The sequence below is a fragment of the Diplotaxodon limnothrissa genome, linkage group LG18, assembly GCF_057381915.1.
Source record: "Diplotaxodon limnothrissa isolate DT_005_m linkage group LG18, D_limnothrissa_male_GT1.1, whole genome shotgun sequence".
NCBI classification, from domain to species: Eukaryota; Metazoa; Chordata; class Actinopteri; order Cichliformes; family Cichlidae; genus Diplotaxodon; species Diplotaxodon limnothrissa.
The window spans coordinates 38,151,141-38,223,229 of record NC_140613.1 but is presented as its reverse complement, the minus strand read 5'-3'; the positions used below and the strand labels follow the sequence as shown (position 1 = coordinate 38,223,229).

Below are 72,089 nucleotides of genomic sequence, written 5' to 3'. Positions count from 1 at the left end.
AGGCTGTAAACAAGACACAGTTTGAAGTAGGTGAGTTTAACCCTTTATTTTAAAGCTACCTGTGGCTTTTTTTCTAGTTTGGTTGTCATTAATTTAGTTTTAAATTCCATTCCAATTATTCCTTTCTTTGTTCTACTCAAACAACAAGTGAATCTCTGTACCCTACTAATTCATTCCAACTTGTCAGAATTTCTTGAACTGAACTTTCTTTGGTCAACAGCAGATTCCTGCAGTCACCCGTAGTTTGAAGACGCAACTTGTCTGCACACACCTACCATTTACTCGCAAAGCTGCAGTGAAAGGTGGAAAAGGTGCAACCAAAAAGGGAAAAACAGATCATTTGATGGACTGAATGGAGACTGAACAGAGATCTCCCTGTGCGGGCAACAATCTCCGTTTATCGTTTGGGTTGCATTTTTCAGTTTGATCACAGCTGAAGAGGAGATTTTCAACATAAGCATGAAGTGCTTTTATAACACCAGGAGAATGTGAACAATTTTTATTCAGGATGTAACAATCCACAGTGTTGATTGTGTGTCGACTTATCAGCAATACTTAAAAAGCTGTAAGCTACACGTTTGTTCCCAGCAGTCACTTTGCTAAAAGTACTGTGAATGGATCGCTATGTGCTGCATGCTATTAAACTAGCGTGCATCATTACCTAACAGGACAGTGAGTTTAGGTAACAGGCCAACTTCTACCATCTTGGCTCTAAGTCCAGAGTCAAAGGAGAGGTTGAGCAGCAAACGTAGAGTCAAGTTTAATAAGTCTTCATGTTTACAGGGAACCAGGCGAGCCAACCGCTCCACTGTATCCACCTCAGCCTACAAATCAGAGACAAACACAGATTATAGCAAATCTAATGATGGTAAATTCAGCAGAAAATAATTTATGCCACCGACAAGAGCTGAATGAACATCAAGGGCATCACAATAAACGAAAAAAGACAAATTCAGAAATCCAAAGCAAGGATTACTATTATTCTACTGTTTACCTACTTTCCAATATTAGAAGCTAATAGCTACATATTATGTGGAGCTTGTCAATAAGACACTACCATTTACAGCCCCCTCCCCCCAAAAAAAACCAACCTAACCTCTGCACTACAGAAGACTTACAATACTGGAAGACAACTGACTTACAGAATATTTCCCCACAATCATTACCAGAGGAAGAAGGAATAACAATGCAAAAACAATGCAAACCGGGTCCCCCCCCCTATTTTTAAACAAAGGATGTAGAATAAAAATAAATGAAGTTGACTTGGTTAACAACAGATCTCTGTAACATAAAAATGATCATCAGGACTGTTTCTCCTATGCTCCTGGCAAGCGTTATCGAATCTGAAAGTCTTGTTTCTACCACCCACCATGTCATTCTTATTCTCAAGAAAGATGGAGAGTTTTTTAAGGAAAGAAACCACCAGGACAAGCAGCTCCTCATCATCACGTTCAAGAACTTTGACCAACAAGCCAACAATGTTTTTATTCCTCATCTTCAGTTCTGTCCTCGTATCCTCAGCAAGGTTCAGCAAGAGGTAAAGAGACACTAAGAACCAGAGAAAAACAGGCCAGCAGAAGTGAGGAGGAGAAACAGAAAATTAGAGATGATATAGTAATTTCAGTTACATCTGATCAACAAAAGTTCTGAATGAGGAGATTAAAAAAAAAAACAAAAACAAAAACAAAGCCTACCTCTGAGCAGCTGTTCCTGCTTAGCCAAAAGGCCATGGTATTTTCTGAGAGCCTTGTCCTGGTCTCGTCTCAGGGAGCCATTCTCTGGTGCAGACTCACGTGCGCAAAAGAACATTAAGGAAAACATTATTTTTGCTGACTTAATGAGTACATTCTCATTAAGTCAGCAAAACTATAAAGGGAGAGAGCAGAAAAGTAAGCAAAAAACACCAATAAAAAGGATATAGGCCTTGTTTTTCTTGCGTAGCTCCTCACGCCATGCGTCGTATCTCTTCAATTCATGTTCGACCACACTCATACACAGGGCGCCTATTTTATAATGACTCACCACCCCGTGAAACTGGGAGAAACTGGAGGAGGAAAGGTAAGAGGATTAAACACAACAGTAAGAATAAATGTGATGGAAGTGAGCTGCTATGTAAGTGTGTGTGTTACCTGGAGAAGCAGAAGAATATATAAATGATGATGGTGGCTAGGTCTACACTCTGCTTCCAATCCTCCCTTAGTACTCTGGCCAAAGCACCAAGAGCTGTCTCTATTAGGAAAGACAAGGGAAGTTTTCACATCATAAGTACAGCAGATAACGGCACAATAATATATTGTGATATAACATGTGCCATCTAACAAATTTTCAGTTAGAAAAAGATACTTGGGGCAATAGAGAACCTATTGAGCCCATTTCCAGGAGCAGATTTTTGGTCTTTGAGTCTTAAAGTAGCTTTACATGTTTCGCAGTTCAAAATCCTTAATCCTTAGTCATATAGTCTGTGTAGCCCATAACTTTATTTTCTGTCTCATATTTGCCGTTTTATGGGGTGCCTGTTAGCTCAGTGCGTTGAGCGGACGACCACATGCCATGCGGCTGAGAGCAGCTAGCCTGCGCCCACTTACAGTTTATCGTGGAATATCTAGGACAGACATTTCGCAAGCTTACTTGTTACAACCACACTTGAATTCATTGATTTCTTTAGAGCAGTGTTTCCCCAACCACTGTGCCACAAGAAATGATCAGGTGTGCCCTGGAAGATAAAATGTACAGCTCTGCCATCACTTCTGACATAAACGAAGACAGAAAAACTAAACAGCAGTGACGTTTGTAGGGTTACTGAAGTTGGTCTAGCTGGTATATGATGATGTGCTACATGGTGGCTAGCAACACAGCTATGTTAGCATAATATAAACAGTGAAGCTGGAGGAGGAATGCTAACTTTTTCCACTCGATAAAAGTTAAAGCAAGGGTTCCTGATTAGGGGTGGGTTTTGATTATTGATTTATCGATTAAGATCAATTCTAGCTTGGATAACGTGATATCAATTCATTAAAATCCTGAATTGATTTTAAATATAAATTTATTTTGCCCGAAACGCCAGAATCTCAGGTTAAACCTTACAAGATTTCAACAACCACCAAAGAGCTAAAACAGTAAATGGGAGCAGGTACACGGATTCTGCACAAAGACGTAAACACAAAGCGTGGACCCGCCGACGCATCACAATCAGTGAGATGTCGCCTTTCTCACCCAGCGGCACAGACACAGACACGGTCAGGGCTGAAAGCAGACAGCTCACTGATTCTGATGTTTCAGTGGGTCCATGCTTTGTGTTTACGTCCTTTTTGCACTAGAGTCTGAAGCTGCAGGTTTTATTTCTCTCCAAACAGAGAGACATATCTGTACCAGCCACTGGTACAGATGTGTGGACGACACCTGGGTCAAAATCAAGACACAAGAAGTGGAATCCTTCACTGCGCACATTAACGCTGTGGATAAAAACATCAAGTTCGCCAGGGAAGACACAAGGGACAACTGTTTGCCTTTCCTGGACTGCGCCGTGCACATTGAAGAGAACGGCAAACTCAACATCGAAGTTTACCGGAAGCCCACACACACGGACCAGTACCTCCTCTTTGACTCCCATCACCCTTTGGAACACAAACTTGGAGTAGACCACCGGGCAGAACATGTTCCCTCTAAGCCTGAAGGAAAAAAGAAGGAACACACACATGTAAAGGAAGCACTCAAAACGTGCGGCTATCCTAAATGGGCGTTCTTAAAGTCAGCAAAGAGGCACAGAAAAGAAGACCAGACACCAGCGAGGGAGGATAAGAAGGACAGATGCAACAACATTGTCATCTCCTATGTAGCCGGTGTATCAGAGAAACTCAGGAGAGTTTTCTCCAAGCATGACATCCCAGTGTATTTCAGACCCAGCAACACGCTCAGACAGGAACTGGTTCACCCAAAAGACAAAACGCCAAAACACAAACTTAACAATGTGGTGTATGCTGTACAGTGCAGCGAGGAATGCTCAGACCTCTACATTGGAGAGACCAAACAGCCACTTCCCAAGCGCATGGCACAACACAGAAGAGCCACCTCCACAGGACAAGACTCAGCAGTCCATCTGCATCTTAAGGATAAAGGACACTCTTTCGAGGATGCCAATGTTCACATTTTGGACAGAGAGGACAGATGGTTTGAAAGAGGAGTGAAGGAAGCCATCTATGTCCACTGTGAGCGACCATCTTTGAACAGAGGCGGGGGTTTACGACACCAACTGTCTGCCATCTATAATCCAGTTTTGAGATCCCTTCCCAGACGCCTTAACGCCCACTCACATCCTGGGCCATCTGACCTCAGGAATTCGCATGTTAGATAAGGTGGGGCCAGGTTTCACAATGAACACACCCAAAACTCTGGCTGATTGGGACCCACACCCAGTTTCACACCTTGGCTCAGGCGATTAGAGGATCATCAGGGGGTCCTTTTGTCCCTCTGTGGGGGGTTACTCCCACTAGGTTTATATCTGGGACTCTCCACCATTTGACCTTAGAACTGAAGAAGCTTCTCGGATGAGAGGTGAAACGTCTTCAAGCAACTTAAAGAAGTCCAGACGCTTTTCTTTGTAAGCTCCTTTGACTACGATGACCTGGATGACTGAGAACCTTCACAGACATCTCCAAACAATATTGACTGAACCAGCAGCAAAAGAAGATCCAAACTACGCTTCACATAAACATCGTCATGAATTCCCTCTTACTTTACTGCATTATTCGCTCGCTTATTAGCCACCAGTCTGCAGAATATTTTTAAGGCCATCTGCTATAAAATCCCAGGCCAGGAAAATCGCCTTCATGTTTTTCTGTTTTATCCTCAGTTACTTTGACACAAAGGCATCTTCTGTGATGCTTACGCCTTCGATAAAGTCTCGAAAGTGTCAGCTTTCTTTTTACAAAAATAAAAACATGGATATGTACTGATACGTGATCAGAATTATAATATTTGAATCAAATCGAATCGATTTGGGACCTTGTGAATTGGAATCGAATAGATTCTAGAAATCAGTGACGATACCCAGACCTATTCCTGATGGTTAGGGACAAACGCAACTGCGTGGCAGGATGCTGTAAATGGACTAAACTTCAGTCAGGAAAACAACTGAGATAATCCATCCACAATACGAGGTTAGTCATTAATATACTGCTGCATGGCATAAAGCTTTAAAATGAACAGTGGTAATAAAAACCGAGAGTAGCTGAAGGTGATCACTGCCTTTTTTAGGGGCTTTTTCAGATTAAATAGAACAAGATACAAAACATTAAAACATGTTAAAAACACAACAGCCTTGATAAACGCAGAGTAGTTTTGACCCAGAAGTAGAGTTCATATGTCATCACTTAAAAATTGGATATCCCACCTGCTGTGAATGTTTTAATGCAGTACAGTTGTTATTATTATCATCACTTGTCACATCCTGTTTATGACAGTTAAAATTAATAACATTGATATAAGAAACTGAGCCAATTTTGCCATACCTGGTGCACGGGGAAAATTATCAATATGCTTTTTGTGACATTTTTGTTTGGTGGTGTTCTGTGTGATTTTCCTAATGTGAAATAAGTGCCATGGCTCCAAAAGGTTGGGAAACACAGGTTTAGAGTGACCCACTCTTTCACTAATGTTTGTAAAGCAGACTGCATGGCTAGGTGTTCGATTTTATACACTTGTGGCAATGAGAATGAAAACACCTGAATTCAAAAGGGTAGCCCAATACTTTAGTCCACACAATATATCTAGCATCAAATACCATCATAACACAGATGTCAAAATGGAAGTATTCTAACAATAACCCAAAGAGACAACCTTCGAGTCGATACTGAGCACTGGTTAGGTTCAGTTATTTTGTAGTGCAGGAAAAAATGGAAAAATATGCTAAGAACTTGCTACTGCTCTGGAGAAAATGACAATTATATAGAGCACAAGTAAAGCATGCTGCCTTTAATTATTAGACAATTAGAGAATCAAATGTTCTTTCTGTATGCAGAAAAATATAGCTAAATAAAAATCAATCAAAAAAGGTAGTAAACAACGATGAGCTCTCAGGGTGCGTTTGTACCAATGATGTTACACTAACTTCATTAAATGGTTTGAGTCAAACCATATAAAATAGTTTTAAGAGATGACACACTTAAACTATCCAGGAATGTCAGGAAACTGCTGTAGGTACGACTCTGTTAACCATCAGAATTAAGATGGAGAATAAAAGTGTACCATTGTGCAGTAGCTCCTCCAGGTTATCAGGGTTACGGGCAAGCTGCAGGATGAGAGCTGAGCCTCTGATCTTCTCTGGAATCCCTTCATAGAGCAGTTCAATATACTCATCCACTCTAGTTATACTGGCCTCCTCATTTAACTACAAACACAAACAAACACACAAAGTTGTTGACTGATAACAAATGCATTCTTTCACCAGCCAAACTATTTAAACAACACATTTGAGCAACTTCGGGTTGTTGCTTTAATGAAGACAGAACATGTGCTTACTGCTGTGTGAGATCAAACTACAGTGGAACAAATGGTTACCTCTATGCCTTCAAATGGTGTCAATTCTTTGGGCTTGACTGTTCTTTTTCCTTTTTTTTCCACTGGTGACAAAACACACACATACATAAACAGCCAAAACAAAGCACATCAGCATTAATTCCAAACTTGAAACTTTAATTGCATTAGTTTACATTTTCTTTTATTAGCATCACAGTGCATACTTTAGGTCTGCCATTACACAACCTCCTTACATGTCTTAATATTTCTAGAATGTTTACAGTACATGCTGGACTAACAAGCTGCCAATCTACATGTGGGACTGAAGTTAGCCAAAGTTGGAATTGGACAGTAAAGATTTTGGGCTCCAGAGCACAGGTGCAATGACGGTGGTATGACTAACCGTTGCTCTCCACCGGGGATGATTTTCTGTTCTGCAAGTAGTACAGGAGCTGCTCCACCTGGGGCAGACGGGAAGCAGGGATCATCTTACACTCCTCCAGCACTTTCTTTGCCAAAGCTCCCACATCTGTACTAGGAGAAAGACTTTTCATGCGGATACTGGAGCATGAAAAAAAGAGCAGAAGAGAAAGCAGAAGCTAGCAGGTTTCATTAAATTCAAAATAAATATACTGATTGTAAAACTGTGGCCCAATAGCCTTTTTTTTCTGGCATAAATAACACATTTTTTTTTACTTTTTTTAATCCTTTCCACAGGCAGAATAGTCCTCTTTTCACACACCTAATGCAAAAGACACTGTCATGATGTCACCCACTAGTTTGTTTGTGAGGTCCTGTTGTGATGTAAAACCTAAAGACAGATGCGCTTACTTACATTTTTTGTCCCTCCTTGCGTTCTCCAAGCATATGTCCTCCACTCTCTCCAAGGATAGATGCCTCCACCTCATAGTGGACTACAAGGGCCTTCTGTGTGGGATGGACGTCCAAACCGCCCACAGTCACTTTGCTTTGAGCGATCAAGAACAGGCAGTACAAAATACAGTAAAGACATAAAACTCCAGTTATTTAATTTACATCATACCATATAATAACTGCATCGGACGCAAATCAGCTAGCAAGTTAATTTCACAACAAAATGACTTTAAATTTTACTACAGAAAATAGGTCGTTAATTGCCAAGCCAGTAAAATATCCGCCGCCCATAACAATAACACATAGGAAGACACGCCCAGACAATAGCATAATATTACTAACCGGCTAACAATAAAACACGATTCCACAGAGAGTTAAAGCATGACAAACACGAGCTAAACTCGGTGCAAATCCCTGATTGCAAATAAATTCAACACTACGTGCAATTAGCTAGCGATTATCCACCACAGTTTAGCACGGAAGCTTGCTAGCTATGTTAGCTCCAATTCAGATTTCCAATCCCCCTTCCTTCAGGTAGGGAAGGTTAAAAAATGTTTCCTTTTATTGGCGGATTTATAAGTCAGTGGAAAACGTAAAATCAGTCGTTATTTGTTTATAAGTTGTCATGCACAGTAGGCTCCTTTTAGAAATAATTGGGTAACTGTGCTAACGAAGGGGATGTGAATACAACCATGAAGGCTGATTTAAATGGTGAGAGATTTTAAGTGACCTTTCTGTCAACTGCATGTACGCCAAACTGACCGTTGTCGTTATTTATTTAAAACATAAACAATTATATGCTCGCATTCTGCACCGAGCAAGAAAACAGGAAATTTCCCAAATTGGAAAGGTAATTAAACATCGCACTATATAGAGAAATGCCATGGATCAGGGCAAGCTAATTAGCAAGAATTTCAATTTAAAAAACGCTTCCTCTTATCTTCTAAGTGTTGGTTAGACGTTCACAGTAAAGCTAACGTGATAGTATGGACACCATATATTACTTAAATTGGTGACCATATCTAGCAAACACATTACTCTTAGAATAATAAACTCACGTTATGACTGACCGTTTGAGATAACGTGCATCATCCTGCATCTTCCTCAGATTTAAACTTCAATATTTTTAATGAACGTAACAGTAGTGATGTGTCGAAGTGTGTCGGGTAATCTCGGGGGTGTTTTTGTGAAGCGCGTATCGAGGCTTGCTTTGATTACGTATGCAGTGACGTTCGTACCACGTGACTGATTCAGTAACTGGTAGTGATGGGAATTACGGATCTTTTTAGAGAACCGTATCTTTCGGCTCGACTCACTAAAAAGAGTCGTCTCTTTCGGCTCCCAACCGGATCTTCAGATTGTTTTGTTGCTTTAACTCTTTAAGACCTACTACAGAACCAAGTCTGCCAGAGCTTATATTATATTTTTACATGCTGTAGTGCCATTTTTGGGAGCATTTCAAGTTGCTATACATCAATACAACGATTATAGCCCAAATTTTAATAATATGTATGCATTAAGTGCATAGTAATTACATAAATTGTCACAAAGTGCAATAAACTATAAAAAAAATTGAAAATCTTTTTGTTTTTTTAACATATATTTCTAGTTAGAGAAATTTAAGAGGCTTGTCCCTCAAAACTGTAAATACAAAAAAGTTGTACAAAATAGTTTCCCACCACAGGAAATTTATTTTGAGTGTCTTCATAGTTTTATTTTTGAAATACACCAATTTGTATATACTGCAGGAAAAACGAAAATAAATATTATAATGCAAATTTGCAAAAAAAAAAAAACAGCATATGCATCAAAATTAACTATTTTCAGCGGTTCAATTTGACTTCTAAGCATCCCAGAAACGACACAGAAAGTCATAAAGTCAAACATAACTTTTAAAAACACCACTATAGGCTTACAAGGCACTGATGGTAAAAAAAACTACATTTCCGCGAAAATGACGTCACTTCCGGTTTCGGGCAGGTAATGGCGGACATGTGATAGTTCGCGCTGACATCTATTCCAACGTACTTTAAATAACACTTTCAAAATTAATTGGGCTAAACATTTTCTTAAAAACCCTACCTCTATCTGGAACTTTATACCATATCATATTTTCTCTCGTTTTGGTGGCTTTAATTTTATTTTAAATTGTAATTACAATGTTGAGAAACTCCCTGTAAAGCTTTCATCCTTCCATAAGCAGGTCCTCTTAGCGTGGACCCTCATTTATAAACACAACTTCTCACCTCACAAATACCTTATCTGGAACAACAGAGATATTTTATATAAAAATAAATCACTTTTCCTGGAAACTTGGATCCAAAATGGGATCCTATTGGTGGCTCAGCTGGTTAGTAAAGAGGGACAACTACTTACATACGACGACTTTATTGCACTATATAATTTTCCAATCAGTGTTCAGGAATTCTCAATGGTGCTTGGTGCCATACCCTCAGGGACTTTAATGTTATATAAAAACACTGACAGCTCGATCTCTACCTCAGTCACTCTCTCTGATCCAGCTGAGTCACCAATAGGAAAAATCTGCTTTTCACAGGAACTTGGTAATAGCAATAAAAGAATACGTAGTTTATTCCAAGAAGATATCGTCTCTCTCCCATATATAATATCTTATTGGAACCGATTTGTTCCAGATATCAAGTGGAAGACAGTCTGGATGGTCCCCCATAAATATTTGATTGTAAATAAGGTAAAAGAAGTCTCATTTAAAATTCTACATAAATGTTATCCAGCCAGTCACTACATGGTAAAATTTAAAAGGGACATAAATACTAATTGTACTTTCTGTGGGGATCATCCAGAAACTGTGACACATCTTTTTTGGTACTGTTCTTTTACACAGAGATTCTGGAAGGAATTTAGCAGGTTTGTTATTGTCCATATTTTAAGGGAGTTTTCTTTACGATGGGAAAATGTTTTATTCTGTTTCTTTAAGTTCCCCAAGAAGTATGATAAATGTTTTTATATGATAAATTTGTTAATACTTTTAGCTAAATTTTTTATCCATAAATGTAAGTTTACTAACAAAACACCATATTTCTGTCATTATTTTAAGGATGTGGAAATGTACATACAATCAATATCAGACTCCACCAACAAAAAGGCTCTCAAAACAATTTATGTATGTGAATTTTTGCATGTATTCTTATAATTGTTACCTTTTTCTTTTACCCCTGGCTTTGTGTGTTCATGTTCTGTTGTTTTGTATACTTCATCTGTTCGTATGTTGTATACTCATTGTTTGTTAAATAAAGTTTATTTTAAAAAAAAGAAAGAAAAAAATCTATTCCAACGTAGGAAGTGTTATGAATAGCTGATCAGTTTGGCAAAGCGTGTTTCTGGAATATTATGTTTTTGTTGCTGCAAGCGCTTTTTATGCAATTTTGGCAAAGCAATATGTGGAAGGAAACCGGGACCTAGGGCAAGCTGATGGCATAGCATGTAAGTACAACTCCTCCGGTTTCATATGCCAAAAAAGTATTGCGCCAGCTTACGTGGTTGCAGTGCTACCGGAATTTAAAAATAGTTAGGGAAAACGGACCGCCTTTAAAGGGTTAATTAATGTATTATCAACAACAATATAAAATTATGCACAAAAGGAATTTCTAATGTAAAATAAACGTGGTTTTATTTATATATGTTTATATATAAATATATACGGTGGCCCCTAGAGACAAAGCATGTACAAACTCCAAAACACATACAAACTCCAAAAAGCACGTGCAAACTCCAAAGCACGTACAAACTCTGAAGCACGTACAAACTAAAACACATTGCTAGCGTTAACTGATCTTCGAAAACAGAGCTACCTAGATCACTTAAATTACACAATTGAAAGCATATGTGTATTGTTTGTGTATTTATACACAAGTGTAACCTGTGTGATTCTGCGTTGTGTCTGTTAAAAAAGGTAAAAGAAAGAAAGACCTCCAAGTAAATAATTTGCCCACTCCAGCTCCTCTCCCAAAGGGGAATTGTAGAAAAGGGCTGGCATTTATTTTTACATTAAACATAAAGTATGCATTTACACGTAACATATTTGACATAAGATAAAACAAAAACAACAACATGAAATCCGACATACCTGATAAAAAAGGTAAAAGAAAGAAAGACCTCCAAGTACATAATTTGCCCACTCCAGCTCCTATGACCAAATACAAACAGTGGGGAAGAGGGTTAGCTCAACCCACCACAACTTCCAAGCTAGCAAGGTGTATATATTCATGTTAGCATTTATGGCGCCTGAAACACATTTATGATACACACATACTACACACTTATAACATCTCACAAAAAACAGGCTTAATAATGACAATAATTGAACTAAAATCGCAATCAACATCAGTATGGAACGCCAGGACTGCCATAATGAATTAATTAAATACACCATTAAATAATTAATTAAATGTGTCAATAATTAATTAAAATTGAAATTAATTAATTAAATAAATAGTTATGACACATGTAATCAATTAATTATTGACACATTTAATTAATTATTTATGTATTTCACATTTTAATTAATTATTGACACATTTAATTAATTATTGACACATTTAATTAATTATTTAATGATATATTTATTTATTTCATTTCGGCAGTCCTGGCGCCTGGCTCTCATCTTTTTTTTTGTGTCCCGTTTGGATCTTTAGCCATCAGAATTGTTGTCTTAAGGCCAAGAAAGATGCCAAGCGGATTTATTTTACCAAGTGGATCATCATGGCCTTGCCATATTGGTCCATTTGATTGACCTTTATTATAATTATGAATTTATTTTATTTACAGTTGCTACAAACGGGACAGACATGACTGGGGGATAGGACAGGGAGAGAGAATGAAAGAAAGAGAGGGAGAGAAAGAAAACCAAAGGGGAGAAGAGACGGTGAGAAGGGGGGGAAGAAAAAAAAACACCTGGGTCACCTGTATGGAGAAAAAAAACAGAAGAGAAAGCAAACAACAAAGAGCAACATAATAAAAAAAAAAACGGCACCATCACAATAAACTAGCTAGCAGTAGATATCAGTAGATACTAAATAATAAACGATATTGTGCAGCACGCAAGATAGACAGCGCACAATGTGCTTTGAGGCAGCAGCCAAGAAAGCTGTAGTCCACGTCTGTGAATACCCGTGTGTACACCTGTGTGCATACCTGTGTGGATCAGCATGCTTGCATTCCAAAGGTTTCTCCATGTAACGATCTGCTAGGGAGTGTGGGGAGCCACAGCCCCGTCCTCCAGGGTATGAAGCAGGTATGGAGGAGATCAAAACTCCAGACATCTAGAGGCCCCCAGAACACAAGAGACCAAGGAAGACCAACAGAGGGGCAGCCGCGCCACTGTCCCAGTAAGAGCTGAGGAGAGTCCCAGATGAGGGCTCACTCAGCAGCCGCGGAGCAGAAGCCAGGGGGGGTTGCAGTGACGCGCCCGTGAGCTCCGCCGGCAGCCAGCCGTGCCTGAGTGACCGAGCCCCAGGCCGAGAGACGGGGGCACCCCACCCCCGAAGTGGCCCGAGCGAGCCCCAGGCTCCAGGCCCCGATAAGCGGCCGCCAAGGAGTGAGCCGGTGTGTACCCGGACGCCCACCCCCAGACACAAAGAACCACCAACGCACCGACGCCTGAGGGAGTCCGCCACTGGCAGGGGAAGTGGTGGTGGGCGGAGATAGGCCTCCAAACCTTGGAGGGCCTGAGATGTCCCCAGCGAGGTGGCGTCTGATACCCAACCTGACATATAGACACAGACATACAGGCACACACAAACACAAACATCCATTCCCACCCTCATGCTCTCATATGCACTTACTCCACACTCAACCAACGTGGAGACAGACATAAAGAGACGTTGTACACACGATCACACTCCCCAAGCGTACTCTACAAACCGGGTCTAGGTACCCTTGCCCCTGGAGGGGGGAACTGCACCCAGACCCAGGTGGTGTTACCCTTTTCCCTGGCTCTCATCTTGAAATAATTTTATCTGTCAGCCTCACCCATCAAACTCAGGGGGCGGGGTTAACGCTGCCCATGCAGCTTCTCTAACATTTGATTGGTTGCCGTGCAAAGTACGTCAAAACAGGTCGATCCTAGATAATCGATTGCTTGTGTAGGCTTGTGCAGCCAGGTATCCCAGAATGCAGATCAAATCACAGGCAGCAATGGTGGTGGTGTAGTTTTAAAATACCCCGTTTTTCTGTCACCAACTACACTTTTAACAGTGTTTTAGCCGCGAATGTCGCGCCATACGTCTGGTCAGGTTGTCAACATAGAACATGTTTGCAAAAGTGCTCAGATGTTTTCAGTAGTGATGGTGAGATGAAGCCTCATGATGAACTGAAGCTTCCCATCCAACTGGTCGACTCATGGTTCGAAGCATTGTGATGATTCATTTGCTCTACTGCGCCATCAAGTGGACAATTCAAGTGAAACGGGCTCAATAATTATAATGATGTGATGTGTAAACCGCTAAACCGAATAAATAAATTGTTTTTCATGGTTATTTATCCCGAATATTGTCTCAGTATGTCTGATACAAAAGAGAAAGTGGAAACTATCAGTACACAGTTTTTGGGATGATTGTGTAACTGCGTAATCATTCTTATGTACATCTCAATAATGACACAAACTAGTGTGTGGCACTTCAAGTTGAATGAATAAAGGAATTACTATTGTTCATGACACCAATAACTGAACTCTAAATATTAGTTATATTTAATATTATACTAATTTTATATTAATTTAATTAATATTTGTGTATAATAAATTGGCAGCTTAACACAGGAATGTACATGGAAACAAAAAGGGAGGGAGTTGTGATGTGAATGTGCTTGTATAACAGTGCTCATGACACTAGGGGAAAGTTTTCATTTGTTTTTATTCAAAAATAGCAGCTTTCCCACAGTGCTGGGCTGAAGACGGTTCCTCTTTTTTGAGAGGATTTCTCCTGCTTTTGAAAATATCCTCTCACAGGGCACAGATGAAGCAGGGGTTGCAAGAAAAACCACAGCAAGTTTATACAAGTTTGGATAAAGAAATTTGTGTCCAGTACTCCAGTAGCTATGTAACACGTACGTAATCCAATTCCACAACACGATGTGATGAGGGAATCAGCTGTGTTTTGCTGCCCATTTTATTTCGAATCTGGCGCGAACCGGTGAACCAGTTCCCGAATCAGTCACGTGGTACGGACTGCCCGCGAGGCCTCGAACGTCACTGCATACGTAATCAACGCAAGCCTCGATACGCGCTTCAGAAAAACGCCCCCGCGATTACCCGACGCGCGATTCGAAGCTTCGACACACAGGACACATCACTAGTTTTCAGAGATTTCACTAGCTCTGCTAACAATTAGCATGCAGAGTGCACCCAGGGGGTTACGTTAACCGGTTTGTTTACATATTCCACTCTCCGTGTTCCACATGTTGCATTCGCAGATTCTCATTTTCACCGAATGATCGTCTCTTTCCGCCTGGTCTTGTGTCTCTGTGCTTCTGTAACATAAAGAACGAGCTGACATTTTTCTCACGAAACCAGCGATCAGCTCAACAGACCCTCAGTTTACCTGCATGCTGCATCCTCCTCATCTGTCAGCTGTTTAACACCTGCTGCTAATTCAAGAAACACGCCTACGTTACCTGGTGATAGTCACAGTTTAACTGGGCAACCGGTGCTCGATATAAAGCAATGTCAGCGCATTTTTCTGCACAAGATAATTAAATGTAGTGTTTTCCCCGAGCGCAGAGCTGCTGGAGCTTGTTTCCTTACAGAGCACTTTATAGGCGAACAGCTTCATCAGCGGCTGATGTCCAATCACCGGCACACAGCTTTGAAACCTCAGCTGAGTTTTAGCTCTCAGTGGTTAAACGCTGGACTTCATTCACTCAGGTTCTGTCTGTCGGGTCACGTTTACTTCGCTGTTTTATTTACAACTGAGCAAATCGGTTTGGCTGAGGTTAAAGTTACGTTTCATAACTGCATAGTTTCACAGACGTTTAATGGTTCACTGGCACATGTGTTAGACTGAACTATTCGCTTTTCTTTATCTGGTGTGTTTTGGATTTAACAGTGAATTTTGAGATTAAACTGACTTTTAAAATGTTTTTATACAAAGAGGAAAGAGAAGGCGCATTTCCACCGAGAGGAGCAGAGTTTGCAACAGCATGCTCATCATGAAGTCTGCAACCTGGACAGAAATATTATATCATCTGTTTTTTAATAGTTATTCAACTGTATTCTAAGCACCAGCTGTCTGTTAGAATGTGATTTTTTTCTCTCTCTGTTGGCAGAGGTATAAAAATGCGCAGGAAAATCTGACGTGCATGGCAAACTTCACCGACGATATTTAGGGAGGAATAAACACACATCAAACATAAATGAACCATTTGCCTGTCTCCATAATTGAGAGCATTTTCTCTTCTTATGTCAACACACTCTCTCTCTCTCTCTTTTTTTTTTTGCTTTTTCGGTCATAATAATAATAATAATGGATTGGATTTATATAGCGCTTTTCAAGGCACCCAAAGCGCTTTACAATGCCACTATTCATTCACTCTCACATTCACACACTGGTGGAGGCAAGCTACGGTTGTAGCCACAGCTGGTCATGTTATGTTTACCTGTCAAATGTTTGTTACAAACTATGAAACACATCGTGCAGACTTCTGGATGTTAGAAGAAAACTAATACTGCTCATGAAGGAGACTAAAGGCAGGAAGGTGTCCTTTAAAACTAAACATGTTAATAGGACCTCCCTATTTATATCATAGTTTATGATATAGCACAGGGCCGTGCAGAGAGGTTTAAAGGGGCGGGTGCTCAAAGTTAAAAAGGGGCATATTGAACCAGGCTGAATAACAACAACACACATTCATCAAGAATCTAATATGGGCAACACGGCAAAGCAAACGTAGCCGATGTTTTACCTGATGGGTACATGGTAAATGGCCTGCATTTGTATAGCGCTTTTCTAGTCCTTAAGGACCCCAAAGCGCTTTACACTACATTCAGTCATTCACCCATTCACACACACTGGCGATAGCAAGCTACATTGTAGCCACAGCTGCCCTGGGGCGCACTGACAGAGGCGAGGCTGCCAGACACTGGCGCCACTGGGCCCTCTGACCACCACCAGTAGGCAAACATGGGGTTAGTATCTTGCCCAAGGATATTTGGCATGCAGCCAGGAGGCAGCCTGGGATCGAACCACCGACCTTCTGATTAGTGGCTGACCTGCTCTGACGTAGCTCTGAGCTACAGCCACAGTACAATGTTGCTGTTGAGGGGTTGCTGTGAATAGTGCTGGAGGGCAGGGCTGTGTTGATCTGAGACTGTAGACATTAAAAAGTCCATAGGAGAGATGGTAGCTGATTAAACAAGTATCATGAGATAATAACAAAATGCAAAGATTGGTGACAGCGCTTGGAACCATAAGGACACAAAAAACTGAGAAATAATTTAGGCTCTGCCTGTGATTCACTCTTTGCTTCTCTTCTTCCTTCCATCCCATCATTTCATATATCACTCTCCACTTGCTGTCTATCTGAGAACAAGGCACAACTTGCTATTGCAATAAACTATAATTTAATTATCCACACCTAACAACTCCAGCACTTTATCTATAATAAAATGATGACAGAAAAATGTTATAGCCCTGCCTTTAGTAGCCTCACACAGCTCCTGCTGTTTCCTCCTCATGTGTTTCTTTGTTTCTGATCTAGCCAGTAAAAAGGCAACATAGACTTCTTTTGATCTCTGCTTGAAGCAGATGAATCAGCAGACACTGGTGCCTAACATCTAGGGATTTCCATCTGGATAAGATCAGGAATCTCCTGTTCCCAGGCAAGCCATCTGTCACGAAGGCTGGGTGGCTGGATTGGGTCATCCCAGCCGAGCTGTTCCTTCCAAAGATCCTGTAACAGAATCTTGGCTTGTGTGGTGAATGGCACTATACTGTATAACCTAGACAATCGTACTGACAGGTGAGTGTTTTGTAGACATTCCTCAGTGTGTCGATGTCTGTATTTGAAGCGTGGTGGAGTTGGCGCAACAAAGCAGTGGTGTGGCATACCTCTGTATCCCATCAACAGTGACCCAGATGGTTGGTGTTGGAGTAGGTTTTAGAGCTTGCTGATCTTGCGTCGATTGAGTTACCTGCTTCTCGCTCACATAAGGCAGCATATCAATCTGCCAAAGATGCTCAACATTTCTGAAAGGCTCGCAGGTTGGCACTGTTGTTGTGAACAGGCACTGCTGCTCGGATGCAGGGGTCTGGTCAATGCTGGTAGGACCTTGGAGCAACCAACCAAGCTTGGTATAGACAGCAATGGGTCCCCCTGTTGGACCCAAATGAACTGGTTCTGTGGGTGTCAGGAGATGAGGCATGTCAGCGCCGATAAGCAGCAGAGGTTGAACATGGTCTACCAAAGGCAGAGGTAAGTCACTCAAGTGTTTATAGTGACGCTGGAGAATCTTCACTGGATGCGAATGTTCTGAGAGACCAAGAGCATCAGCGGTGAATGCCTTGTGTATATGATACTTCTCCCCAGATTTGTCGGGGGAGGATACTTGGAAGGAAACTGAGGCACTGCGAAGCTACACTACCTCTTGGTGGACAGTCTGCACGGTAAGTGTCTCAGACTGAGGGGTTCAAGCGTTGAACAGCTTGTGGTAAAATGATGCTTCATTCTGAGCCATCATCTAGTATTGCAAGAGTCTCCAGTGTTCGGTCTCCATTGTACAGCAATACCTTTACAACCTTTGGCATAACAATGGGGGACCGGTTTGGCCTATCCAAGTGCACCGTTGTAGTCGGAGGAGTCATCATGAGCACACGCTTCTGGATCTGCTGGACCGCGTCACACAGTACTGTCAGGTGCTACAGAGTGGTACTGGCCTATTCCAGACACTAACATTCCAGACACTCTGGATCCCCTGCAGTATGTCTACCGACCCAATAGGTCCCATCAGACACCATTGCTGCTGCCCTTCACTATTCCCTTTTCCATCTGGAAATTGTATATATACAATATATATATGTGTGTAAATTGCCCTGCAGGGGGTCTAGCAGCCTGGGAGCTTGAGGGTCCTGCGCAGTATCTTAGCTGTTCCTAGGACTGCACTGTTATGGACAGAGATCTCCGTAGTCGGTATCTGTAGCCAGTCTTGTCAATGATCTCATTGAGGGGGTCTAGGCCAATGCAGAACAGTAGTGGGGACAGAGAATCTCCTTGGTAGATCCCGCACCTGATGGTGACTTGTGCTATGGGCTTGAAGTTGGCCTCTAGTATTGTCCACCACATCTCCACTGAGTTCCTGATGAAGGCTCTTAGGGTCCTTCATTTTTTAAATACAAGGATATGACATGTAATTCATCCGATCCTGGCTCTAGCGCTCCTTCCGACCTTGAGCGGTATTATCGTGTACTACATTGTCGCTTTTTGTTGTGTTTTTCTTTTCTTTTTCTTTTTCTTTTTTAATTCTTGACAAAGGGAATCAGGAATATATCTAGCTGGGTCACCACTATAGACAATCCGGCAGAGGAGGAGGAAGGTAAATCGAATTGAGTTTTTTCTTTTTTTAAATACACAGGATATGACGTAGTCATTCAACCGATCCATGCTATATTGCCCCTCCCGATCTGGAGTGGTATAACGTGTTGTAGAAAGGTTTGATCAATTCGCGCTTAAAAAAAGAATACATTCTCTGTTTTTTTTCTTTCACGCTTATGGTACCCAACAGAGGGAGTTGAAGCATCCCTAGCTCTCCCTCCTATTACACCCAAACCTTGCGGGCTGCACGTCAGGAGACTCGGAGGTAATTGACCGGGATGAACCGATCCTATAAATTTAAAAAAATTTGTTCAATTACATTTTTAAGATAATTTACATAAAACTGGATATGTCACAATCTGATGTTGTATTAATAAAGCTCTCTGCCTCGTTGAACGTATGAATCAGCCCTATAAATAAATTTAAAAAAGTGTAAACGATTCAAAGATAAGTGCAGCATCATTACCGGCAGGGGTGGCAGGAGAAGGAGGAGCAGCCTGCGGAGCATCAGCACTGAGGATCTCGGGTACAAAATCAAAACGAGGTTGTGACCCGTCACTATAACTTCTGTGTTTCCCAAAAACACTATGGCCATCCCCTCCCCCGAAAACTACTGGCGTCTGTCCAAAGCTTACTCACACGCGTCCATTCAGTGGTTGGAGTGGGAAGCTAAAATCCCTATTCCATACACGTTAAAGGCGGAAAGAGAGAAAAAAAATAGGCCCATACTTTGTAGACGGTTACTCGGAGAGAGAGGGAGAGAGGTGGGTCTGGGAGTTTCTGGGATGCTTTTATCACAGGTGTCCTAAGTGCCACAGGTCCAAGGAGATCTGCCCTCTGACTCCGGCCAGTAGTAAACTCACAGTAGCACAGGAACAGAGCGGGAGGGAAAGAGAGAGAAAGAGAGCCAGGGACAACAACAAAAGACAACATCGTCACATTAGAAAGGTATAGTAATCATCCACAATTATTTGTAGTTGCAGATGAGAAAGAATTCAGAAAGTTTACACATGCTGTGAATCCTATGTGTGCAATTCCAGGCAGGAAAACACTCTCCAAAAAATCATCCCAGGCTTATGTGAAAGAGAAAGTGCATCTTCTTTTTGTTTTGCATATTTTAATTTATATTTTATTGTGTTGTGGCTTGTGGCTCTCTTTCTCTCTCTGCTTTGTCTCTAGGGGCCACCGTATATATAAACATTTATAAATAAAAACACGTTTTTTTTTTAACATTAGTAATTCCTTTTGTGCATAATTTTATATTGTTGTTGATAATAAATTAATTAAAGCAACAAAACAACCTGAAGAGCTGGTTGGGAGCCGAAAGAGCCGGCTCTTTTTATTGAGTTGAGCCGAAAGAGATGGCTCTCTAAAAAAGAGCTGGAATTCCCATCACTACTACCAATGTGAGCTCCGGGAGAAATGCTTACTGCGTCCACACGGTCGTGATGAGGGAGCACGAATAGACCAAAATGAAAAATCAAACGAGGAGGTCAAAAAGTTCCTGCAGAGCTAAGACGCTCCCGAACCTCTGTCCCCTCGCTCTGCCCTTTACGGAGGCGAACTTGAGGCTGTGGTACAGCGCCTTGCCTGGAGAAAATGTGTAGGCCTGGTGTATCTGCCGCGAAGGCTCTTTTCCCCCATTCTACCGTACAAAACATCTCGAGGTAAATTGATCTTTACCCTCTGCCGCACTTTTTCTGAAATAATCACTTCATAATTAACTCTCATGGTATCTTTTTCTGGCGATTCTTCAGATGAGGACAATTTAAATCAAGCTATAATTGCGAGCTTGGAGAGTCCCCAAAGAGGGACAAAAGGACACCCTGATGATCCTCTACCTACTCACATGAGGCAAGGTGTGAAAACAAGTGTGGGTCACAATCAGCCAGGGTTTGGGGGGATACTCCCACTGGGTTTAAATCTGGGACTCTCCACCATTTGACCCTTAGAACTGAAGAAGCTTGTCGGATGAGAGGTGAAAACATCTTTAAGCAACTTAAAGAAGTCCAGACGCTTTTTTCCCCGCTCTGCTGTGTGGGAGGGAGCCTTGCGTGGTTTTCAAAGGATATCTTATGATCCCAACTTGATGATCAGTGTGAAAATCTCAGATGATATGGGGAAAAATGAGGAAGGGGTTGATTTAGGCGGGCCAAGGAGGGAAGACTATCAATGGACACCATTGCCAGGTCAGCCATGTTTGAGGGGAAAGAAAACTGCAAGAACTTGGCTCTTGACAGTACTGGTAATTACCTATTTTTCTAATATTAATAATAATAATAATAATAATGGATTGGATTTATATAGCGCTTTTCAAGGCACCCAAAGCGCTTTACGATACCACTATTCATTCACTCTCACATTCACACACTGGTGGAGGCAAGCTACAGTAATAGTGTAAACTTTTTAACTGATATTTATTTTTACAGGCAACATTACTGACAGTTTTGCTTTTCCCTTTATTCTGTTGCTTTGCAGCTCTCTGAGGGTACTGGTACTACATCTCTGGCAGAGCCATTGCAGTGAGCTTGGTACATGGTGGTCCACCACCTAACTTTCTGTCACCAACAGTATTTTCTTTTCTAGTTGGAAATTCAGCAAATCCACCCTGGAAGACATAGCTGATTCGGTACTCTTTGAAAAAGTCGAAGAGTTCCAAGTTGAAGAAGAATTGTCTCCCCATATGCTAATCAAGTCCAAAACCTCAGTTTCTGTCCATTGACTCGCTGTCTCCAGTTTCCCCCACCATGCTTTCTCGTTTGTCTTCTCCGGTGCAGTGTGAACATAGAGTAAGAGACAGGGATCTGCTGGTACATGACATTGTCATATTTCAGGTCATCCACAGGGTCCTATTCAAAGGTATTTGGGTATTCTGTGTTTTTCAGATTAATTAAAATAGTGATAGAAATCTTACCTATTAATCAAAATGGCCAGTTTAATAACCTAATACAATTCAAATTGCCAAATTGATTATATGCAGTTAACTTAGAAACCTGAAATTGCATAATTATTAACATTCATCTATTAACATTCATCATTTTCAACATTCATCTATCTCCAGAAGGAAGCAACAGAAGAGCTGCTGAGGAGATGGTTGTTACATTCTGGAGGGACTATCTCCAAGCTACAGAAGGTAATTGGCACTTTAGTGTACAATAAACAGATATAGCGATTTATAGTTCTGCATTTCTGAAAACTTTACTTTAAATAACATACTTGTATAACAATAACACCACAGCTTCTGCTGCTTCTTAATTACCCTCTTGGTTGTAGTAACATTTTTACATAGTTTTTGAAGCTGTTGAAGGATGAAAAGCGTGTTCTATAGTCATTACAATAACAGTCTTTCAAAGATTCTTGCTTTAGATTAATACTCACTGACAAATTATTCTGGCAAAATAATCTAATATGAAGTTACCTTATAACATTTATTTCCTTCTCTGTTTTATGCAGAAGAAGAAGGACATTCCAAGTTAGAGAAGCTATTGGCCTTTGCAACTGGAGCAACTGCGGTGCCACCTATTGGCTTTTCCCCAGCACCCTTGATTGAGTTCATTCATAGAGGAGATGACGACTTCTCTTCTACACCAATTTTCCCTCTTGCCAACACGTGTGTTAACTGCATTAGGCTGCCACTGCATGTTTCATACCAGTTGTTCAAGGAGATGTTTGATTTTGCCTTAGGTAACACTTACGTCTTTGGCAGGGTGTGAACACATTATGCTGTATGAGTTTGTGGTTTTATCTTTTGTATTGGTCTCTCTGCTGATTCAAAGTGAGCATTGAATATTAACTTTTTAAGGTTTTAATATTTCCAAATTTAGCTGCGTCAGTCAAATTGATGTTTTAAGACATCAATTTGACAAGAAGTGATTGTTCTTCAGGATTAAAATCCAATTGTTTAACAGCACTTCAGAAGTTTATTTACACTGTTGAGTATGAACATATAATCTTTGTCTCACTTTAGTCTTTTCATGTGCATGTGCATCTGTCTTTGATATGGTTGTCTTTCTGTCTGTTTATTCTTCTGCCTGTCTCAGTTTCTGTTTGATTGACAACAGAGCTGTCATTTTATCCTATTGATTGATTGATAATACTTTATTCATCCCGAGGGAAATTGAGTTAAGGCTGCCAGCCGTGCCAGCGCCATCTTACCCTTCCGACCATACATACATTACGCAAAACATCACATGGGCAAGACAGGTCAGAGAGGTATAACAATGGAAAATGCACCACACGAGGAAAGATAAGGAGAAAAAAAAACACCTCTGCACATAGCACATGAAAAACTCTTAATACACCAAAGAAACACATGACAAGCAACAGGGGTGGGTAAAGGGTGCAGCATCGGAAGGGAATAAGCATCGAAGGCATTTGGAAAGGGAGGGGGGATGAGTGTGTGCATATCAGTGTATATGTATGTGTGTGCGTGTCCAGAGTTCAGCTGAGACAGTGTCCTTCGCCCTGCTAGGCTAAGTAAACAGTCTTCCAGCCAACCCAGGTGGCCTTGCATGGAATGTGAAGGAACAGACTAAACACAGTCGTTATCAGGGTGTTGTTGTTCAGCTCCAGCCTTGAGACCGCAGCTGGTGCCAAAGGGGGTATCCGCATGAAGTGATGGTGGTTTTTACTTTAGTGCGAACAGCTCATATGAATTTCAAAGCAGTTCTACAGTCCAACACTGGTATCGCAATCTCCCTTTGGAGAGCCGCGAGCTTCGGCATACTCGCACTCTGTGATGTTGTCATTTCTTGTGCTCAAGGAGCCGATTTCTGAGAACTCACGGCAGTGTGCCTCCCCAAGATGTCATCCAATTTGCGCCCAGAGATGTTATTCTGAGCTAGCCCTTCCGTGATGTATCCAGTCTGCAGTCAGAGATCTTATTCTGAGTATTCACAGCAGCCGTAGCCTCTCCAAGATCTTATCCTGACTCAGTGAGCCCATTTTGAGAAACTCACACCTCTCCCATCATTCCAATCCCAGCGGGCAGCCTTGTGGGGATTTGAACAGCCGGTTCTGCTTTCTTAATTCTTCGATAAGTCAGGGCCAAGCCAGCTCCGATCAGCCAGAACCCTGTTACCATGGTTAGATATCTTCAGCACTCAGGCTCACCCAAGCCCAAACTTCTCGTTGAGAAAGGGGTGTCAATTGCATTTAGGGACCAGTTGATCCAATCCATAATTCCTCTTTTAGGTTTTAGAGAACAGACTGTGAGAATGTTCCAGGGAAAAGTAATACAAAAAACACAAGAGGAGGAGAGGAGAAAAGTGTGAATGCCTTCGTCAAGAGCAAGAGCAAGGAAATGCTTAAAGAAAATGCTTTCAATATTTTGTTATTTTTGATCAGATATGTGTTCTGAAATGTTTTTTTTGTTTTTAAAATTTTTTTGCAAAATATTTGATTCAATGTAGAAGGTGTAATAGTGAACATCTATTTCATGATTTCCATCATTTTCTAAAGGATTCTGTCATGGTCCCTGTGCCTGTTTGGCTGGCTCAGTGTGGCTACAAGTGTTTTTGAGCTAAGATTTTAAAGTTATTCACATAATGAAAACCTATACTTTGTTTCGGGCGAGTTGCCCATTCAAATGCATGTAATCGTAAGAAACGCACTGTCTTGACGAAATAAAGCGTTTTTGTACAACTTCATATAAATAGCTGTAAGTTTTGATAGAAGACTCTGTTAGAGAGTTATCTCTAGGATGCTGGGATGATAGCTCCCTCAGGACTTAAACTCCAGTCAGAGAGTGGGGCACAGAGAGTGATGTCCGGATATACTTTAATGGAAGTTAACAGCAGCTCAACAGTACAGCAGTAGGCATACTTAACGAATGTGGGACGGGTGGACAAATGTGTGCGTTGCTGTGCAAATGTGAGTCAAAATCCCTCCAGTTCTACGAGTCCATTTCTACTTATAGCACGGGTTGTACTTTGATGTTAATTACAAGGGGTTTATGCTAGGAGATTTATCGAGATGGGTAGAGGCGTGTGACTTACCACCGTAGCATTTGTTGCGGGTTGTATCTGTGCACTGCAGTTGGGTTATTTAGCCACTAGAGGGCACTGAAGACCATATAATTGCTGACCTTTCCTAATTTGGGGGCATTAGGTCTTTTCTGTTGCCTGAGATATGCAGATATTCTTGTTTCCTGCTTGTTCAAATGGGATTGTGGGACTTTCTTATGTCAGAGCATTCAGCTGATTATTTGTGTTACAGTTCATTATATTGGCATGATGTTGGGAAGTGACGATTGTTATATTTACATGTGAAAATTGTTTCTCCTTGTTTCTTGTTATTCAGAACCACACGTCTGTCCACCCCTCCCACATTCGTTAAGTATGCCTACTGCTGTACTGTTGAGCTGCTGTTAACTTCCATTAAAGTATATCTGGACATCCAACACGTTCTCACTCCCAACTCGTCAAACGTGTGACGCATGGTCAGGCTCCCTCTGCTTCACTTATGGACGCGCAGGGTACCCCTCTCGCGTCGGGAATTGACGTGAAGGGTCCTCCGATTGAGGAGATTGCTGCGGAAGTGCCTGTTGTCGGTATATTTAGACATTTTCCAAATCACATTGTAGTGATGTATACAGAACACAATAAATTATGTAATGTAAACAACTACCTGAAAAACAGGTAGAACGATACTTTTGTATCGTTTATTGCATTTACGGAGGGAGTGGTGTATGCTGGGTAATGGCACAGCTAGCTACTGGGTGACTTTATTCACCCGCTTAGGCCGTTATCAGTCCATACAATGGACGTTATTAGCACAAATCAGTCCCATAGATATGGGCCATCTCCTGCTAGACTGTTCAGAAGGTTGTTATCATCCATCCAGATGGAGGATCACTAACAGGAGCGTGGAAGACTCCAGAATCCACTCTGGCTGGAATCCGGTGGATATTTCGTCAAGACAGTGCGTTTCTTACGATTACATGCATTTGAATGGGGAAATCGCCCGAAAAAAAGTGTAGGTTTTCATTATGGGAATAACTTTAAAATCTTAGCTCAAATGGCTGCATAACCAATTTGCCCCGCACGCAGATGCTGTATTCTATAAGGCAAAGCCATAAATATGGGTGTCTTAGTCTTCTATCAAAAGTTACAGCTATTTATATGAAGTTGTACAAAAAGACTTTATTTCGTCAAGACAGTGCGTTTCTGACTAATACATGCCTTTGAATGGAGTTCTCGCACGAAACAAAGTATAGGTTTTCATTATGTGAATAACTTGAAAATCTTAGCTCAAACAGTTTTAAAACCTGTTTGCCCAGCACGGGGATATTGAAGTCTATAAGATAAAGCCATAAACATGTGTGTCTGAGTCTTCTATCAAAAATTACAGCTATTTATATGAAGTTGATGAAAAACGCTTTCTTTCGCCAAGACAGTGCGTTTCTCACTGTTATATGCATTTGAATGGGGAATTCGCCCGAAACAAAAGTATAGGTTTTCATTATGTGAATAACTTGAAAATCTTAGCTCACACAGCTTTAAAACCTGTTTGCCCAGCACGAGGATATTGAATTCTATAAGATAAAGCCATAAATATGTGTGTCTGAGTCTTCTATCAAAAGTTACAGCTATTTATATGAAGTTGTACAAAAAGACTTTATTTCATGGGGAAATCGCCCGAAGCTGTACAAAAACGCTTTATTTTGTCAAGACAGTGCGTTTCTGACTATTACATGCATTTGAATGGAGTTCTCGCACGAAACAAAGTATAGGTTTTCATTATGTGAATAACTTGAAAATCTTAGCTCAAACAGCTGCAAAACCTGTTTGCCCAGCACGGGGATATTGAATTCTATAAGATAAATCCATAAATATGTGAGTCTGAGTCGTCTATCAAAAGTTACAGCTATTGTCATGGTCCACGGCCCGGCGTCCGAGGTGCGGATGGGATGCCCACTCCCGTGGGCGTGGCTGCTAACTCCACACCTGCATCCCATCCCGGGCGATCACCAGGTGGACTATTTAATCCTGCCCAGCCTGCTGCTCCACGCCAGTCCGTAGTCGTCCTTCAGCGATCACAGCTCGGCGTGTTTGAGCCACCAGCCTGTCCACCTGCCTGTCCGGAATTTGGATCACAATCAGCCCCAGCCGCCTCGACCTTTCTGAAGCTTCTCCCCACGCACCCTCACCCCTCCCTCCAGATCCCTCGGCCCCGCTATCATCGTAAGACGCGTACTCTACTTCCCCTCGTATGCTGCCGTTTTCCCCGCACCCCAATAATCCTTTTTTCCTTTTTCTGTTTCACCCTCCCACAGTCCCGCTCTCGGCGTTCCTGCGCGATTCACCTCCCGGTCCCTCGGTTTTTCTGGTTCCGTGCGTTTTTTTCCCTTCTACCCTCCCGGGACACCCTCAGTTATAATAAAGTTTATTTTTTGTTCTCTCGTACCGCTGTGTGTGTGTTCTGCTCCTGGGTCCAGCTTGTGCGTGGAACGTCGGTTCATGACAGCTATTTATATGAAGTTGTACAAAAACGCTTTATTTCGTCAAGACAGTGCGTTTCTGGCGATTTCAATTCATTTGAATGGGGAACTCGCCCGAAACAAAGTATAAGTTTTCATTATGTGATTAACTTGAAAATCTTAGCTCAAACAGCTGCAAAACCTGTTTGCCCAGCACGGGGATATTGAATTCTATAAGATAAAGCCATAAATATGTGAGTCTGAGTCGTCTATCAAAAGTTACAGCTATTTATATGAAGTTGTACAAAAACGCTTTCTTTCGTCAAGACAGTGCGTTTCTGACTATTACATGCATTTGAATGGAGTTCTCGCCCGAAACACAAAGTATAAGTTTTCATTATGTGATTAACTTGAAAATCTTAGCTCAAACAGCTGCAAAACCTGTTTGCCCAGCATGGGGATATTGAATTGTATAAGATAAAGCCATAAATATGTGAGTCTGAGTCGTCTATCAAAAGTTATAGCTATTTATATGAAGTTGTACAAAAACGCTTCATTTTGTCAAGACAGTGCGTTTCTGGCGATTTCAAATCATTTGAATGGGGAACTCGCCGAAACAAAGTATAAGTTTTCATTATGTGAATAACTTGAAAATCTTAGCTCAAACAGCTGCAAAACCTGTTTGCCCAGCACGAAGATATTGAATTCTATAAGATAAAGCCATAAATATGTGTGTCTGAGCCTTCTATCAAAATTTACAGCTAACTTCATGAAGCTGTACAAAAACACTTTAGTTCGCCGAGACAGTGCGTTTCTGACTATTACATGCATTTGAATGGAGTTCTCGCCCGAAACAAAGTATAAGTTTTCATTATGTGAATAACTGGAAAATCTTAGCTCAAACAGCTGCAAAACCTGTTTGCCCAGCACGAAGATATTGAATTCTATAAGATAAAGCCATAAACATGTGTGTCTGAGTCGTCTATCAAAAGTTACAGCTATTTATAGTAAGTTGTACAAAAACGCTTTATTTAGTCAAGACAGTGCGTTTCTGGCGATTTCAATTCATTTGAATGGGGAACTCGCACGAAACAAAGTATAGGTTTTCATTATGTGAATAACTTGAAAATCTTAGCTCACACAGCTGCAAAACCTGTTTGCCCAGCACGGGGATATTGAAGTCTATAAGATAAAGCCATCCATCCATCCATCCATCCATCCATCCATCCATCCATCCATCCATCCATCCATTTTCATCCGCTTTATCCGATGCCGGGTCGCGGGGGCAGCAGCCTAAGCAAAGAGGCCCAGACCTCCCTCTCCCCAGCCACCTCCTCCAGCTTATCCGGGGGAATACCAAGGCGTTCCCAGGCCAGCCGAGAGATATAATCTCTCCAGCGTGTCCTGGGTCTGCCCCGGGGCCTCCTTCCGGTGGGACATGCCTGGAACACCTCACCCAGGAGGCGCCCAAGGGGCATCCTTGTCAGATGCCCGAACCACCTCAGCTGGCTCCTTTCGATGTGGAGCAGCAGCTGCTCTACTCTGAGCCCCTCCCGGATGGCTGAACTTCTCACCCTATCTCTACGGGGGAGGCCAGCCACCCTTCGGAGGAAGCTCATTTCTGCCGCTTGTATCCGTGATCTCGTTCTTTCGGTCACTACCCACAGCTCGTGGCCATAGGTGAGGGTAGGGACGTAGATCGACCGGTAAATTGAGAGCTTCGCTTTTACACTCAGCTCCCTCTTCACCACGACGGACCGGTGCAGCGTCTGCATTACTGCAGCTGCAGCCCCAATCCGTCTGTCGATCTCCGGCTCACTCGCGAACAAGACCCCGAGATACTTGAACTCCTCCACTTGGGGCAGGAACTCATCCCCGACCTGGAGTGGGCACTCCACCCTTTTCCGGCTGAAAATCTTAGCTCACACAGCTGCAAAACATGTTTGCCCAGCACGGGGATTTTGAAGTCTATAAGATAAAGCCATAAATATGTGTGTCCGACAGCTATAAATAGCTGTAACGTTTGATAGAAATCAAACGTTACAGCTATTTATATGAAGTTGTGACACTGTTATAGACTGTTCAGTGAAAGTTTCTAAAACTAGATGAACTTACTTCAGCGTCAGCAGTTTGAGAAAACAACTCCCTTTACAGGTGCTGATAAGGCCAAGGGCACAAAACAGCATAACCATTGATCCTTTATGTTTCATAGCGAGACACGTGAAGTGTGGTAGGATCAGTTTGTAACTTCCTCGCTCTTCCTTGGAATGCAGGAGCACCACTTCTGTGGCAGCGCTGACATGACTGAACTGTAATGTTTGATGTGTGTTGGCTCTCCTGTGTGCAGTAATAAATAGCATGATCACAGCTCTTTCTGTGTTGCAGACTTTATTTAAAAAACTCCATTCAAATGCATGTAATAGCGAGAAACGCACTAACTGGTGAAATAAAGCGATTTTAATGGTCTTCATGAAGACAGCTGTAACTTTTGATAGAAGACTCAGAAATACATATTTATGGCTTTATCTTATAGAATTCAATATCCCCGTGCTGGGCAAACAGGTTTTGCAGCTGTTTGAGCTAAGATTTTCAAGTTATTCACATAATGAAAACCTATACTTTGTTTCGGGCGAGTTCCCCATTCAAATGAATTGAAAGCGCCAGAAACGCACTGTCTTGACGAAATGAAGCGTTTTCGTACAACTTAATATAAATCGGTGTAACTTTTGATAGGCGACTCAGACTCACATATTTATGGCTTTATCTTATACAATTCAATATCCCCATGCTGGGCAAACAGGTTTTGCAGCTGTTTGAGCTAAGATTTTCCAGTTATTCACATAATGAAAACTTATACTTTGTGTCGGGCGAGAACTCCATTCAAATGCATGTAATAGCGAGAAACGCACTAACTGATGAAATAAAGCGTTTTTAATGGTCTTCATAAAGACAGCTGTAACTTTTGATAGACGACTCAGAAATACATATTTATGGTTTTATCTCATAGAATTCAATATCCCCATGTTGAGCAACCAGGTTTTGCAGCTGTTTGAGCTAAGATTTTCAAGTTATTCACATAATGAAAACCTATACTTTGTTTCGGGCGAGTTCCCCATTCAAATGAATTGAAAGCGCCAGAAACGCACTGTCTTGACGAAATAAAGCGTTTTTGTACAACTTCATATAAATCGGTGTAACTTTTGATAGGCGACTCAGACTCACATATTTATGGCTTTATCTTATAGAATTCAATATCCCCATGCTGGGAAAACAGGTTTTGCAGCTGTTTGAGCTAAGATTTTCCAGTTATTCACATAATGAAAACGTATACTTTGTTTCGGGCGAGTTCCCCATTCAAATGCATGTAATAGTCAGAAACGCACTGTCTTGACGAAATAAGGCGTTTTTCATGGTCTTCATAAAGACAGCTGTAACTTTTGATAGAAGACTCAGAAATACATTTTTATGGGTTTATCTTATAGAATTCAATATCCTCGTGCTGAGCAAACAGGTTTTGCAGCTGTTTGAGCTAAGATTTTCAAGTTATTCACATAATGAAAACCTATACTTTGTTTCGTGCGAGAACTCCATTCAAATGCATGTAATCGTCAGAAACGCACTGTCTTGACGAAATAAAGCGTTTTTGTACAACTTCATATGAATAGCTGTAACTTTTGATAGACGACGCAGGCTCACATATTTATTGCTTTATCTTATAGAATTCAATATCCCCGTGCTGGGCAAACAGGTTTTGCAGCTGTTTGAGCTAAGATTTTCAAGTTATTCACAAAATTAAAACTACTTTGTGTCAGGCGAGAACTCCATTCAAATGCATGTAATAGTCAGAAACGCACTGTCTTGACGAAATAAAGCGTTTTTGTACAACTTCATATAAATAGCTGTAACTGTTGATAGACGACTCAGACTCACATATTTATGGCTTTATCTTGCAGAATTCAATATCCCCGTGCTGGGCAAACAGGTTTTGCAGCTGTTTGAGCTAAGATTTTCAAGTTATTCACATAATGAAAACCTATACTTTGTTTGGGCGAGTTCCCCATTCAAATGCATGTAATAGTCAGAAACGCACTGTCTTGACGAAATAAAGCGTTTTTGTACAACTTCATATAAATAGCTGTAACTTTTGATAGAAATGTGAAATGTGGATGGTATTGGTCAGCACCACACACCCTGGTGTAATGTGAATGGCCTTAGCCAACACCACTGGCCCAGGTGAAATGTGGATGATATCTGTCAGCACCGCAGTCCCAGGTGTAATGTGGATGGCATCAACGAGCAGCAGAGGACCTGGTGGGGTGAAGATAGCCTTACAGGAAACACTGTCCCTGGTGTATTGTGAATGTCCTCAGCCAGTAGCACAGGCCCTTGTGTATTGTGGATCGCATTAGCCAGCAACACAAGCCCTGGTGAAATGTGGATGGTATCAACGAGTAGCAAGGGCCCTGCTGTAATGTGGATGGCCTCATCCAGCACCACAGACCCTGGTGTGTTGAGGATGGCCTCACAGGAATCACTGTCCCTGGTGTAATGTGGTTGGCCTCAGCCAACAACATTGGCCCTGGTGAAATGTGGATGGTACTGGCCAGCACCACAGGCCCTGGTGAAATGTAAATGTCCTCAGCCAGTAGCACAGGCCCTGTTGTAATGTGGATGGCCTCATCTAACATTACTGTCCATGGTGAAATATGGATGGTATTGGTAAGCACCATACACCCTGGTGTAATGTGAATGGCCATAGCAAACACCACAGGCCCTGGTGAAATGTGCATGATATCGGTCAGCACCACAGGCCCAGGTGTAATGTGGATGGCATCAACGAGCAGCAGAGGCCCTTGTGGGATGAATATGGCGTCACAGGAAGCACTGTCCCTGGTGTAATGTGGATGGTAGAAGCCTGCATCACAGGTCGTGTGTCATGGTCCTGGGTCGTGTGACCCAGTGTGTTATGTTTAGCCTATTTTGATGTTTATTGTTTGTTTAGGTTCTCTAAGGTAGTCCAGCCATTTGTATATATTACCCTTGCATTAAGTCTCCCTTGCCCTTCGTGTGTTTATGTCTGTGTGTCTTGTACTGTCAAGTTCATGCTGTCAGCTATGTCATCTCCCCTGTACTAAGTTTCCCTGGGTCATGAGTCCTGTCTGCGTAGTTATTTTTAGTTCTTGTCGTGTCTAATTTCCATGTTTCCTGTTTTACTTTGTAAGTCTGTATTCATTGTCAGTGTATTCAGTTGCACCCTCCTGTCCTGTCGTTAGGTTCATGTGTGTCAGCTGTGATCCCATGTGTGGCCACTTCCCCTGATCATCCCTCATGTGTATTTAGTCTCTGTGTTTCATGTAGTCTGCGTCGCGTCGTCTGTGTTATCTCCCCTACCCCTTGTCATAGTTCCCCAGCCTTAACTAGTCCTAGTTTGTACTTTGTTTAGCCATAGTTTTCCCAGTCTATGTTCAGGTTTTCCCTCAGTTGCTTTGCTGCCTTGTTCCTTAAGTTTTTGGCCCTCAATAAAGGCTCGCCTTCTGTTAAGTCCGGTTTTGTGTCCTCACCTCTGTTTGCTCTTGGGTCCTCCACTCACTCCACACGGTCTGCCCCGGCGGTCCGTGACACCGTGATGTAATGTGGATGACCTCAGCCAAAAGCACAGGCCCTGGTGTGGTGCAGATGGCCTCACAGGAAGCACTGTCTGTGGTGTAATGTGTATGGCCTCAGCGAACAACAGTGGCCCTAGTAAAATGTGGATAGTATTGGTCAGCACCACACATCCTGGTGTAATGTGAATGGCCTTAGCCAGTAGCACAGGACCTTGTGTCTTGTGGATCGCATCAGCCAGCAACACAAGCCCTGGTGAAATTTGCATGGTGCATCGAGTAGCACAGGCCCTGGTGTAATGTGGATGGCCTCAGCAGGCACCACAGGACTTGGTGTGGTGATGATGGTCACACAGGAAGCACTGGCAGTGGTGTAATGTGGATAGCCTCAGCCAAAAACACAGGCCCTGTTGAAATGTGAATGTCCTCGGCCAACACCACTGGCCCTGGTGTAATGTGAATAGCATCAGCCAGTATCACAGGCCCTTGTGTATTGTGGATGGTTTCGGACAGCACCACATACCCTGATGTAATGTGGATGGTATGAGCCAGCAACGCAGGCCCTGGTGAAATTAGGATGGCCTCAGCCAGCAACGTAGGGCCTGGTGTGGAGAAGATGGCCTAACAGGGAGGACTGGCCCTGGTGTAATGTGGATGTCATCAGCCAACAGTACAGGCCCTGGTGTGGTGAAGATGGCCTCACAGGAAGCACTGTCCCTGGTGTAAAGTGTATGGCCTCAGCCAACAACAGTGGCCCTGGTGAAATGTGGATTATATTGGCCAGCACCACAGGCCCTGGTGTAATGTGAATATCCTCAGCCAGTAGTAAAGGCCCTTGTGTTTTGTGGAACACATCAGCCAGCAACACAATCCCTGGTGAAATGTGGATGGCCTCATCCAGCACCACAGGCCCTGGTTTGGTGATGATTGCCACACAGGAAGAACTGTACCTGGTGTAATGTGGATGGCCTCATCCAACAGTACAGGCCCTGGTGTGGTGAAGATGGTCTCACAGGAAGCACAGGCCATGGTGTAATGTGGATGGCCTCAGACAGCAGCCAGGCCCTGGTGAAATGTAGATGGCCTCAGGTGGCAACATGCGCTCTGGTGAAATGTAGTCTTCCTCAGCCAGTAGCACAGGCCCTGTTGTGGTGAAGATGGCCTCACAGGAAGCACTGTCCCTGATGTAAAGTGTATGGCCTCAGCCAACAACAGTGGCCCTGGTGAAATGTGGATGGTATTGGCAAGCACAACAGGCCATGTTGTAATGTGAATATCCTCAGCCAGTAGCACAGTCCCTTGTGTACTGTGGATCGCATCAGCCAGCAACACAAGCCCTGGAGAAATGTGGATGGTATCAACGAATAGCACAGGCCCTGGTGTAATGTGGATGGCCTCATCCAGCAACACCACAGGCCCTGGTGAAATGTGGTTGTTTTCGGCCAGCAACACAGGCCCTTGGGTAATTTGGATAGCTAGCAGCACAGGCCCTGGTCTGGTGAAGATGGCCTCACAGGAATCACTGGCCCTGGTGTATTTTCGATGGCATCAGCAAGCAGCACAGACCCTGGTCTAGTGAAGATGGCCTCACAGAAATCACTGGCCCTGGTGTATTGTGGATGGCATCAGCCATCAACAGTGGCCCTCGTGAAATATAGGTGGCCTCAGCCAGCAGCACAGTCCCTGGTGTAATGTTAATGTCCTCATCCAACCCCATGGCCCCGGTGCAATGTGGATGGCCTCAGCCAGAAGCACAGGACCTGGTGTAATGTGGATGGCATAATCTAACAACACTGGCCCTGGTGAAATATGGATGGTATTGGTAACCACCACACACCCTGGTGTAATGTGGATGGCCTTAGCTTACACCACTGGCCCTGGTGTAATGTGCATGATATCGGCCAGCATCACAGGCCCTAATGTGGATGGCATTAACGAGCATCAATGGCCCTGGTGGGGTAAAGCTGGCCTCACAGGAAGCACAGGCCCTGGTGTAATGTGGATGGTAGAAGCCGACATCACAGTCTCTGGTGTAATGTGGATGGCCTATATAAATGGTAAATGGCCTGTTTTTATATAGCTCTTTACTAGTCCCTAAGGACCCCAAAGCGCTTTACATATCCAGTCATCCACCCATTCACACACTGGTGATGGCAAGCTACATTGTAGCCACAAACACCCTGGGGCGCACTGACAGAGGCGAGGCTGCCGGACACTGGCGCCACCGGGCCCTCTGACCACCACCAGTAGGCAACGGGTGAAGTGTCTTGCCCAAGGACACAACGACCAAGACTGTCCAAGCCGGGGCTCGAACCGGCAACCTTCCGATTACAAGGCGAGCTCCCAACTCTTGATCCACGATCGCCCCAAGCCAACAACAGTGGCCCTGGTGAAATGTGGATGGTATTGGCCAGCACCAGAGGCCCTGGTGTAATTTGAATGGCTTCAGCCAGCAGCACAGGCCCTCGTGTGGTGAAGATGGCCTCACAGGAAGCACTGTCCCTGGTGTAATGTGGATGGCCTCAGCAAACAACACTGGCCTTGTTGAAATGTCGATGGTATTGGCCAGCACCACAGGCCCTTCTGTAATGCAGATGGCATCAGCCAGTAGCATATGCCCTTGAGTATTGGGAATGGCATCAGCCAGCAACACAAGCCCTTGGGTAATGTGGAAGGCTAGCAGCACTGTCCCTGGTGTAATGTGTATTTCCTCAGCCAACAACACTGGCCCTCTTTAAATGTGGATGGTATTGGCCAACACCACAGGCCGTTGCGTAATGTGAATGTCCTCAGCCAACACCACTGGCCCTGGTTTAATTCGGATGGCATCAGCCAGTAGCACAGGCCCTTGTGTATTGTGGATCACATCAGCCAGCAACACAAGCCCTGGTGAAATGTGGATGGTTTCGGCCTGCACAACAGGCCCTGGTTTAATGTGGATGGCATCAATGAGTAGCACAGGCCCTTGTGTAATGTGGATCACATCAGCCAGCAACACAGGCTCTGGTGAAATGTAGATGACCTCAGACAGCAGCGCAGGCCCTGCTGTCGTGAAGTTGGCCTCAGAGGGAGCACTAGCCCTGGTGCAATGTGGATGGCCTAAGCCAGCAATACAGGCCCTGGTGTGGTGACGATAGCCTCACAGGGAGCACATGCCGTGGTATAATGTGGATGGCCTCATCTACCAACACTGGCCCAGGTGAAATGTGGATGACATCGGCAAGGACCAATGGCCCTGATGTAATGTGGATGGTTTCAGCCAACAGCACAGTCCCTGGTGTGGTGAAGATGGCCTCACAGGAAGCACTGTCCCTGGTGTAATGTGGATGGCCTCAGCAAACAACACTGGCCCTGGTAAAATGTCGGTGGTATTGGCCAGCACCACAGGCCCTGGTGTAATGTAGATGGCATCAGCCAGTAGCACAGGCCCTTGAGTATTGTGAATGGCATCAGCCAGCAACACCACTGGCCCTTGTGAAATGTGGATGGTTTCAGCCAGCAACACAGGCCCTTGGGTAATGTGGAAGGCTAGCAGCAGTGGCCCTTGTTTAATGTGGATGGTATCAGCCAGCACCACAGGCCCTGGTGATGGCCTCACAGGAAGCACTGTCCCTGGTGTAATGTGAATGTCCTCAGCCACAAGCACAGGCCCTTGTGTATTGTGGATTGCATCAGCCAGCAACACAAGCCCTGGTAAATTGTGGTTGGTATCAACGAGTAGCACAGGCCCTGGTGTAATGTGGATGGCCTCAGCCAGCACCACAGGCCCTGGTTTGGTGATGATGGCATCACAGGAAGCACTGGCAGTGGTGTAATGTGGATGGCCTGAGCCAACAACAGTGGCCCTGGTGTAATGTGGATGGTATTGGCCAGCACCACAGGCCCTGGTGTGGTGATGATGGCCTGACAGGAAGCACTGTCCCTGGTGTAATGCGGATGGCCTCATCCAACAACACTGGCCCTGGTGAAATGTGGATGGTATTGGCCAGCACCACAGGCCGTTGTGTAATGTGGATGGCCTTAGCCAACACCACTGGCCCTGGTGTAATGTGGATGGCATCAGCCAGTATCACAGGCCCTTCTGTGTTGTGGATGTCATCAACCAGCAACACAAGCCCTGGTGAAATGTGGATGGTTTCGGACAGCACCAAAGGGCCTGGTGAAATGTGGATGGTATTGGCCAGCACCAAAGGCCCTGGTGTAATGTGGATGGCCTCAGCCAAAAGTACAGGCCCTGGTGTGGTGAAGATGGCCTCACAGGAAGCACTGTCCCTGATGTAAAGTGTATGGCCTCAGCCAACAACAGTGGCCCTGGTGAAATGTGGATTATTTTGGCCAGCACCACAGGCCCTGGTGTAATGTGGATGGCATCAGCCAGCATGACCACAGGCCCTGGTGAAATGTAGTTGGCCTCAGCAATGACCACAGGCCCTGGTGAAATGTAGATGTCCTCAGCCAGTAGCACAGGCACTGTTGTAATGTGGATGGCCTCATCTAACAACACTGTCCCTGGTGAAATATGGATTGTATTGGTCAGCACCACACACCTTGGTGTAATGTGAATGGCCTTAGCCAACACCACTGGCCCTGGTGACATGTGCATGATATCTGTCAGCACCCCAGGCCCAGGTGTAATGTGGATGGCATCAACGAGCAGCAGAGGCCCTGGTGGGGTGAAGATGGCCTCAAAGGAAGCACTGTCCCTGGTGTAATGTGAATGGTAGAAGCCGGCATCAAAGACCGTGATGTAATGTGGATGGCCTCAGCCAACACCACTGGCCCTGGTGAAATGTGGTTGATATTGGCCAGCACCACTGGCCCTGGTGTAATGTGAATGTCCTAAGCCAGTAGCACAGGCCCTTGCGTATTGTGGATGTCATCAGCCAGCAACACAAGCCCTGGTGAAATGTGGATGGTATCATCGAGTAGCACAGGCCCTGGTGCAATGTGGATGGCCTTATCCAGCACCAGAGACCCTGGTGTGGTGATGATGGCCTCTTAGGAAAAACTGTCCCTGGTGTAATTTGGATGGCCTCATCCAACAGTACGGGCCTTGGTGTGGTGATGATGGCCTCTTAGGAAGAACATTCCCTGGTGTAATTTGGATTGCCTAATCCAACAGTACGGGCCTTGGTCTGGTGAAGATGCCCTCATCCATCACCACATGCCCTGGTGTGGTGATGATGGCCTCACAGGAAGCACTGTCCCTGGTGTAATGTGAATGTCCTCAGCCAACACCACTGGCCCTGGTGTAATGTGGATGGCATCAGCCAGTATCACAGGCCCTGGTGAAATGTGGATGTTTTCGGACAGCACCACCGGCCCTGGTGAAATCTAGATATTATTGGCCAGCACCACAGGCCCTGGTGAAATGTGAATGTCCTCAGCCAACACCACTGGCCCTGGTGTAATGTGGATGGCATCAGCCATGACCACAGGCCCTGGTGAAATGTAGTTCAATTCAATTCAATTCAATTTTATTTATATAGCGCCAAATCACAACATAAGTCGCCTTGAGGCGCTTCATAGATACAGAGAAAAAAACCCAACAATCATATGACCCCCTATGAGCAAGCACTTTGGCAACAGTGGGAAGGAAAAACTCCCTTTTAACAGGAAGAAACCTCCGGCAGAACCAGGCTCAGGGAGGGGCGGCCATCTGCTGCGACCGGTTGGGGTGAGAGAAGGAAGACAGGATAAAAGACATGGTGTGGAAGAGAGACAGAGGTTAATAACAGATATGATTCAATGCAGAGAGGTCTGTTAATACATAGTGAGTGAGAAAGGTGACTGGAAAGGAAAAACTCAATGCATCATGGGAATCCCCCGGCAGCCTATGTCTATTGCAGCATAACTAAGGGAGGATTCAGGGTCACCTGGTCCAGCCCTAACTATATGCTTTAGCAAAAAGGAAAGTTTTAAGCCTAATCTTAAAAGTAGAGATAGTGTCTGTCTCCCGAATCCAAACTGGAAGCTGGTTCCACAGAAGAGGGGCCTGAAAACCGAAGGCTCTCCCTCCCATTCTACTTTTAAATACTCTAGGAACAACAAGTAGGCCTGCAGAGCAAGAGCGAAGTGCTCTAATAGGGTGATATGGTACTGGGTCATTGAGATAAGATGGGGCCTGATTATTTAAGACCTTGTATGTGAGGAGCAGGATTTTGAATTCAATTCTGGATTTAACAGGAAGCCAATGAAGGGAAGCCAAAACAGGAGAAATATGCTCTCTCTTTCTAGTCCCTGTCAGTACTCTTGCTGTAGCATTTTGGATTAGCTGAAGGCTTTTCAGTGAGTTTTTTGGACATCCTGATAATAAAGAATTACAGTAGTCCAGCCTGGAAGTAATAAATGCATGAACTAGTTTTTCAGCATCACTCTGAGACAGGATATTTCTAACTTTAGAGATGTTGCGCAAATGGAAGAACGCAGTCTTACATATTTGTTTAATATGTGCGTTGAAGGACATGTCCTGGTCAAAAATGACTCCAAGGTTCCTCACAGTGTTACTGGAGGCCAAGGTAATGCCATCCAGAGTAAGAATCTGGTTAGATACCATATTTCTAGGCTTTTCAGGGCCGAGTACAATAACCTCAGTTTTATCTGAATTAAGTGTTGAGAATTATACCACGGAGTCAGGGACTTCTGATTAGAGACCTTAGTTTTCACAGGAGCTACAGTATCCAGAGTCGTATGTAGTGAGGAGGTGAAATTATTAACAAGATAATCGACTTCTGTTGGGGTAGCGTTCAGATAGCTGCTCTGCTCTATGTTGGTACAGGGCATTGAAGATGATAACAGTGGGTGGATTATATTCTTAAACTTAGTCACAGCGCTTTCAGAAAGACATCTACTGTGATAAAGTCTACTCTCCACCGCTGTGTAATCAATTATTGTAAATGTAAATGTTATCAGGAAATGATCAGACAGGAGAGGGTTTTCAGGAAACACTGTTAAATGTTCAGTTTCTATGCCATATGTTAAAACAAGATCTAGAGTGTGATTAAAGTGGTGGGTGGGTTCTTTTACATTTTGAGAGAAACCAATTGAGTCTAATAACAGATTAAATGCCATGTTGAGGCTGTCATTTTTAGCATCTACATGGATGTTAAAATCACCCACAATAATTATTTTATCTGAGCTGAGAACTAAATCAGTTAAAAAGTCTGAGAAATCAGACAGAAACTCTGTGTAAGGCCCAGGTGGACGATAGATGATAACAAGTAAGACTGGTTTCTGAGTTTTACAGCTGGGGTGGACGAGGCTAAGCATCAGGCTTTCAAATGAATTAAAAGTCTGTCTTGGTCTTTCATTAATTAATAGGCTGGTGTGAAAAATTGCTGCCACACCGCCCCCCCGGCCTGTGCTTCGAGATTTCTGGTAGTTAGAATGACTCGGAGGTGTTGATTCATTTAAACTAACATAATCATCCTGCTGCAACCAGGTTTCTGTAAGGCAGAGTAAATCAATTTGTTGATCAATTATTAAGTCATGTACTAACAGAGACTTGGAGGAGAGAGACCTAATATTTAATAATCCACATTTCACTGTTTTACTCTTTGGTTCAGATGTGGATACTGTATTGTTCTTTCTTTGTAATTGTTTATGTTTAAGTTGTTTGTTGCTGGTTTTTAGTTTGTTTTTTGTCTGTTTGGGAGCTGACACAGTCTCTATGGAGATGGGTTTTTGGGGGGGTAGCAGGAGGAGAGAAGCTGCAGAGAGGCGTGTAAGACTGCAACTCTGCTTCCTGGTCCCAACTCTGGATGGTCATATTTTGGGGGGTTTAATAAATTTGTCCATATTTCTAGAAATGAGAGCTGCTCCATCCAAAGTGGGATGGATGCCGTCTCTCCTAACAAGACCAGGTTTCCTCCAGAAGGTTTGCCAATTATCTATGAAGCCCACATCGTTTCTGGGACACCACTCAGACAGAAAGCAATTTAACTCATTCACTGCCATTGACGTCTCTAGCCGTCAATTGCAGTGAATGAGTCAATGGGTTTAACTCATTCACTGCCAATGGCTGGCAGTGAATGAGTTAAGGAGAACATGTGGCTAAACATGTCACTCCTGGTCTGATTGGGGAGGGGACCAGAGAAAACTACTATAGTTGGCCTCAGCCATGACCACAGGCCCGGGTGAAATGTAAATGTCCTCAGCCAGTAGCAAAGGCCCTGTTGTAATGTGGATGGCCTCATCTAACAACACTGTCCCTGGTGAAATATGGATGGTATTGGTCAGCACCACACACCCTGGTGTAATGTGAATGGCCTTAGCCAACAACACTTGCCCTGGTGAAATGTGAATGGTATTGGCCAGCAGCACAGGCCCTGGTGTAATGTGAATGTCCTCAGCCAACACCACTGGCCCTGGTGTAATGTGAATGGCATCAGCCAGTATCACAGGCCCTTGTGTTTTGTGGATGTCATCAGCCAGCAACACAATTCCTGGTGAAATGTGGATGGTTTCAGAAAGCACCACAAGGCCGTTGTGTAATGTGGATGCCATCAACGAGTAGCACAGGCCCTGATGTAAACAACACTGTCTCTGGTGAAATATGGATGGTATTGGTCAGCACCACACACCTTGGTGTAATGTGATTGGCCTTAGCCAACACCACTGGCCCTGGTGAAATGTGCATGATATCTGTCAGCACCCCAGGCCCAGGTGTAATGTGGATGGCATCAACGAGCAGCAGAGGCCCTGGTGGCGTGAAGATGGCCTCACAGGAAGCACTGTCCCAGGTGTAATGTGAATGGTAGAAGCCGGCATCAAAGACCGTGATGTAATGTGGATGGCCTCAGCCAACAACAGTGGCCCTGGTGAAATGTGGTTGATATTGGCCAGCACCACTGGCCCTGGTGTAATGTGAATGTCCTAAGCCAGCAGCACAGGCCCTTGCGTATTGTGGATGACATCAGCCAGCAACACAAGCCCTGGTGAAATGTGGATGGTATCATCGAGTAGCACAGGCCCTGGTGTAATGTGGATGGCCTTATCCAGCACCAGAGGCCCTGGTGTGGTGATGATGGCTGTTAGATTTTGTATTGTTGATTGTCATTTATGCTTAGAAACATTTACTTATATATGCTTAGAAGTATATAATCATTGGTAGATTGAAAGGATGTCTCATCCTAAAAGAGGTCTGTATTAACTCTGTGTACATTCCTCTACACGAGTGTCCTGCTATAAATCACATACCCCCTAGGAGAGGGTTTATCTTTTCTTATTGATTTATGGTATAGCAAACACACGTATGTCTGTTTTAGTCTAAGTGCTCTTTGTTTATAAATGAACTGTTGGACTTCCTCATCGTGTTATCTAGGGTGAACCATCTAGGGTTACTCTCTTCCTGACCAAGGATGTTTGTTGTGTGCCTTTGTGCGTATAGGACCCTTTGATCAGCAGTAACACACACACACACACCCACACACACACACACACACACACACACACACACACACACACACACACACACACACACACAGGCAAGGTACTCTTTGTGTGTATGTAGACGTTATATGTTAATGAACCTATGCATATTCATGTAACCTCAATAAAAGAACAGTGGTACGGGAGAACGGACGAGAGCAACTGGGGTCAAGTGAAGGAACGGCACCCTGTCCGGTCTCTCCCGTGCACGAGTAACATGAAGAACTTTGCCTACTTGGGTCTTGCTTTGCAGTGTAATTATATTGTCTTCAACGTTCCAGCGGATAGGTTCAAGCTACAAACCTATCATTAATTGGTCCTTCGATGCCGGAGCCCTGGAATCGCATTCACCGAGGGGAGGAGAGGCACGCTGAAAGACTGACGTCAGCCAGGAAGTTCCTGTGGATTCGCTGTATGTCTTTTCTCCTCGATGAATGGCGATCGGCGGGATTCGAGGCTGATATTACACGCTAAGCAACACCGAGTAAGTTTAGAGTCCAACTCTATAACTGTACGTCTTCGCCGCTCAGTGGGGCGTTGTCCGTGGCCGCTCAGTGGGGCTAAAATTCGCCGTCTAAGTGGGACGATGTACAAAGCCGCTCAGTGGTGTTTTTTGTACAGAAGCATTAAGTCGCAGAGTTGCGCAGTTCGAACTTTTTTTGGTTCGCCGTCTTAGTGGGGAGAAATACAGACCGCTGTGTGGGGTACTGTAGTGAGTTCTCCACCGCTCAGTGGGGTGTTGAGAAGTTCCGTGGGGTCCAGATTGTGCTGGACAGTAGGCCTATTTTGTTTTGTTGTCATTATTGTTGTCGTTTTTGTTGTTGTTGTGTGTGCGGAGTAGAACACGTGGTCTGTGACACCGACTGTTGTTGTTGTTATCATAGGTTTCTAAGCAACCAAGAGTGAGTCGGAGGGAGACAGACGTTTGTGCTGGACTTTGCTCCTGGCAGCACAAAGTATTTATGTAAAAAAAGAGAGAGAGCGACGGCTCCACAGCTGCGCGGGTTCACGCGAGCGCGGTCACGCGGGTTTCACGCGGACCTGAGCCGTGCGGTTAATCGCAGGCTTATAAATGGAAGAGATTCAAATGTTAGAAGTTTTCAGAAAACACACCAGCCTTGAAGAGCTGTGGAGAAGGCCTGCCACATCAGCAGCACTTAAGATGTGCTCTGGTGAATGGCTTCCCCCCACCCCTTGCTGACACAAAATGTTAACTCTTTAGCTTGCCCTGATCAACAACAGCCTATGTGCTAGACCATAGACGTAATTGAGGTGGATAGTTGTTAAAAGTCATCTACATTAAGCTTGTGGTTGCTCAAATTCAGTACAATGACATATGAGGTGAAGTGATATAGGCAAATATTTAAACTAATGAAGTGCATAGAGGCACTTGACCTGTGTGAAAGACTGTCGTCTTATTATGGACCATTGTTGAGCTATAGAGCACACCTGTGAAAACAACTGAAATGCTGAACCCTGTATGAAACATCTAAAAGTACATGATGGAGAAGCTGTATTGAATATGAAAGTGTAAGACTTTGCCGCTGTGGGCAGACCATGCAACTACTGTGTGATGTTGCGTTGCAGTTTTTTTTCTGAGCTGATGAGCAAGCTACACGTTATCGGATCAAGAGCTGTCTGAAAGGAGTCTGAAACACTGCGAAAATAGAAAGATATACAAAATCACACACACAAGCAGAACATGCATTAACCCTACTAACACAAACACAAGAGAGCTTATGAAGATTAGACAACATCTTAAGCGTGTGAGTCTGTTTATCATCTTGTCCAAGTCACTTAGTGTGATGCAAAGACCAGTGGACTCATAGCACATTAGTTAAGAAATGATCAAATAACAACAGAGAAGTGTGTAGGAAAGGCAGCTTTAACAACATGCTCTGCTGGAGATGCAGCTCCACAGACATTGATTAAACCTGCCTAATAACACAAACACCCATGTAATGAAAATTAGCTTGTTATCTTTCATCAGTGTTAAAATAGTGTCAATTTAGCAGACACTTGTTATCAAATACTGAATTTATCCCAAAAAAAATATTTGACTCTCTAGGTTGCAGGACAACAGTTTAACTTTTGTGGGGAAAAAAAAAAGATCCTGGTTTGACCAACCAGTGATCAGACAATAAATTTAGTGTTAAAATGGTAAATTGGGAGATGCTTCCTGCTTGATTGATGCAGCAAGTGATTTACTGTATGAGGGGAATTGTCTTTTGTGATACTATTTTGAACATGCTTTTCTGTCGTCCTGTCAACTTAGTGGGTTAATAGCTGATATGCAAATTAGTTGATCGGTTTTAGATTAATGTGTTGAGTGGAGACTCTAAAACACTGAGTTTCCTGCTTTGATGTGCGAGTGAATCCCGTACTTAGATACACAACTCTGAATAAGTCAGAACAAATGTCTTTTGTGAAGTGCATGACAGCATGTCACATGTTTTATGATGAAGGGAAAAAGGAAAACTGAATAAAATAGATCTGTGGCCTAAATGAGTGAAGAGCACAGACCTGGTGATTAAACTCATAGCTAATATGACATTAGGGTTATGTTGTGTGTTGTGCAGTTGATGGTTGGTTTGGAGTGAATCTAGCTGATGATTCTTCTCCTGTTGTGAAGTTGATGAGGAGTTTGTGTCATGACTTAACAAGGCCTTTTTATTTTGATACTTTCACAGTGCACTGAAAGTTTGGTTTGATAATCTTTGTTATTTTTCGTTTTTATCTTTTGAACAGGCACTGATTTTGTTTGTCTATTTCTTTTCTTTAAGCAGATCTGCACGTCGGGAATTGAAAGTGCTATACGACCTGTTGAGAAAGCTGATACAAGTGAATTTTCTCCACATTAAAATGGGCTCAGGAGAAAGCCACTTATTTGGGACAATTATTAAATGAGTGTCCCAGCCTAAAAAGGATTCAGCGATGTAATCCCATCTAAAGTTCTTTTTCTTTTTGAGATGACGTCATTTTGCTGAGAGTGGAAACTAAATGCGACGATAGGTTCCACTATCAGCAAAGAAACAAAGAATGAATGAATGAATGAATGAATGAATGAATGGAAATAAAATAAAAACAAACTGACTGACTGGTAAAAGCTGACAAAAGCTGACAAGACTTTACTGATGTAACACGACTGTGTGAAGTTAACCCCCACCTGACAAAGGTGCAGATGAATTTATGTGTGTTTCCTTTTACAGGAGCAGAAAGATGACAGCAACATTTGAGGTTGCATGACGATTTAATTTTTTAAATGCCATTTTCTCTGTCTGTGAATTTACTACGTGTGTGTCATTCACTAACTTGTGTTGCTCACAGACATTACTGTGAGAAAGTGTACACACCTGCGCAGCGCTAACATTTACATTTCTTTTTACAGCAGATGATTAATCATGTGTTTGATCATGTGGTTTATAAGAAGATTAGTTAATGTTTTTCCTACTACAGGATTTCTGGGTTTATATGTGAAGACATTCTTTCCACGGCTGGGGTTGGCTAACTTTATGGTCTTTTTTATGGCACCTCTGGAACCTGTTGACCTGTGTCTGACCTCCGTCTGACCACAGTCAATGTGTATTGCTAATGTTTGTTTCTCTGAGAATGCTGTAGTAGATTCAGCTGAAGCGGACAAGTGACATGAGTAAAACAAATAAGAGATTACGGTGTTTATGGAAAAGTTGAATATGGGCTCTTAGCTGGCCACTCTTAGCTGGCCCATAGTAATATATAAGTGGAGTGACCTTGCTTAAGAGGAGTCACTGATTACATTAATGTTAACTGAGCACGTGGGATGATCCATGTCTGAGGCAAATTAGGGGAATAATTGTAGTTTACTGATTTGAGAAAACCTGTGCATGACACTTGTCTTGCTAGTGCTGAATGCTTATTACTTTTATGATATAATTGTTTACAAGTGTGAAGTTTGATTTTATTTCCAGATCTTGTTTTCCAGGCCATGATGTGTATGCAGGCTCCTGGTGGAGCCAGTTTTTAAGACAGGGATCCAGGTTTGGTGAGTTGACGCATGAGGGTGTCCATGCGTCAAGAGGTGGAGTCCAGAATTAACATTAAACAATGTTTACTTTAATGTTTATTTTAAGATCAAGACATATTGACCCACTCCATCGTCAGACCCCGGCCTTGGTCTGACTGTTGGCTGGCAGTGGCTTGCCCATGTGGATCCCCACTGTGAGGCCAGACTCTTTGCTGGCATATTTCTCTTTGACCTCAGGCTTCAGCAGGAAACCCTTCTCCTTGTCAAAGTGGGTGACCGTGGCTCAAGGGGTTGGGAATCGCATCTGTAACCGGAAGGTCGCCGGTTCGATCCCTGGGCTCTCTGTCCTGGTCGTTGTGTCCTTGGGCAAGACACTTTACCCTACTTGCCTACTGGTGTTGGCCAGAGGGGCCGATGGCGCGATATGGCAGCCTCGCTTCTGTCAGTCTGCCCCAGTGCAGCTGTGGCTACAACTGTAGCTGCCTCCACCAGTGTGTGAATGTGAGAGTGAATGAATAATAATAATAATGGATTGGATTTATATAGCGCTTTTCAAGGCACCCAAAGCGCTTTACAATACCACTATTCATTCACTCTCACATTCATACACTGGTGGAGGCAAGCTACAGTTGTAGCCACAGCTGCCCTGGGGCAGACTGACAGAAGCGAGGCTGCCATATCGCGCGAATAGTGGTATTGTAAAGCGCTTTGGGTGCCTTGAAAAGCGCTATATAAATCCAATCCATTATTATTATTATTATTATTATTATTATTTACTATTATTGTTGCAGTGATTTGTGTGATTAGCCGTTTATTTACAAGTATTAAACCTATGCAAGTGGTGCATCCATGTTCAGATGAGGCTTTGATGGCCTATAAGTGAAGTTCACTGAACTAAAGAATGTGGTTTGATGATTGTTGACATGCTCTCCAAATAGAAGTCTTTCTGAAATACAGGTGCAGCAGTGAGAAGCGAGAAACATTCCAGGCATAGTCCAGACAGTGCTTGAGGTCAAAGGTCAAGCTGGTTGGGGCCCATCATGAGATCAGACCTTGGAGCCACAGCAAGGACCATGAAACTGCCTGCAAAATAGCGGAGAGACCCTCCTGGATTTATCAGAGCCACTGCAAAGAGGTCGAGGTCCCAGGAAACCCCGGTACCCTCAAGACAGCACAATAGAGAAATCTCACACTTGGTTGTTTCAGTGGTGAGGGGGGAGTGCTGATTGAGCCCCCGTAGGGTAAGCTCGCACTTCAACCTCCAGCCTCTGATCAACTCTAAGGCAACCAAGTGCGAGGCGTGACGGACCTGTGTGCGACCAGGACCCTCTTGGTTACCTTGACTACGACACTCATCCTTATAGGACCCCAGCTGGTGCCGGAAACAGCTGAACCAGGAGGAAGGCAGAGGAGATGGACACATGACAACTCTCACCTAAGAGAGACAGGTCCAGCAGGCCCAAAATCAGGACTATGCGTGACGAGAAGGAGTGCCTGAGAGGATCATCCACAAGATGGGAGCTGAGGCCAGGAGAGAGGCTTGAGGAGGATCAGAGATCATCTTCAGCACAGCAGACATCACACAGAGAGCTGTGCTACTGAGCTTCCAGGAGATCAAGAGGAGACTTCCCACAGCAAGATTTTAAATAAAATGAAAGATTCAATATTGACGCTGAGGAAGACAACTAAGGTGTACGACGTGCTCTGCCTTAAATCTTCAGCAGCGTTGGGACAGGAAAACTCGAGGGATGAGGGGAGCGTGCCAAGCTCCATCGACAGCGCAGAGGGAGTCTAAGGATGACATCATGATTCTGTGAAAGCACAGGAACCAGAAGCTATGGTGGTGGTGACAGTAGTTTCCTATGAACATCACCTAATGCTGTGCCACTGTACTGTGCATACGATGACACTCTGAAGGCTGCTGGGATCATAACAGCAGTAAGATGACGGAACCCAGCACCCTTTCCACAGAGAGGTTTTTCTGCAGAGCGTGGACAATGGCGGAGTCATAAATATCCCCCTCACAGGAGGAAGGCCTGAAGTGAGGTGATGGGAGGCCATAAAACTAGAGTGCTGAGAGGTCTGCAGCCTTGGAGATAGCTGAGAACCATGTTGACGAACAACAAAACCAACTGGTATGTTTGAATGTCTATTCTACATACATTTGGACTCTGGTCCTATGGACAGTGATGGAAACAACTGGAAGAGACATTTGTGACGCCCTGCAGAACTCAGACCACTCTGCAGAGAGACATGTGATTTGCACACCCGGAGGAAGCATCACCAAGCTGAGATGTTTTTGAAAATGTTACTTTCTTATTTTCACTGTTAAATTAACAATTTCTCTGTTTGCTCATAGGATGCAGTTTGCTATGAAATGAGATCGATGAATGGGATAGCCGCTAATACATTTGCAGTAATTTGGGGTGATTTGACATATGCGGAATATAAGAATGTTTGCATTAAAACTGTCAGACATGAGGTATTCATAACTGGGAACTTTTCAAGCATAAACGTCAATAAGGGGGGAATGTTAGATTTTGTATTGTTGATTGTCATTTATGCTTAGAAACATTTACTTATATATGCTTAGAAGTATATAATCATTGGTAGATTGAAAGGATGTCTCATCCTAAAAGAGGTCTGTATTAACTCTGTGTACATTCCTCGACACGAGTGTCCTGCTATAAATCACATACCCCCTAGGAGAGGGTTTATCTTTTCTTATTGATTTATGGTATAGCAAACACACGTATGTCTGTTTTAGTCTAAGTGCTCTTTGTTTATAAATGAACTGTTGGACTTCCTCATCGTGTTATCTAGGGTGAACCATCTAGGGTTACTCTCTTCCTGACCAAGGATGTTTGTTGTGTGCCTTTGTGCGTATAGGACCCTGAGTGCCTGAGTGACCGAGCCCCGGCTTCTCGGCCTGGGGCTCGGTCACTCAGGCACGGCTGGCTGCCGGCGGAGCTCACGGGCGTGTCACTGCAACTCCCCCTGGCTTCTGCTCCGCGGCTGCTGAGTGAGCCCTCATCTGGGACTCTCCTCAGCTCTTTCTGGGACAGTGGCGCGGCTGCCCCTCTGTTGGTCTTCCTTGGTCTCTTGTGTTCTGGGGGCCTCTGGATGTCTGGAGTTTTGATCTCCTCCATACCTGCTTCATGCCCTGGAGGACGGGGCTGTGGCCCCCCCACACCCTCTAGCAGATCATTACATGAAGGAACCTTTTAAAAAAACAAGCGCGTCCATGCTCACAGGTGTACACACGGGTGATCACACCCAGAAACTACACCCTTTTTGGCTCCTACCTCAAAGCACACTGTGTTCTGTTGATCTTATGTGCTGCACAATAATGTTTAATATTTAGTATTTACTATCATATTCCCATATATCATTGTGATGCTGTTTATTCTATTACTCTTGTTCTCTTCTGCTTGTTTTCTTTTTTCTTTCTCAGCAGGTGATCCAGGTGATTGATATATGCATTTTTTATTTCTTTTTTTTCTTTTTTTTTCTGCTCATTCTGTTGGTTTTTGTTTTTTGCCCTTCTCCCCCGTCCCTCTTCTCAGCTGTTTCTCTTTCCCTCTTTCTTTCTCCCCTTCTTTCCCCCAGTCAAGTCTGTCCCGTATTCAGTAAGTGAAAATAAAATAAACAATAAAAGGTGAATCAAATGGACCATTATGGCAAGGCTGGGATGGAATGTGGATGGCCTCATCTAACAACACTGTCCCTGGTGAAATATGGATGGTATTGGTCAGCACCACACACCCTGGTGTAATGGCCTGTATTTATATAGCGCTTTACTAGTCCCTAAGGACCCCAAAGTGCTTTACATATCCAGTCATCCACCCATTCACACACACTGGTGATGGCAAGCTACATTGTAGCCACAGCCACCCTGGGGCGCACTGACAGAGGCGAGGCTGCCGGACACTGGCGCCACCAGGCCCTCTGACCACCACCAGTAGGCAACGGGTGAAGTGTCTTGCCCAAGGACACAACGACCGAGACTGTCCAAGCTGGGGCTCGAACCGGCAACCTTCTGATTACAAGGCGAACTCCCAACTCTTGAGCCACGATCGCCCGTAATGTGAATGGCCTTAGCCAACAACACTTGCCCTGGTGAAACGTGGATGGTATTGGCAAGCAGCACAGGCCGTGGTGTAATGTGAATGTCCTCAGCCAACACCACTGGCCCTGGTGTAATGTAGTTGGCCTCAGCCATGACCACAGGCCCTGGTGAAATGTAAATGTCCTCAGGCAGTAGCACAGGCCCTGTTGTAATGTGGATGGCCTCATCTATCAACACTGTCCTTGGTTAAATGTGCATTATATCGGTCAGCAGCACAGTCCGTGGTGTAATGTGGATGGCCTCATCTATCAACACTGTCCTTGGTTAAATGTGCATTATATCGGTCAGCACCACACACCCTGGTGTAATGTGAATGGCCTTAGCCAACACCACTTGCCCTGGTGAAATGTGAATGGCATCAGCCAGTATCACAGGCCCTTGTGTTTTGTGGATGTCATCAGCCAGCAACACAATTCCTGGTGAAATGTGGATGGTTTCAGAAAGCACCACAGGCCCGGGTGTAATGTGGATGGCATGAGCCAGCAACGTAGTTCTGGTGAAATGTGGATAGCCTCAGCCAGCAACACAGGCCCTAGTGAAATAAGGATGTATCACCCAGCAGCACAGGCCCTGGTGTGGTCAATATGGCCTCATAGGGAGCACTGTCCCTGGTGTAATGTGGATGGCCTCAGCCAACAACACTTTTTCTGGTGAAATGTGGATGGTATTGGCCAGCACCACAGGCCCTGGCGTAATGTGCATGTCCCCAGCTAACACCACTGGCCCTGGTGTAATGTGGATGGCATCAGCCAGTATCACAGGCCCTGGTGAAATGTGAATGTCCTCAGCCAACACCACTGGCCCTGGTGTAATGTGAATGGCCTTAGCCAACACCACTGGCCCTGGTGAAATGTGCATGATATCTGTCAGCACCCCAGGCCCAGGTGTAATGTGGATGGCATCAACGAGCAGCAGAGGCCCTGGTGGGGTTAAAATGGCCTCACAGGAAGCATTGTCCCTGGTGTAATGTGAATGGTAGAAGCCGGCATCAAAGACCGTGATGTAATGTGGATGGCCTCAGCCAACAACAGTGGCCCTGGTGAAATGTGGTTGATATTGGCCAGCACCACTGGCCCTGGTGTAATGTGAATGTCCTAAGCCAGTAGCGCAGGCCCTTGCGTTTTGTGGATGTCATCAGCCAGCAACACAAGCCCTGGTGAAATGTGGATGGTATCATCGAGTAGCACAGGCCCTGGTGTAATGTGGATGGCCTTATCCAGCACCACAGGCCCTGGTGTGGTGATGATGGCCTCTTAGGAAGAACTGTCCCTGGTGAAATGTGGATGGCTTCATCCAACAGTACGGGCCTTGGTGTGGTGAAGATGGCCTCATCCAGCACCACATGCCCTGGTGTGGTAATGATGGCCTCACAGGAAGCACTGTCCCTGGTGTAATGTGGATGGCCTCATCCAACAACACTGGCCCTGGTGAAATGTGGATGGTATTGGCCAGCACCACAGGCCCTGGCGTAATGTGAAAGTCTTCAGCCAGTAGCACAGGCCCTTGCGTATTGTGGAACGCATAAGCCAGCAACACAAGCCCTGGTGAAATGTGGATGGTATCATCGAGTAGCACAGTCCCTGGTGTAATGTGCATGGCCTCATCCAGCACCACAGGCCCTCATGTGGTGAAGATGGCCTCACAGGAAGCAGTGGCCCTGATATAATGTGGCTGGCATTAGGCACTAGCAAAGACCCTGGTCTGGTGAAGATGTTCTCACAGGTAGCACTGGATCTGGTGTAATGTTGATGGCATCAGGCAGTAGCACAGACCGTGGTCTGGTGAAGATGGTCTCAGACAGAAAGCACAGGCCCTGGTGTGGTGAAGACAGCCTCACAGGGAGCACTGGCCCTGGTGAAACATGGATGGCCTCAGCCAGCACCACAGGCCCTGGTGTGGTGATGATGGCCTCACAGGAAGCCCTGGCAGTTGGTGTAATGTGGATGGTCTCAGCCAACAACACTGACCCTGGTGAAATGTGGATGGCATCATCCAGCACCACATGCCCTGGTGTAATGTGGATGGCATGAGCCAGCAACGCAGGCCCTGGTGAACTCAGGATGGTATCAGCCAGAAGCACAGGCCCTGGTGAAAACAGTGAAGAAGGCGCAGCAGCGCCTCTTCTTTCTCAGGAGACTGAAAAGATTTGGCATGAGCCCCCGCATCCTCAGGACCTTCTATCACTGTGCCATTGAGAGCATCCTCACTGGATGCATCACCACCTGGTATGGCAACAGCACCGCCTACAACTGCAAAGCTGTCCAGCGAGTAGTGCGGTGCTCTGAACGGATAATTGGAGGTGAGCTTCCCTCCCTCCAAGACATCTACAGGAAGCGGTGCCTGAGGAAAGCGGGGAGGATCATCAAGGACTCCAGTCACCCCAGCCATAAACTGTTCAGACTACTTCCCTCAGGAAGGAGGTTCTGCAGCATCCGGTCCCGTACCAGCAGACTGAGAGACAGCTTTTTCCATCAGGCCATCAGACTGCTGAACACGTCATAGACACCTCAGCTTCACTACTGGAACTTCAACATTATGCACTCCATACTGTACAGTAATGCCACTGTTTTGCACATGTCTCAACTCTGTATATTTTTATATATTTTATTTATTGTTTACTCTATTTAATTTGTAAAATAATGTGTACACACACACACACACACACACACACACACACACACACACACACACACACACACACACACACGTAGAAAAATATTTAGTATACACATCCAGAAATGCATATACTATCATATATTGTACATATATTTATTAGTTTCAGGTGTAGCCATTATTGTATTTTGCTTGTTTACATTATTGCATTTTGCACAACTCTGTTGCTTGTGAAGCTCGCACACAAGAATTTCACTCACATGTGCTGTACCAATGTACCTGCACATGTGATGTGACAATAAAAGTGATTTGATTTGATTTGATTTGATTTGATTTGATTTGATTTGATTTGGTGTGGTGAATATGGCCTCACAGGGAGCAGTGGCCCTGGTGTAATGTGGATGGCCTCAGCCAGCAACGCAGGCCTTTGTATATTGTGGATGGGATCAGCCACCAACACAGGCCCTGGTGAAATGTAGATGTCCTCAGCCAGTAGCACAGGCCCTGTTGTAATGTGGATGGCCTCATCTAACAACACTGTCCTTGGTTAAATGTGCACGATATCGGTCAGCAGCACAGGGCCAGGTGTAATGTGGATGGCATCAATGAGCAGCAGAGGCCCTGGTGGGGTGAAGATGGCCTCACAGGAAGCACTGTCCCTGGTGTAATGTGGATGGTAGAAGTCGGCGTCACAGGGCGTGATGTAATGTGGATGGGATCAGCCAAAAGCACAGGCCCTGGTGTGGTGAAGATGTCCTCAAAGGAAGCACTGTCCCTGGTGTAATGTGAATGTCCTCAGCCAACACCACTGGCCCTGGTGTAATGTGAATGTCCTAAGCCAGTAGCACAGGCCCTTGCGTATTGTGGATGTCATCAGCCAGCAACACAAGCCCTGGTGAAATGTGGATGGTATCATCGAGTAGCACAGGCCCTGGTGTAATGTGGATGGCCTTAACCAGCACCACAGGCCCTGGCTTAATGTGAAAGTCATCAGCCAGACACAAGCCCTGGTGGAATGTGGATGGTATCATCGAGTAGCACAGGCCCTAGTGTAATGTGGATGGCCTTATCCAGCACCACAGGCCCTGGTGTGGTGATGATGGCCTCTTAGGAAGAACTGTCCCTGGTGTAATGTGGATGGCCTCATCCAACAGTATGGGCCTTGGTGTGGTGAAGATGGCCTCATCCAGCACCGCATGCCCTGGTGTGGTGATGATGTTCTCACAGGAAGCACTGTCCCTGGTGTAATGTGGATGGCCTCATCCAACAACACTGGCCCTGGTGAAATCTGGATGGTATTGGCCAGCATCAGAGGCCCTGGCGTAATGTGAAAGTCTTCAGCCAGTAGCACAGGCCCTTGCGTATTGTGGAACGCATCAGCCAGTAACACAAGCCCTGGTGAAATGTGGATGGCATCAATGAGTAGCACAGGCCCTGGTGAAATTTAATTGGTCTAAGCCAGCAACACAGGCCCTTGTGTAATGTAGATGGCCTCAGAAAACAGTACAGGCCCTGGTGTGGTGAAGATGGCCTCACAGGAAGCAGTGGCCCTGATATAATGTGGATGGAATCAGGCACTAGCAAAGACCCTGGTCTGGTGAAGATGTTCTCACAGGTAGCACTGGATCTGGTGTAATGTTGATGGCATCAGGCAGTAGCACAGACCCTGGTTTGGTGAAGATGGTCTCAGACAGAAAGCACAGGCCCTGGTGTGGTGAAGTCAGCCTCACAGGGAGCACTGTCCCTGGTGATACATGGACGGCCTCAGCGAGCACCACAGGCCCTGGTGTGGTGATGATGGCCTCGCAGGAAGCACTGACAGTGGTGTAATGTGGATGGTCTCAGCCAACAACACTGACCCTGGTGAAATGTGGGTGGTATTGGCCAGCACAACAGGCCCTGGTGTAATGTGCATGTCCCCAGCCAACACCACTGGCCCTGGTGTAATGTGGATGGCATCAGCCAGTATCACAGGCCCTGGTGAAATGTGGATGTTTTGGGAACAGCACCACAGGCCCTGGTGAAATGTGGATGGTATTGGCAAGCACCACAGGCCCTGGTGAAATGTGAATGTCCTCAGCCAACACCACTGGCCTTGGTGTAATGTGGATGGCATCAAGGTTCAAGGTTCTTTGTTTGTCACATGCATAGTTATACAAGTATAAGACACAGTGAAATGTAGCCTGACACGCTCCACGACATGTGCAAAAAAATTGGGGGGGGGGGGGGGGGTGTAGAGGAAGAACATGATAGATATATATATATATATATATATAGTATATACATTGGGTGAATGTGCAGTAGTAGCAGCAAGCAGGTGAATTCTGTACATTAATATGAATAGACATCTGACTATTCTACATGATAGACAATATAAACATATTTAAAATTAAAGGAATTGAAATGTACATTGTGCCTTGGTTTAGTGTCTGGAAGAGTCCTGTCTCAGTCAATTACAGATGATGTGAGAGGGCGGGTGTGTGTGTTTAGGGCACGGATGGCTTGGGGATAGAAGCTCCTCTTGAGTCTCTCTGTCCTTGCCCGGAAGATGTGGAACCTTCTACCAGATTGCAGAAGTTGGAACAGTTTGTTGCCAGGATGGGACGGGTCCTTCAGTATCTGCGCTGCTCTAGTCCGGCATCTCCTGGTGTAGGTGTCCTGAAGCGGGGGGAGAGCAATCCTGCAGCAGCGTTCTGCTGTACGGATCACTCTCTGGAGAGCTTTTTGGTCCTTCACACAGCTGTTCCCAAACCACTATGTCATGTTCTGTGTGAGGATGCTCTCCACAGCCATGACCACAGGCCCTGGTGAAATGTAGTTGGCCTCAGCCATGGCCACAGGCCCTGGTGAAATGTAAATGTCCTCAGCCAGTAGCACAGGCCCTGGTGTAATGTGGATGGCCTCATCTAACAACACTGTCCCTGGTGAAATATGGATGGTATTGGTCAGCACCACAAACCTTGGTGTAATGTGAATGGCCTTAGCCAACACCACTGGCCCTGGTGAAATGTGCATGATATCTGTCAGCACCTCAGGCCCAGGTGTAATGTGGATGGCATCAAGGAGCAGCAGAGGCCATGGTGGGGTGAAGATGGCCTCACAGGAAGCATTGTCCCTGGTGTAATGTGGATGGTAGAAGCCGGCATCAAAGACCGTGATGTAATGTGGATCGCCTCAGCCAACAACAGTGGCCCTGGTGAAATATGGTTGATATTGGCCAGCACCACTGGCCCTGGTGTAATGTGAATGTCCTAAGCCAGTAGCACAGGCCATTGCGTATTGTGGATGTCATCAGCCAGCAACACAAGCCCTGGTGAAATGTGGATGGCATCATCGAGTAGCACAGGCCCTGGTGTAATGTGGATGGCCTTATCCAGCACCACAGGCCCTGGTGTGGTGATGATGGCCTCTTAGGAAGAACTGTCCCTGGTGTAATGTGGATGGCCTCATCCAACAGTATGGGCCTTGGTGTGGTGAAGATGGCCTCATCCAGCACCGCATGCCCTGGTGTGGTGATGATGTTCTCACAGGAAGCACTGTCCCTGGTGTAATGTGGATGACCTCATCCAACAACACTGGCCCTGGTAAAAATGTGGATGGTAACCGCCAAAACCACAGGCCCTGGTGTAATGGGGATGGCATCAACGAGTAGCACAGGCCCTGGTGAAATTTAATTGGTCTAAGCCAGCAACACAGGCCCTTGTGTAATGTAGATGGCCGGGGGCGACCGTGGCTCAAGAGTTGGGAGTTCGCCTTGTAATCGGAAGGTTGCCGGTTTGAGCCCCAGCTTGGACAGTCTCGGTCGTTGTGTCCTTGGGCAAGACACTTCACCCGTTGCCTACTGGTGGTGGTCAGAGGGCCCGGTGGCGCCAGTGTCCGGCAGCCTCACCTCTGTCAGTGCGCCCCAGGGTGGCTGTGGCTACAATGTAGCTTGCCATCACCAGTGTGTGAATGTGTGTGTGAATGGGTGGATGACTGGATGTGTAAAGCGCTTTGGGGTCCTTAGGGACTAGTAAAGCGCTATATAAATACAGGCCATTTACCATTTACCATGGCCTCAGAAAACAGTACAGGCCCTGGTGTGGTGAAGATGGCCTCACAGGAAGCATTGGCCCTTATATAATGTGGATGGCATTAGGCACTAGCAAAGACCCTGGTCTGCTGAAGATGTTCTCACAGGTAGCACTGGATCTGGTGTAATGTTGATGGCATCAGGCAGTAGCACAGACCCTGGTCTGGTGAAGATGGTCTCAGACAGAAGGCACAGGCCCTGGTGTGGTGAAGACAGCCTCACAGGGAGCACTGGCCCTGGTGAAACATGGACGGCCTCAGCCAGCACCACAGGCCCTGGTGTGGTGAATATGGCCTCACAGGGAGCAGTGGCCCTGGTGCAATGTGGATGGCCTCAGCCAGCAACGCAGGCCTTTGTATATTGTGGATGGGATCAGCCACCAACACAAGCCCAGGTGAAATGTGGATGGTATCATCGAGTAGCACAGGCCCTGGTGTAATGTGGATGGCCTTATCCACCAACACAGGCCCTGGTGTGGTGATGATGGCCTCTTAGGAAGAACTGTCCCTGGTGTAATTTGGATGGCCTCATCCAACAGTACGGGCCTTGGTGTGGTGAAGATGGCCTCATCCAGCACCACATGCCCTGGTGTGGTGATGATGGCCTCACAGGAAGCACTGTCCCTGGTGTAATGTGGATGGTAGAAGTCGGCGTCACAGGCCGTGATGTAATGTGGATGGCATCAGCCAAAAGCACAGGCCCTGGTGTGGTGAAGATGGCCTCAAAGGAAGCACTGTCCCTGGTGTAATGTGAAGGTCCTCAGCCAACACCACTGGCCATGGTGTAATGTGGATGACATCAGCCAGTAGCACAGGCCCTGGTGTGGTGAAGATGGCCTCACAGGGAGCACTGGCCCTGGTGTAATGTGGACTGCCTCAGCCAACAACACTTTTCCTGGTGAAATGTGGATGGTATTGGCCAGCTCCACAGGCCCTGGTGAAATGTAAATGTCCTCAGCCAGTAGCACAGGCCCTGTTGTAATGTGGATGGCCTCATCTAACAACACTGTCCCTGGTGAAATATGGATGGTATTGGTCAGCACCACACACCACTGGTGTAATGTGAATGGCCTTAGCCAACAACACTTGCTCTGGTGAAATGTGGATGGTATTGGCCAGCAGAACAGGCCCTGGTGTAATGTGAATGTACTCAGCAAACACCACTGGCCCTGGTGTAATGTGAATGGCATCAGCCAGTATCACAGGCCCTTGTGTTTTTTGTGGATGTCATTAGCCAGCAACACAAATTCTGGTGAAATGTGGATGGTTTCAGAAAGCACCACAGGCCCGGGTGTAATGTGGGTGCCATCAACGAGTAGCACAGGCCCTGATGTAAAGTGGATGTCATGAGCCAGCAACGTAGTTCTGGTGAAATGTGGATAGCCTCAGCCAGCAACGCAGGCCGTGGTGAAATGAGGATGTATCACCCAGCAGCACAGGCCTTGGGGTGGTCAATATGGCCTCACAGGGAGCACTGGCCCTGGTGTAATGTGGATGGCCTCAGCCAACAACACTTTTCCTGGTGAAATGTGGATGGTATTGGCCAGCTCCACAGGCCCTGGTGAAATGTAAATGTCCTCAGCCAGTAGCACAGGCCCTGTTGTAATGTGGATGGCCTCATCTAACAACACTGTCCCTGGTGAAATATGGATGGTATTGGTCAGCACCACACACCACTGGTGTAATGTGAATGGCCTTAGCCAACAACACTTGCTCTGGTGAAATGTGGATGGTATTGGCCAGCAGCACAGGCCCTGGTGTAATGTGAATGTCCTCAGCAAACACCACTGGCCCTGGTGTAATGTGAATGGCCTCAGCTAGTATCACAGGCCCTTGTGTTTTGTGGATGTCATCAGCCAGCAACACAATTCCTGGTGAAATGTGGATGGTTTCAGAAAGCACCACACGGCCGGGTGTAATGTGGATGGCATCAACGAGCAGCAGAGGCCCTGGTGGGGTGAAAATGGCCTCACAGGAAGCATTGTCCCTGCTGTAATGTGAATGGTAGAAGCCGGCATCAAAGACTGTGATGTAATGTGGATGGCCTCAGCCAACAACAGTGGTCCTGGTGAAATGTGGTTGATATTGGCCAGCACCACTGGCCCTGGTGTAATGTGAATGTGCTAAGCCAGTAGCACAGGCCCTTGCGTATTGTGGATGTCCTCAGCCAGAAAAACAAGCCCTGGTGAAATGTGGATGGTATCATCGAGTAGCACAGGCCCTGGTGTAATGTGGATGGCCTTATCCAGCACCAGAGGCCCTGGTGTGGTGATGATGGCCTCTTAGGAAGAACTGTCCCTGGTGTAATTTGGATGGCCTTATCCAGCACCAGAGGCCCTGGTGTGGTGATGATGGCCTCTTAGGAAGAACTGTCCCTGGTGTAATTTGGATGGCCTCATCCAACAGTACGGGCCTTGGTGTGGTGAAGATGGCCTCATCCAGCACCACTGGCCCTGGCGTAATGTGAAAGTCTTCAGCCAGTAGCACAGGCCCTTGCGTATTGTGGAACGCATCAGCCAGCAACACAAGCCCTGGTGAAATTTGGATGGTATTGGCCAGCACCACATGCCCTGGCGTAATGTGCATGTCCCCAGCCAACACCACTGACCCTGGTATAATGTGGATGGCATCAGCCAGTATCACAGGTCCTGGTGAAATGTGGATGGTATTGTCCAGCTCCACAGCCCCTGGTGAAATGTGAATGTCCTCAGCCAACACCACTGGCCATGGTGAAATGTGGATGGCATCAGCCATGACTACAGGCCCTGGTGAAATGTAGTTGGCCTCAGCCATGACCACAGGCCCTGGTGAAATGTAAATGTCCTCAGCCAGTAGCACAGGCCCTGTTGTAATGTGGATGGTATTGGTCAGCACCACACACCCTGGTGTAATTTGAATGGCCTTAGCCAACACCACTGGCCCTGGTGAAATGTGCATGATATCTGTCAGCACCCCAGGCCCTGGTGTAATGTGGATGGCATCAACGAGCAGCAGAAGCCATGGTGTGGTGAAGATGGCCTCACAGGAAGCACTGTCCCTGGTGTAATGTGGATGGTAGAAGCCGGCATCACAGACCGTGATGTAATGTGGATGGCCTCATCCAACAACACAAGCCTGGTGAAATGTGGTTGATATTGGCCAGCACCACTGGTCCTGGTGTAATGTGAATGTCCTAAGCCAGTAGTACAGGCCCTTGCGTATTGTGGATGTCATCAGCCAGCAACACAAGCCCTGGTGAAATGTGGATGGTATCATCGAGTAGCACAGGCCCTGGTGTAATGTGGATGGCCTTATCCAGCACCACAGTCCTGGTGTGGTGATGATGGCCTCTTAGGAAGAACTTTCCCTGCTGTAATTTGGATGGCCTCATCCAACAGTACGGGCCTTGGTGTGGTGAAGATGGCCTCATCCAGCACCACATCAATTAATCAATCAAAATTTATTTATATAGCACATTTTTAAAGACCGAAGTACACCAAAGTGCTTTCCAGTAAAATCATGATACAGATAAAAATCACAATATAAAATATAAATTACAGATATAAATAAAGTATAAAATAATTACATAATCTAAATGCAAAGCCAGATGTAAATTACCCTAATTCGCCTTGAATTCCAGGTTAAACAAATACGTTTTTAAACGTGATTTAAAAGAATTCCCTGGTGTGGTGATGATGGCCTCACAGGGAGCACTGTCCCTGGTGTAATGTGGATGGCCTCATCCAACAACACTGGCCCTGGTGAAATGTGGATGGTATTGGCCAGCACCACTGGCCCTGGTGTAATGTGAAAGTCCTCAGCCAGTAGCACAGGCCCTTGCGTGTTGTGGAACGAATCAACCAGCAACACAACCCTGGTGAAATGTGGTTGATATTGGCCAGCACCACTGGCCCAGGTGTAATGTGAATGTCCTAAGCCAGTAGCACAGGCCCTTGCGTATTGTCGATGTCATCAGCCAGCATCACAAGCCCTGGTGAGATGTGCATGATATCTGTCAGCACCTCAGGCCCATGTGTAATGTGGATGGCATCAACGAGCAGCAGAGGCCCTGGTGGGGTGAAGATGGCCTCACAGGAAGCACTGTCCCTGGTGTAATGTGGATGGTAGAAGCCGGCATCAAAGACCGTGATGTAATGTGGATGGCCTCAGCCAACAACAGTGGCCCTGGTGAAATGTGGTTGTTATTGGCCAGCACCACTGGCCTTGGTGTAATGTGAATGTCCTAAGCCAGTAGCACAGGCCCTTGGGTATTGTGGATGTCATCAGCCAGCAAAACAAGACCTGGTGAAATGTGGATGGTATCATCGAGTAGCACAGGCCCTGGTGTAATGTGGATGGCTTTATCCAGCACCACATGCCCTGGTGTGGCGATGATGGCCTCACAGGAAGCACTGTCCCTGGTGTAATGTGGATGGCCTCATCCAACAACACTGGCCCTGGTGAAATGTGGATGGTATATGCCAGCACCACACAAGCCCTGGCGTAATGTGAAAGTCTTCAGCCAGTAGCACAGGCCTTTGTGTATTGTGGATCGCATCAGACAGCAGCACAAACCCCGGTGAAATGTGGATGGTATTGGTCAGCACCACACACCCTGGTGTAATGTGGATGTCCTCAGCCAACACCACTGGCCCTGGTGAAATGTAGTTGGCCTCAGCCAGTAGCACAGGCCCTGGTGTAATGTGGATGGCATGACCCAGCAACGCAGGCCCAGGTGTAATGTGGATGGCCTCATCCAGCACCACATACCCTGGTCTGGTGATGATGATCTCACAGGAAGCACTGGTAGTGGTGTAATGTGTATGGCCTCAGCCAACAACAGTGGCCCTGGTGAAATGTGGATGGTATTGGCCAGCACCACAGGCCCTGGTTTGGTGATGATGGAATGACAGGAAGCGCTGTCCCTGGTGTAATGTGGATGTCCTCAGCCAACACCACTGGCCCTGGTGAATTGTGCATGATATTGGTCAGCACCACGCACCCTGGTGTAATGTGGATGTCCTCAGCCAACACCACTGGCCCTGGTGAAATGTAGTTGGCCTCAGCCAGTAGCACAGGCCCTGGTGTAATGTGGATGGCATGACCCAGCAACGCAGGCCCAGGTGTAATGTGGATGGCCTCAGCCAACAACAGTGGCCCTGGTGAAATGTGGATGGTATTGGCCAGCACCACAGGCCCTGGTGTGGTGATGATGGAACCACAGGAAGCACTGTCCCTGGTGTAATGTGGATGGCCTCAGCCAACAACACTGGCCCTGGTGAAATGTCGATGGTATTGGTCAGCACCACATGTCCAGGTGTAATGTGAATAGCCTTAGCCAACACCACTGGCCCTGGTGAATTGTGCATGATATTGGTCAGCACCACAGGCCCAGGTGTAATGTGGATGGCATCAGCTAGTAGCACAGGCCCTGGTGTGGTGAAGATGGCCTCACAGGAAGCACTGTCGCTGGTATAAAGTGTATGGCCTCAGCCAACAACAGTGGCCCTGGTGTAATGTGGATGGCCTCAGCCAGCACCACAGGCCCTGGTGTAATGTGGATAGCCTCATCCAGCACCACAGGCCTTGGTGTGGTGATGATGGCCTCACAGAAAGCACTGGTAGTGGTGTAATGTGGATGGCCTCTGCCACTAACACAGGCAGTGGTGTGGTTAAGATGGCCTCACAGGAAGCACTGTCCATGGTGTAATGTGTATGGCCTCAGCCAACACGACTGGCCCTGGTGAAATGTGCATGATATTGGTCAGCACCACAGGCCCTTGTGTATTGTGGATGGCATGACCCAGCATCGCAGGCCCAGGTGTAATGTGGATGGCCTCAGCCAACAACAGTGGCCCTGGTGAAATGTGGATGGTATTGGCCAGCACCACAGGCCCTGGTGTAATGTGGATGGCAACTACGAGTAGCACTGTCCCTGGTGTAATGTGGATGGCCTCATCCAGCACCACACGCCCTGGTGTGGTTATGATGGCCTCAGCCAAAAGCACTGTCCCTGGTGTTATGTGTATGGCCTCAGCCAACAACAGTGGCCCTGGTGAAATGTGGATGGTATTGGCCAGCACCACAGGCCCTGGTGTAATGTGGATGTCCTCAGCCAACACGACTGGCCCTGGTGAAATGTGCATGATATTGGTCAGCACCACAGGCCCTTGTGTATTGTGGATGGCATCAACGAGCAGCAGAGGCCCTGGTTGGGTGAAGATGTCCTCAAGGGAAGCACTGTCCCTGGTGTAATGTGGATGGCCTCAGCTAAGAACAGTGGCCCTGGTGAGATGTGGATGGTATTGGCCAGCACCACAGGCCCTGGTGTAATGTGTATTGCCTCATCCAAAAGCACACTCCCTGGTGTGGTGAAGATGGCCTTTGTCATGAGGCTGAACTGAGGGTGACACTGGAGACTGAATTGAGGGTGACTCTGGAGACTGAGCTGACAGTGATACTGGTGACTCTGGTGACTGAACTGACAGTGACCCTGGTGACTCTGGAGACTGAGCTGAGAGTGGCTACGGGGTCTAAATACACTGGGAAGTAACGAGGAGAATGAGAGGATCCATTTGATGGTTGCGTCGTTCTGTCATGGTTGGCTGTGTGGCAGGCGGGCAAGCAGGAGTGGTGGATCCAAAATGCAGGACTCAGACACAGAAGTTCAACTTAAAGCGCAGCTTTATTGCTGGAAACCCTCTTACTAACTAAAGGCATCAAAAGACAAACAAAAATGCTGGTGGACTAAAACACTGAAGCAGAAGACACTGAACTGGAAACAAAACACTGAACTGGAACTGGAAACAAAACACTGGCAACACGGAGGCAAAACACACACAGCTTGTTGAGGGTACGACGCAACACCGACTCAGAGAAACACAGGGTCTAAATACACTGGGAAGTAACGGGGAGAATGAGACACAGAAGGAGAGCACAGCTGGGGGAAATTAGAACAGACGAGACAAGCAAAGCAGGACACATTCACATAAGTCACGGACCTTCAAAGTAAAACAGGAAGGATCACACAGAGACGCGAACTTGACACCGTGGAGACAGCAACTAAGAAACACAGAGACATAAACCATAAGGCAGAGGACTCTAAGAACCGATAGACACGGAGGGGAACTCAAACATGCAGACACAGACTTACAGAACAGAGGGGACACAGAGAAACGAGAAGGGCAAGGGATCGAAACTAGAAACTATAGAATAACTCACACCAAATACAAAAATCACAAAGAACTAAAACGCTGGGTCAGGAGACCCAGGACCCTGACAGCCTCACAGGAAGCACTGTCCCTGGTGTAATGTGTATGGCCTTGTGATGTAGCATAACTTAAGCAGCAAGGAAGGTGATAAGTAAATAGCATTAGCAGACAATTGAAGTTCTTTTTAAGCATACTTTATTGCTAGCATCTCCCTTTTACCATAAAACAATCAATCAGGCATGCAAAAATCCCACTGGCTTTATACAAGACTTTGCCCACACCTGACCTCGTTAGTCCCTACCATTGAACAAAATAGGTCAAACCAAATAATACAATTCTAAACAAAGAACAGGAATAAAGTCATGCATGAAACTGACAAACTCATTTACTCAACTAAATAGTTTGTAAAGTAAAACACTGCATACAATAAAACTCAAAAGGCTACTTTAAAGAAAACAAACAATACTATACAAAATGAAAAACCCCCCATTTGGTTACACCCAGTGATCCAATCATTGACCTCATGACCCTATATAAACAGAAAGTAGTGGGCGGCCCGTCCCATAAACGGGCACGTAAAGTCTGGACACTGTAACACAGGCCCATTACACAAACAGTTTTTCAAATCCATGAATGCAGCCTCACACTCTGGAATCCATTTAATTTTGTTGGGGCATGATTTACGAGTTAAATCACTAAGAATAGCTGATCTGGTAGAGAAATTAGGGATGAAACGACGATACCAGCCAGCTAAACCCAGGAAGGATCTCAAGTTTTTCTTTGTAGTTAGAGGAGGACAAGAGGCAAGGTTCTCGACCTTACTCACCTGAGGGCGGATGACCCCACCCCCAATGACGTAACCCAGGTACTCCACCTCGGTCTGTGCAATGTGGCACTTCCCAGGGTTGATGACTAGTCCAGCTGTTCTGATGTGTTGCAGGACATCAGCCAGATGTTTCACATGGTCCTCCCATGTCTCGCTGAACACCACAATGTCGTCAATATACGCTGCTGCATAGCCATCAGCTCCTTTCAGAACCAAGTCCACCAGCCTCTGGAACGTGGCTGGAGCTCCATGTAGTCCGAAAGGCATAGTTCTGAAACGATAAAGTCCGCTGGGAACCCTGAATGTAGTTAAATCCCTTGAGGACTCTGTTAGGGGGACTTGCCAATAACAACAACAACAACAACAACAACAATCTTTATTTATAGAGCACATTTAAAAGCCTTGGGCATACCAAAGTGCTTTACATAAAACAATAAAAGGTTCAAACATTGATAACGGATAAAAAAAATAAAAAATAACGAGTTATGCTCATAGATAAAAGCTACCAATAAGAATGACTACAGCACATGGGTAATAGCAAGATAAAAGCTGTACCACCATAATAAAAGACACCAATAGAAAGATAGGAGGGAATTAATACAAGAGGTCAATAGGTCACAGCAACCAAACAAACAAACAAACAAACAAACAAACCAGCAATTAAAAGGTGGAGAAGGCAAGTTTAAAAAGATATGTTTTAAGCTGTGATTTAAAAGAATGAATAGAATCAGATGCCCGGATGCCAATCGGGAGATTGTTCCACCAATAACCTTTACAAAGGTCGAGTGTTGTGAGGTACTTGGCATTACCCAAGCACTCAATCAATTCATCCACTCTTGGCATAGGATATGCATCAAAAACAGAGACAGTATTAAGTTTTGAGAAGTCAACACAAAATCTCTGTCTTGCATAATTTTTCTTGGGGACGAGTACCACAGGGCTACACCACTCACCTCTAGATGGCTCTATAATCCCTGTTGCAAGCATTTCTTCCACCTCCTGTTTCAATGCTGGCATTAGCTTTGCTGGAACTCTGGAGGTGGTATCCCTGATGGGTGGTTGATTCGAACAACGCAGGTGTATGTCATGCTGAATAAGATGGGTGTAGCCTGGCTTTGTGCTGAAAAGCTCCTGTGGCATTATGGCCGCGAGCTCCTCCTGCTGTTCTGGTGATAGATGGCTCAAATCCGGAAATAGCTTTTCTTCAGCACTGGTGGGAAAGAATTGCTCTTGAGGCTCTTCTTCCTGCAGTACAACACGAGCTCACAACTGAAGTGATTGCTCTGGCTTCTCAATCCACTCCCTCAACATGTTGACATGAAACACCTGTTGCTTTTTCCGACGATTCGGCATGTTGAGCTCATAAGTGACAGGACCTGCTTTCCTGTTTATCACAAATGGCCCCTGCCATTTGGCTAAGAGACTGCTTTCAGTGGTTGGCAAAAGGAGCAACACTTTTTGTCCTTCTTTAAAGGTCCTCCTGCGAGCTGTCTTATCATAGTTCTGTCTTTGACGTCGCTGGGCACTTACTAGGTGACAATGAGCCAGTTCCTGAAACTGTTCAAGCTTGTCCCTCATTTTCAACACATAAGAGAGGGAAGAGCACTGTTTTTCAGGGCTAGCTTCCTCCCAAGCTTCCCGAAGTACATCCAGTGGACCTCTGACATTATGGCCGTACAAGAGCTGAAACGGAGAAAATCCAGTTGATGCTTGTGGTACCTCTCTATAGGCGAAAAGCAAAAATGGAAGCCATTGGTCCCAGTCTTTTCCCGATTCTCTTACGAACCTCCTCAGCATTGATTTCAGGGTTTTATTAAACCTCTCAACAAGTCCATCAGTTTGTGGATGATAAGGGCTCGTTTTGATTCCGGTAATTCCCAGAAGTTTGTAGACTTCTTTCAACAGGTTGGAAGTGAAGTTTGAGCCTTGGTCTGTCAAGATTTCTTTGGGAATACCCACCCTTGAAAACATCTGTATCAGACAATTAGCTATTTGGCGGGCTTTGACCCTTCTCAATGCGAAAGCTTCAGGATACCTTGTTGCATAGTCACAAATCACTAGAATGTACCTATGCCCTGAACCACTTCTCTCCAATGGGCCGACAATATCCATGGCAACACGAGAAAAGGGGACGTCTATTACAGGCATAGGAATGAGTGGGGCTCTGTCTCCTTTCCTACTTGGGGCTGTCAACTGACACTGTGGACATGATTTGCAAAACTGGGCAGTGTCTGAAAATTGCTGTGGCCAAAACTACCGAGTTACCATTCTGGAAAAGGTTTTAAGATGTCCTAAGTGGCCTGCCCAAGGAACTGAATGAGCCAACTGCAAGACTACAGGCCTTAAGCTTTTGGGAACAACCAACTGGTCACCAACTTTGCTACGACGATATAGTCGTTCATTCTTAACAATGAATACTTTCCGTACTCTGTCTGTAATCTGTGCTGATTCTTGGGTGCTCTTAGCAAACAGGGGTGCTAAAGAGGGGTCCTCCCTTTGGAGTTGGACAATATTGCTCGGGACAACGAGGAGCTCATCGATCTCTGGTTCAGGAAGTGACTCAGCAATTTCTGTCCCCCTCACTTTTTCCTGTCTTCTCTGCATTTTACTTTTCTTTATATGCGGCCTACTTGGTCTGTCAATATCTGGAATTTCACTGTCTGCATAGGGCAACTCACTCAAACCTGGCTCTGACTGAGAAGCTTTATTACCAGACCTAGTGACTACTAGCAGACCTTCACATGCAACATGCAGATTCTTCTCTTCTCTGTCCTTCTCTGTCTTTGCTAATAACTCCCCAAGAATTGGCATGTCCCGGCCCAACACAATCTGGTAGGGAAGTTTATCCATTACTCCAACTGTAAGTACGTACTCCTTTTCATTAACTTGCAGGCAAACATTGGCAATAGGATAATCAACATTATCACCATGAACACACCAGACTTTAACTTTACCACAAAATGTGGTGTCGCTAGGGAGGCAATCTTGCCTGACAAGTGTGCGGCTACTGCCTGAATCCAAGAGGGCAACACACGGTTTTCCCTCAATGAAAACACAGATGGTGTGCTCCTGATCACTGGAGGGTACTAGAGACTCTGTTTCTTCCTCTAGCAAGTCAAAACACTGTGGTGAAAGACACATGTAAGTCTTACTGACTTGCTGACCTGGGCAATCTGCCTTAAAGTGACCTGCTTGACCACAGGCATGACACACCAACGGGCCTCTCTGCTTTAATTCTCTAGCGCGGCTACTGCTAGTGATTGGGGAACTTTGTTTAGGGCTTTTAGCTTTGTACCCATTCCCACCCCCTGACCTACCCACAAAAACATTGGCTGAACTGGATTTTCCTACCATGTACCCTTTTTGTGGGCGTCGGGCTGCAAGAAAAGCCTCTGCCATCTCTGCAGCTTCTTTTGAAGTGGTGGGGTTGCGCTCTTTCACCCAGGTCCTCAGCTCTGGGTTAAGAACTCTGAGAAACTGTTCCATCACTATGACATCTCCTATTTGGTCCTTTGTCTTCTCCTTTGGAAGCATCCACTTTTCATATAGGTCTTTAAGGCGGGTTCGCAGCTCTTTGGGTGTCTCATCGTCCTTCACCGTCATGTTGCGGAATCTGGTTCGGTAAGTCTCAGCACTTATTTCAAATTTTTCAAGAACGGCGGTTTTTACCTTATCATAGTCCATTGTTTCTTCAGTGTCCATAGCAACATATGCCGCACGTGCTTTACCACTAAGAAGTGGAGCCAGATGCAGTGCCCATTCTTCTTGTGGCCACTGACATCCTGTTGCAATCCTCTCAAAAGTGGTTAAATAATGTTCAATATCTTCATCCTCACCATAGGGCTGCATCTTCGGGCCTTTCCAAACGCTTACTCTGCCCAGATTGGATGAATGTGGTGCTGTGGAAGATTCAGGGGGGTTTCCTCGCTGTTGAACAGGTTGCTGCACCTTTTGCCGCACTGAGGAACTCAGAGGCACTCCGGAATCAGCTACTGCACCTTCCCACAGCATCTGATGCTCCCGGCGCTCCGACTGGACCTCCTGCTGCAGTTGGCTGAACTGGTGTTGCATTCTATGCCACCGTTCATCCTGGCGTTGTCTGTCCTGCTCCCATTTTGCCTCACGGTCAGCATGCTGTTGCATCAGGCCTTTTAATAAAGTTGAGAGCTCTGAGAGACTTTGTGCTTCCGTGCTGTGCTCACCCGTAGCTTCTGGCAGGTTGCCATCATCTTGGGCCTCCTCTGGGGGAAATTCTGTTGGCCCTTGAGGTTTCCTTGACTTGGCTGATTTCTGCATTGCTATAACCTATTGGCCTGGAGCCACTGCTGCCACCATTTGTGATGTAGCATAGCTTAAGCAGCAAGGAAGGTGATAAGTAAATAGCATTAGCAGACAATTGAAGTTCTTTTTAAGCATACTTTATTGCTAGCATCTCCCTTTTACCATAAAACAATCAATCAGGCATGCAAAAATCCCACTGGCTTTATACAAGACTTTGCCCACACCTGACCTCGTTAGTCCCTACCATTGAACAAAATAGGTCAAACCAAATAATACAATTCTAAACAAAGAACAGGAATAAAGTCATGCATGAAACTGACAAACTCATTTACGCAACTAAATAGTTTGTAAAGTAAAACACTGGATACAATATAACTCAAAAGGCTACTTTAAAGAAAACAAACAATACTATACAAAATGAAAAACCCTCCATTTGGTTACACCCAGTGATCCAATCATTGACCTCATGACCCTATATAAACAGGAAGTAGTGGGCGGCCCTTCCCATACACCTGTCTCACATATAGGACCTGCAAGCACAACATGGACACCATGGTAAGTATAACCAAAGCAACATAAAGAAACATAATTTACTAGACATGTGCCTGTAAACAGAAGAGAATTCAGATGATCTGATGGTTAGTAGTGTTTGCTTTAAAACACATGCATGGATGTAAAGAATGTAACTACTGCTACCACAAACAAAACCCGGGATATTGTGTGTTAAGAGAAGTTACACCAGCAATGTCTAAATGAAAGCATTATGGCTGACTGTAAAATAACAGAACACAGAATAACAATATACGCAAGTGACAAATGGCAAATTAATTCTGTCCTAGCCACTTTGTCACAGGCCTGAGCTAAAAACAGTGGCCCTGGGGAAATGTGGATGGTATTGGCCAGCACCACAGGCCCTGGTGTGGTGATGATGGACTCACAGGAAGCACTGTCCCTGGTGTAATGTGGATGGCCCCAGCCAACAACACTGGCCCTGGTGAAATGTGGATGGTATTGGTCAACACCACACACCCTGGTGTAATGTGAATAGCCTTAGCCAACACCACTGGCCCTGGTGAATTGTGCATGATATTGGTCAGCACCACAGGCCCAGGTGTATTGTGGATGGCATCAGCAAATAGCACAGGCCCTGTTGTGGTGATGATGGCCGCACAAGAAGAACTGTCCCTGGTGTAATGTGGATGTCCTCATCCAACAGTACAGGCCCTGGTGTGGTGAAGATGGCCTCACAGGAAGCACTGTGCCTGGTGTAAAGTGTATGGCCTCAGCCAACAACAGTGGCCCTGGTGAAATGTGGATGGTATTGGCCAGCACCACAGGCCCTGGTGTGGTGATGAATGAATCAAAGGAAGCACTGGCCCTGGTGTAATGTGGATGGCCTCAGCCAACAACACTGGCCCTGGAGAAATGTGGATGGTATTGGCCAGCACCACAGGCCCTGGTGTAATGTGAATGGCATCAGCCAAAAGCACAGGCCCTGGTAAAATGTGGATGGTATCAGCCAGCAGCACAGGCCCTGGTGTGGTGAATATGGCCTCGCAGGGAGCATTGGCCCTGTTGTAATTTGGATGACCTCAGCCAACAACACTGGCCCTGGTGAAATGTGGATCGCATCATCCACTAACACAAACCCTGGTGAAATGTCGTTGTTTTCGGCCAACAACACAGTCCCTTGGGTAATTTGGATGGCCTCACAGGAATCACTGGCCCTGGTGTATTTTCGATGGCATCAGCAAGAAGCACAGACCCTGGTCTAGTGAAGATGGCCTCACGGAAATCACTGGCCCTGGTGTATTGTGGATGGCATCAGCCATCAACACAAGCCCTAGTGAAATATAGGTGGCCTCAGCCAGCAGCACAGGCCCTACTGCAATGTGAATGGCCTCAGCCAGTAACACAGTCCCTGGTGTAATGTGGATGGCATAATCTAACAACACTGGCCCTTGTGAAATGTGGATGGTATTGGTAAAGCACCACACACCCTGGTGTAATGTGGATGGCCTTAGCTTACACCACTGGCCCTGGTGTAATGTGCATGATATCGGCCAGCATCACAGGCCCTAATGTGGATGGCATCAACGAGCATCAAAGGCCCTGGTGGGGTAAAGATGGCCTCACAGGAAGCACAGGCCCTGGTGTAATGTGGATGGTAGAAGCCGGCATCACAGTCTCTGGTGTAATGTTGATGACCTAAGCCAACAACAGTGGCCTTGGTGAAATGTGGATGGTGTTGGCCAGCACCAGAGGCCCTGGTGTAATTTGAATGGCATAGGCCACCAGCACAGGCCCTCGTGTGGTGAAGATGGCCTCACAGGAAGCACTGTCCCTGATGTACCGTATTTTCACGACCATAAGGCGCACTTAAAAGTCTTAGATTTTCTTCAAAAAGTGCGGCGCGCCCTATAGCGCGGTGCGCCCTATGTGTTGTAAGGAGGACGTAGTAGAGAACACCATGAGAACGTTAAAGGGTGAAGTGTGGGCGTTGATCGTATATACCGGGACAATCGCACATACCTGTATAAAAGAACAGGTATGTGCATTATGCAGGACATCGTTGTT

The 72,089-nt window shown here is 45.3% G+C and overlaps 1 protein-coding gene and 1 pseudogene across 2 annotated transcripts in view; one reads left to right on the top strand and one right to left on the bottom strand.

Moving 5' to 3' along the window:
- LOC146614134 (kinesin-associated protein 3-like) overlaps window positions 1-8,575 on the bottom strand; it is a 19,434-nt gene extending 10,859 nt beyond the window's left edge. Inside the window, exons 1-10 of one of the 2 annotated variants that reach the window (XM_085377035.1) lie at window positions 8,445-8,575; window positions 7,349-7,480; window positions 6,917-7,074; window positions 6,556-6,617; window positions 6,244-6,385; window positions 2,130-2,229; window positions 1,920-2,044; window positions 1,695-1,793; window positions 1,370-1,548; window positions 662-824 (exon numbers count right to left, since the gene is read on the bottom strand). In XM_085377035.1, coding sequence (XP_085233161.1) covers window positions 662-824; window positions 1,370-1,548; window positions 1,695-1,793; window positions 1,920-2,044; window positions 2,130-2,229; window positions 6,244-6,385; window positions 6,556-6,617; window positions 6,917-7,074; window positions 7,349-7,480; window positions 8,445-8,485 — 1,201 coding nt within the window. In that variant the 5' untranslated portion in view covers window positions 8,486-8,575. The remainder of the gene's footprint in view (window positions 1-661; window positions 825-1,369; window positions 1,549-1,694; window positions 1,794-1,919; window positions 2,045-2,129; window positions 2,230-6,243; window positions 6,386-6,555; window positions 6,618-6,916; window positions 7,075-7,348; window positions 7,481-8,444) is intronic. The other variant, XM_085377036.1, reaches the window with a different exon arrangement.
- Window positions 8,576-18,168: 9,593 nt separating this feature from the next.
- On the top strand, window positions 18,169-22,661 carry LOC146614133 (G2/M phase-specific E3 ubiquitin-protein ligase-like; annotated as a pseudogene).
- Window positions 22,662-72,089: the final 49,428 nt, after the last annotated feature.